The following is a 72,089-nucleotide window of genomic DNA, read 5'->3' as shown; positions in this document are numbered from 1 at the left end:
ACATCAAATTATAACCGTATCAACACGCTTTTCGATTACTAAATGCAACCGGTCCCACCGGTGAAACTTTAATAGTATCCAGCATCAAAAGGAACAATAATCATCAAACCGTATAATAATATTAGTCACGGATCACCGCCTTAAATTTTTAGTTTTTTCGTCATTTTGTTATTTTGTTAAATAAATGAAAAAATGACAATGGCAGTTAAGTAATTAACTATTAAGTCATTCAGGAATTTCATCAAACACTTTACATACATACCTTGCACTGGGGACTTTACGCGGGACATCGGACTGAAGAAACTGAGGCAAACCAAGGAAACCATTAAACCGATCAAACGTAACATGAGACACATGGCGAACATCCGTAGGGCCACCGATATCCAACGAGGATACAACATCATCGTCGGCATCATTAACAGTGCAGGTGAGAAGCGACTTGCGTAAGGCGGTTAACAAAACAGACACAATAGTGAAATTGTGATGCGACTGAGGTTGACGAGGAGTGATAAACGGAGTGGTTATTGGACTATTATAATCTTGACAACAGAAGCAAACATCATCATCGTCATCATCATCGTCATTGTTATGATCATTGTCAGGTTTTGATGAAGAGAAGGAGTACCGGAAAAAAGAGGCTTTGGGGTGGGGAAGACCGCCACAGGATTTGGATCTGAAGTGTGACGTCATAAAGGAGGAGAGTTGAATGAACGAAGATTGAAGAAGAGAGTAATAAGATGAATAAAGAATGAATGAATGATGGAAAATGACAGCGTTATGAGTATTCTTTGTTTCGTCTGTATGTATGAGACTCAGCGTGGATGACAGAGAGTATGGTCCACTTGTTGAGTTGTATCTTTTACTTGTTTTTATCAACGCCTAGTAGTATTTGACCAAACAAACAAGATTAACATAAAGAATATTGTACGCTTTTATTGTTTTTAATTTATTTTTATCTTTTACTTGTTTTTATCAACGCGTAGTAGTATTTGACCAAACAAAATTAACATAAAAGAATATTGTACGCTTTTATTGTTTTTAATTTATTTTTATGGATGTAGTTAGGTTACAATGAACTTGACAAATGGTATGGGATTATGCAGCAGGCGAGAGATTTATATACCTATATATATATATATATTTTTTTAACAGGCAAAGAGGATATATATATTCAAACACCAAATCTCTAGCAAGAAGCTAGAGGGAAAAAAACACCAAATGTTACATACTAGACAAATTATTATCAAATTCGAATCTTACATGCTTTATATTTGCTTTATTATTGACCTATAATAGAGAAGTCTCCTTGATATCTTCTATAAGCTTTAAGTTCAGAACACTCACGCCCCAAAAAATTGTTCATTTCTGCAGTTCCAAATCTTCCACAATCCAGTCATCACTACACACAATATGACTTTCTTTCTTTTCCTTGAAACTTTCAAATCATGCACATGTTGAAGTAACTCCTTAACCGTGGAATAATTCATCAAAGTTGGAACCTTCACCCACGCACCAATCATCCACCATAAAGCTCTCGCCAATAAACATGTAACTAAAACGTGGTCAGCTGATTCGTCCATGTGACCACAACTTGGACACAATGAATTAGGTATTGAAACGCCTCGCTTCCTTAGAGCATCCATTGTTGGTATCTTCTGATCCACCGCTTTCCACATAAAAACGTTCGCTTTTGGAATCGCCCAATTACACCATTTAAAAACTGCATCATCATTGCCCATATTACTCGAAAGTATCAAATCTTCCCTCATCTTTTTTACTGTGAAGTATATATCATTAAGCTAATGATTAGTACTTTTAATATTGAGTAAAATGCCTGGATAGTCCTTGTAGTTTTGTAAAATAAGAGCTATAGTCCCCAACTTTTGAAAATTACACCAATGGTCCCTGTGGTTTGACAGTTTGTTACTCGGATAGTCCCTAGAGTGGATGTCCGTTAAGTTTTACAGTTAAGTGTATGTAAAATGACAAAACTCCCCTTATTAATGTAAAAATAACTGAAACATTAATATAATAAATTATTTATTTGCAATTTAAAGTGAGCCCCACCATTGTAACCTAAATATAAAAACCTAGCCCTCTCCCCACTCCCTTTCATCTACATATCACCCACCCTTCACCGTCATCTTCTACGACCACCTGCACCGTCATCCTCTAGATCGTCTTCCACCTCCACCATAGCTACCTACCTCTACCTCCACCGCCACCCTGAACCCACCATCCCCGCACCACTTCCGACCCGATCCCACCACCACCAAAATTGGATCACTGTCATCAACACTAACTCAAACAGGACGCTTCCACGACAACATTTTCCGTCCACCGGAGCCAGCGGCGACAATCGTACTCCTCCTCTGCTTTCGTCAACAACTGCAAAGGATGATTAATATATATCACCGGCACCAACACCCTAAATACTAAAAACGTTCAACCCAAAACATCAAATAGCAAAAAATGGTGAAAAGTCTTAAATCCGACTTAGATTTACTACATATTGGTTCAGTTCGATTATGGTGAATATGGAAATATTGATAACCATAATCGACCCGTTACTTTTAGTTTTCAAAAAAAATCATTAACCGACCGATAGGTTTTTCATTTGATTCGATTTTTTTGGTTCTGTTTTGTCAATTAATTTTGTTATGGGTCAGTTATTACGGTTTTTTTCACACCCCCACCGGTAGGGCTGTAAACGAACCGAACGTTCAGCGAACAGGTCGTGAACCGTTCGGCGGGAAGTTCGTTTATGTTCGTTCGTTTATTAAACGAACGAACATGAACAAGAAATTTCGTTCGATTAGTTAAATGAACGAACATGAACATATTTCTCGTTCGTTCAATTGTGTTCGTGAACGTTCGATAAGGTGTTCGTGAACGTGTTCGTGAACATTCGTTCATTTGTGTTCGTTTATGTTCGTATGTTTGTGTTTTAATTAAAGATTTTTGTATTTTCATATATTTTATCTATACTTTTTATATTATTAAAGTTTTATTTATTTTATTACCCTAACAATTAAACTAGGAAACCCTATTTCACCTTTTTTATGCACCATTTCCCTTTCCTTTCTCATTATTTACATTGACGTATACGATCGACCTCCGTTCCACAATAAAGGATTCAAGTTCCAGTGCTACTCTCTGGGTCATCCACCTTTATCCTTCGTCGCGTTCGCCAAATTTATTTGTGTTCGTTTGTGTTAGTGAACCGTTCGTGAACACGCTCATTTCCTTAATGAACGAACACGAACATAAAATCTCGTTCGGTAAGTGTTCACGAACTGTTCGTGAACACATTTATTCCCTTAACGAATGAACACGAACAAGGTCTTGTTCGTGTTCGTTCGTTTCGTTTACAACCCTACCCACCGGATAATAAAATAAATAATATATTTATATATAAAATATTTACAAAAAGTCCTAACCAAAGTATAAAATACATTCGCTTAACATTCAACAAAGATAAAAACATTATTATCTTAAATAGACATTCAAGTTAAGAATCTGGTTATCAACACATGTCTGAAACCCCTCCCATTTTCATCATTAGGGTGAGAGAGGTGCATGTCTAATCCCTTTAGACAAAGTTTTCCCTCATCCAATTGAATTGTGTCATATAATTTGCCTAAAGTTTTTACCTATTACCCAAAAATCACAAGGAATGCATGCATAATATAGATTAGACAAACCATTTAAAAAAACAAAACAAAAAGATGTGATTGGTATGGGCCTCACCTTCTCTTTAATATATTTATATATAAAATATTTACAAAAAGTCCTAATCAAAGTATAAAATACATTCGCTTAACATTCAACAAAGATAAAAACATTATTATCTTAAATAGACATTCAAGTTAAGAATCTGATTATCAACACATGTCTGAAACCCCTCCCATTTTCATCATTAGGGTGAGAGAGGTGCATGTCTAATCCATTTAGACAAAGTTTTCCCTCATCCAATTGAATTGTGTCATATAATTTGCCTAAAGTTTTTACCTATTACCCAAAAATCACAAGGAATGCATGCATAATATAGATTAGACAAACCATTTAAAAAAAACAAAACAAAAAGATGTGATTGGTATGGGCCTCACCTTCTCTTTCTCTCATTCTCTTTCCCAGAGCAGCATACACCTACCAATTTCTTCCCCTCTCTCTTCTTGCGGATCCTCACCTTCTTCTTGACGGTGGACTACCGAATCGGCAAGAGGTTTGCCGTTTACCTTTGCCGCGACCACCCCGAGGGCCCTTAGTTGTGACTACCATTATCTGGAGCCCGCTTTCAACTTCTAAGAAAAATTCATCAATTTCAGAAACTCTCGATCATTCCTTTTTATTTGTAAAACACATAAATCATTAATTAAACCTTCCACTATTCTCACACAAGATTAATTTACACGATTTAGTTCTATAATTTCAGTAATTAACTATTAGTTTGAGTTTCGTGATTCGATAATACTCGTCACTTTTACAAGTCTCCCTTAAAAATAGGCTGGGTCTATTCGCACACGTTGTTTGTCTTTTTGCACATCCAAAGCGCCTCGCTATGGCCAAAGCGGGGCGCTTTGGCTTTGGTCAACAGACAAGGACTGACTTCTGTCAGTCCTTGTCTGTTGACCAAGCCAAAGCGCCCCGCTTTGGCCATAGCGAGGCGCTTTGGATGTGCAAAAAAGACAAACAGCTTGGGTTGGGGTTTATTTGGGTTGATGTGGGTTAGTTTGGTAGGGATTTTTGGTTGAATTAGTATGGTAGAGATTTTTGTAGTAAAAAAATTTTATGTGAGATTTGCCGTTGTGAATGGGAATTTGTTTTTGAATGATTGAATGTTGCCTTTTTTGAATTAAAACGTTGTTTATTTTATTTTATTAAATTTGCCGTTATAATTACGTCGTTACGTCATTATTTTTACAGAAGGTGTATAACATAAGTTCAAGTTCAACGAGCGTTAAATAAAAGGAACACGTTATTTGTTTTTGAATGATTGAATGTTGCCTTTTTTGAATTAAAACGTTGTTTATTTTATTTTATTAAATTTTCCGTTATAATTACGTCGTTACGTCATTATTTTTATAGAAGGTGTATAACATAAGTTCAACGAGCGTTAAATAAAACGAACACGTTAAATAAAATATACAGAAAGCCATAAGAATTAAACGTGATGTAAATAGAAGATTAACTGCAATATATATATATATATATATATATATATATATATATATATATATATATATATATATATATATATATATATATATATATATATATCAGTTTGTACATACAATACACAACAAAAAGGTACAACTGAGTACATAATACATAACAAAACACTAAACAAACAAACTAAATGTACTAATCCTCGTGCGGTGGGGACGGTGGGAGGGGACGTGGAGGCAACGCAGCGAGCTCTCGTAGCTCAACGAGCGTCTGGACCATCCAGTCAATGAGAGCGCCCTGACGTCTGAGGCGCCGGTCGAAGTCCCGAGCCACCTCACGCGCTACCGGAGGTAGGTCAGCGTAAACGTGCTGCGGGTACTGTGGAGGCTCAGGAGCTGGCTCAACTGGTGGTACGTGGACCTCCTCGACCCGGTCCTCCTGCGCCGGATCATCCTGAGCCTGAGGCTGAGGCTGAGGCTGAGCCTGAGCCTGAGCCTGAGCCTGAGCCTGAGCCTGACCCTCAGGCTGATCCTCAGGCTCATCGATGCCCAGAGCCTGTCGCTGAGCCCGCCGAGCGGCCTGCTGAACATCAGGAGGGGCTAAGATCCCAGGCCTCACCTCAATAACAACCGGGATGACCTCCGGCAACTCCACTGGCTGAAAAATCAGCCCGTCAGCACCCCTGAACCGCAGACCGACATCAAAGGTACGGGTGATCTGCATAGCGGATACTGACGCGCGGCCCAACCTGGATGACGGGACCGGATCGGACAGCAGCGGATCTAGCTCGGGCACGATCCCTAGCGATCGTGCAATGGCGGTGATAAACGAGCCAGTGTGAAGATACCCGCGGAGCTGCCGGTGGTATGCAGTAGCAAAGTACTCTGCCAGGCTGGCTGCTAGATCGCAGGGCTGGCGGCGTAGTAGGCAGTAAAGAAAGAAAAGGTCACTAAGGTTGACCTTCTCCTTGCTGGAACCCCGCGGCACGATAGTCGACGCAATCACCTGGTGCAGGTATCGGTACAAGGGATCTACAATGGTGGTGGCCTTTTGCCAGGATTTCCCAAAGGGAACCCTGGAAATGGCCCTCCAGAAACTAATAAGCGTCTGCCTGTCCATCATCGTAACAGCCTGCGTATATAAATCAGTATCAAGCTCAGGCTCAGTGTACAAACCTGTGTGGACAGCAAACTCCCGCACACTCATCTCAAACTGCTGACCGGCCAGACGGAATGTAACCTCGTGTACCGGAAATAAAGGGTCCTCCACGTAATCCGCCGGATGCGGCGCGTATGTAAACGTAGAGCAAAACTCGTACGTAAGCTCAGGGTACGAGTCCTCCATCGCTAACACAAATAGGCGCGACCAGGGAGTATCTAGCCCAACTATGTCACGCGCCCGCTCGATCTCCCCCACGGTAGATAGCAGCTCCCAGTCTATGCCTACGTGCTCCCCAATCGGTATGGTGCGCAACCTAGCGCATCTCCCCCTCGCCCGCGACCCCACTGGAAACTGAAGATACGGACATGCCGGCTCCTCCTCGTCCCCCACCAATCCCTCATCAATATGCTCAATCTCCTCATCGGATAAATCCATCCCTGCACGTTGATCAATTAAACAAATATTAATAATTAAACAAATAATAAATAAACAAATAATAATAAAATAATAATTATTAAACAAATAATAATTAAATAATAATAAATAAACAAATAATAATTATTAAACAAATAATAATTAAATAATAATAATTAAACAAATAATAATAATTAAACAAATAATAATTAAATAATAATAAATAAACAAATAATTATTAAACAAATATTAATAAACTAATAATAAATAAACAAATAATAATTATTAAACAAATAATAATTAAATAATAATAAATAAACAAATAATAATTATTAAACAAATAATAATTAAATAATAATAATTAAACAAATAATAATAATTAAACAAATAATAATTAAATAATAATAAATAAACAAATAATTATTAAACAAATATTAATAAACTAATAATAAATAAACAAATAATAATTATTAAACAAATAATAATTAAATAATAATAAATAAACAAATAATAATTATTAAACAAATAATAATTAAATAATAATAATTAAACAAATAATAATAATTAAACAAATAATTATTAAAATTAATAAACTAATAATAATAATTAAACAGATTATTTAATAAAACAAATTAAAAAAAAATCAACATGAACCAAAGCGCCCCGCTATGGCCTCGGCGCGGCGCTTTGGTTCTTCATTCTGAAGAACAGAAGCCAAAATGGCAGCGGATCAACCTCAAAACAACAACAATCAAGCCATAAAATTGAATGAAATGATACACGAAAGATTAAGGGCTTTAGATCTAACCTTTATGCGGCTGAAAAGCTCGGAAAATCAACGAAAATGGCTCGAGTGTGTGTAAATCGCACTTTGTGTGTGTTTTTTGTTGTTTGGGTGAAGTGAGGGGGAAGATGCCCCGCTTCAGGGTATAACGAGGGACCAAAGCGCCCCGCTATGGCCATAGCGCGGCGCTTTGGTCCCAAAACGCTGCGTTATGGGCATAGCGGGGCGTTTTGGTGTTTTTTTAAAATTTTTAAAATTGTATTTAATTAACAAACGGGCCAATAAATAGTCTAAATTTGCCGTTTTTTCTTTTATACATCATTTTCTAATATATATGGACTATACGGCAAGTTTCGGATCAAATCGGTTACGTGTGATGTCTTATTCCGTTATCTCGTGTCATTTAGGTTTGAAATCACAAGTACTCCTGTGAGAAGTGTTATGTGTAACAGCCGCCTACCGTACATGAACATGACTTATTTTTTCATTAATTGCAGTATTATGATGTATATTGTCATTTCGGGTCGTACAAGTGCGTATTGAATCCGATTGGGTCGTGTCGGTGACATTCGGTTTTTAACGTGATGTAACGCGTATATTGAACAAACACAAACGTGGTTATTATTAAACATATTTAAGATACACAAACACAAACGTGATTATTATTAAACACATTTAAGATACATCGTGAACATATGGGATTGCATTAAGGTCGGGGGCACGATACGTAAGCATTTCGTACGTGTCGATCTGATCCCTGTATAATGTATGCCAGCCTGCTGCGCGCTCTGTTCTGTTCGATGTCCAGAGTAGGTTTGGGGGTGGCATTGGATAACAACCTTCAAGCTCTACATGTATGAAATGCCCCTTGTCGACGAACACAACCGCAACTACCAGGTGAGGTTCCTCAGCTTCGTTTGGGCCGCCCAGCATAGGGAAAATTGTATCGCTCCCACGAATGTCGAAGGTGTGAACAATCACACCGTATCGTTGGGCAATAAGAAACCCCATCTCAGGCATCGACATGTAATTTTCGATACCTGCTCGTCCCACCCCCTGAAAATCGATCCGTTTAACCAGCGCATCATAATGTCCTACATTTTCCGGATCGAAAACCTGCCTCCAAAGCGATTCGTGCATACATAACTCCTTTAGAAGCTGTTCCCGGATCTTCAAATATGAATTTTGTTTCAATCCTAACCCAACAGCCACCGATCTAAATCCACAATGACCATCTGGTTTCACGTCCTTTATTTTAACGATGTATGGATGGATCACGTTGGGAATCTGAGATGCGTAGTTGCGGATCGCTATATCCGTCTTAGGACCGAGCTTGATATTCGGGAAATCAGGGTGTAGGTTGAGCGGTTTGGTATTCTTTCCTCTGCAAAAATCTTCGGCTGATATGTACGAGCTGTGACGGGGAAGATCGTCTGAGGCATCGACCCAAGTTTCTTCTGACGGATTGTAAGAGCTTTGTCTAGCAGCTTCAACCTTTCTTTCTTCCTGCCTTTTCAATGTTGGTCGACCACGAGTTTTCTTCAGAACAGCAGGAGGTTTTTTGTTACTGTTCCCTGGATTGAGGATTTGCTGAAACTTTTCAAAGAAGCTCCTTTTCACTTGAGGGGGTGTTGGATCGATCTGTTTTTTCAATTTTTCAAATTCCGCGTCTACATCAATATCCTCTATTTTATTCCTTGCAGGCTTGAAGTCAAGCTTCTTCCAAAACACGTCTATGTGTGTGATCCGGATTTGCTGACCTGTGGATGAAAACAAATTAGGTGGCAAAATCATAACGAGAAAGTTCAAAAATAATAATTACCTTTATTTTCCAACTTTTCCAAACGACAGGCACATGGCAAACCACAACTGGTAAAAAGTTGGCAACCACAGCTTGCACCGTAGGCTCTCAACCCGTCTTCCTTACGCTTTAGTTCCATACTCAAAAGCTCAATCGCATATATTGAAACCTTTCTGAGAATATATGCAAGCATGGGCTGCTTCTTGTGGTGCGTCATCACTTTTCGGAGGCTTGTTTCAAAGGTACTTCTAATCTCGGCGTATTGTTTAGCAACAACATGATCAACATACAGTACAAGTTTATCCAGTGTGTTGCGATGACTTGGAAAGTGACTTTTTAATGTTGCATGCATGCTCTCAACCCTGTTGGTCGTAGTCTGGCGAAAGTTGATAGTTTGGTTAATCCAGCAAGATACAAACTTTTCACGGTACGGATCCAACCAGGATTTCTTCATATAATCATAAACCTCTAAAATTAAAAAACGTAAATAGTCAGTTTTTGTTATTATATAAAATTTGAACATAATTATGTAAGAAATACTCACGTTCACGGTCAGCTTCTTTCAGCTGTGCTTCAAAGTTTTCCAAGTTATACATGTATATTTCCTCGGTCGTGGACTCGCACAATGTCCAAAATGTACGTACGAATTCTTTCCACTCCTTGTCAGAGAATTTCTTCTTGCTGTTCTTATTAATATTTTGTTGAATATGGAACCGACAAAGATACTTATGCGCTTTTGGAAAAACTTGTTCACACGCGTTCATTAGCGCAAAATCCCTGTCTGTTAAAATCACGCGCGGTTCCATACATCCTGCCAGCATAGACTTGATCCTCTGCAACACCCATAGGTAGTTCTCTGACTTCTCGGCGGAAATTACAGCACAAGCAGCCGTAAACGATTTGTTTGTCGACGTCATGCCTACGACCTGAACAAATGGCAGGTTGTACATGTTCGTTTTGTATGTGGCGTCAATCATTAGCACATGCGGGAAGGCACACCACATAGTGAATGATTTTTCGTGAACAAAGAAGACGTCTTCAACTTCGTTCGATATCTCATTCGTGCGCATGTAATAAGTGTAATTTTTTTCGATAAGAATGTTTTCAAGTTTTTGCATCGGAGACTTACCGACATTTTTTTCGGCGTTGATCTTCTGAACAGCGTTGTGTATATCTTTCGGAATAAGCTTTCTAGCCGGATTGTTTTTTGTCAGCGTTCGCCAAATACTTTGGTTGCGAATATCTTGCTCTGCCAACTCCTTAACCAGTTTTTTGTCCTCCGAAGAAAGCCTTCTCGCATACGCGTGACCCTCGAAGTTTTCAATAGGAGTGTGGTTATGCTTCGCCTTCGTCACCTCGATCCTCCAAACACTTCCGGATGATTCCGAAAACCCGATCATCTCGAACGGGCAGCCTATTTTCTTGCTACCCGTTTTCCTCTGTGTAGCTACACTCTTATGCTCCCCACCAAAAGTACATTGAAACCAAATCTTGTAATTCTCTCCTCTTTTATTCGACCTCTTTGTCACAATGAGGTAACTATTGTCTTTTGCCGTGTCTTGTACCCAACGCACCAACTCTTTACGTGACGAAAAGGTCTGCGTTGTATCAAACGAAAATGTAACCGGGTAACAACCTTCCTCGTCAACAGACACATCCTCCGGCTCACCATCGTCACCGAGATTCGAATAGACTTGATGTTCAAAGCTCTGTTCACAACCGTAACTCTGGTTTGGATAACACTCCTGCTGTACAAAGCTTTGCTCGCCACCGTAACCGAAATTCGAATAACCTTGTTGACAACCGTAACTTTCGTTTGGATAACACTCCTGCTGTACAAAGCTATACTCGCCACCGTAACCGAAATTCGAATAACCTTGTTGTGCGTAAGGGTCCTCCACAGGGGTATTCAAATCCAGCTGCACCGTGTTATCACGATAACGAATGCCAGATACAACCTCTGTCTCCCTCAAGTTGGACGACACCGGTTTCTCAAACGAGTCAGAAATAGCGGTCCCCTCGTAAGAATCAGGAACAACCGACTCGTCAGAATAATCACCGAAAAGATAGTTACTGAACCATGACATCGTTTTTTCAAAAAATTTAACTAATAGAGCAAAGAAGATCGACAGAAAACAATTCGAGTGATGAATCTGTTGTCTGGCCAGTGATTTAAAGCCAGAATTTGGGATCGAAGCGCCGCGCTATGGCCAAAGCGCGGCGCTTAGGGTTCACGGGACGACTGAAACCTAGGAAGCTTTATGTCTGTCAGTCTGTCACTCAGTCAGTCATTCGAAACCTCGTATCACCTTTTGTCGCCCTAAGCGCCGCGCTATGGCCAAAGCGGAGCGCTTAGGGGTGTGAAAATTATTTTGGCTGTGTGTGATTAGCATGATCCTAAAAATAATATACCAGATTTGTTAAATATAATTTTTATATGAATATTTTAGAATTCCTTTTAAGCACACATGTTTGGTATAGGGTCACGTGGTGTGTTAGGAACAAACAAGTTGTGTTCTGAATTCTGAACATGCAGCTGCAACCTGTTCCACCTCCAAATTAATATCTTTAACACGGCTTTGGTCACATCCCATTCACACTCACGTTTGTTTCTTGTCACATATTATTTATTTATTAGATATATGCGAATTGGCAACATATTATATAATATTTATTAGATATATATGTATTGGCAGTGTACATGACGAAGCTTGAGATTTCCGACCGAAAGGTCGAAAACATAGATACCCAAAAATTTCTATAAAACGGGGGTCGAAAAAGTATATATCCAAAAATTTCTATACAAAATCTACATACTCTTCACTACTGAACAAAAATTTCAGGGGGTCGGCCGCCCCCTCCCGCCCCCACTATCCTTCGCCCATGGCAGTGGTGGATCATAAATAAGCGAATCGAACCAAACTAACTTAAATGTCGTGTTAAAAACACTTTCGAATATCGCAAATTACGTACCCAGGAAAAAGTTATATACAACTGATTTGTACCATTTGGTGTTGGTGTTTTTTAGATTACATATACACAAAACAAAAAAAAAAAAAAAAAAAAAAAAAAAAAAAAAAAAAAAATTCCAGGCTTGGACCAAGCTAAAAAAGAGGTGGTCGGGCTATTTTGGTCTTTTTGTTATCTTTTCGATCGCATCTTTCTAAAAGCTAATATATGACGTGGCATATAAATATTAACTTTAACTTGCAAGTAGTTACTAAGGCTATAGGGTGTGGTCATGACCCTCATGACCACCATGACCCTCCACATAGGCACCACACCATCTATCTTTAATCCATTATTCAAAACCATTACCCTAAGGGTGTGGTCATGACCCAAACCACTATCCCCTTTATTTTTGTTAATTTGTTTTTGTCTTAAAATATCAAATGGGAGGGTCGTGGTAATCGTGGTTTAATTCATGGGAACCACCATCAATCAAGGAGGGGGATGATATACCATTTAATTAATGATCCTATGTGAAATAATGTTCCAATCCATGACCCCCACACCCCATAGCCTAACCAAATAAGTAGATATAACAAAGAAATTTAATATAACTAGAAATAAACTGTAACATCATTCAAAGTGACGTTGAACATCAAATTGATATTCTGTCAAGATCTCGGCGTAAGAAGTTGTCCCTCAAGTAATACGTAATTATATGGCCATAGTCTTGTGGTTTAGTGATATTGATATATCTGTATTCTATGAACGTGATATGAGTTTAAATCCATACAAACATAGGAATTAGGTGGTATTCAAAAGTTAAAAGGGTTGTTGTTAAAAAGTTATTATATAACTTTAAAAAAAATATCTATTAAAAAGTAGACTCTTATTATTTGACAGCCCTTTCTTTTTCACTAACATTATTTAATAAATACAAAAAGAACAAACTTGTATACAAGTTACAATACAATGAAATAAAAATGCCTTAGCATTCAGCGGTCTTTGGCTCAGTGGGGTGATCGTGAGGGTTTTGCCACTCTTGTCCAGTCATTGTTTGATCAACCCGCGAGAGGGGTTACGGATGGAATCAAAAAGGGCGCTGAGATTGATAATGAGTGTGGGGGGACCAATGTGAAACAATGTTTACGTAAGGTTGCTGATGGTCATTTCACTGCAGCGGTTAAGGTTTTATGCTCCTCGGGGGTCGCCCCTCTCAATAAGAATACTCTGCAGGCTTTAGTGGCTAAGCACCCATGTATGCCCCCTCCTTCCATGCCTGCCTCCTTGCCTTCTGAGTCTCCTCTTATGGTGGAGCCCGATTGTGTGCTCGGGTGTATTAAATCTTTTCCCAAAGGTACGTCGTGCGGGAGAGACGGCTTAAGGGCCCAACATCTTTTAGATGCTTTTTGTGGGGAGGGGTCTGTGATTGCTGATAGCCTGCTTAGGGCTACTTCAGCTATGGTTAATTTGTGCTTGAGGGGGAGGTGCCCGAGGAGTCTGGCGGAGTTTGTTGCTTCTGCTCCTCTTACACCTCTTCTCAAACCGGATAATGGGATTAGGCCTATCGCTGTTGGGTCGATTTGGAGGAGGGTGATCTCCAAGGTGGCCATGAAAGGTGTTGGGAAGGAGATGGCCAAATACCTTGGAGATTTCCAGTTTGGGGTAGGGATTCCATGTGGGGCAGAGGTCGTTCTTCATAGTGCGAACAGGTTCCTTAATGAGTACCACCAAGATGGGTCTCTTGCTATGCTTACTGTTGATTTTTCGAACGCTTTTAATTTGGTTGATAGGACAGCTCTACTACACGAGGTAAGGAAAAGGTGTCCTTCTATTTCTACGTGGGTCGATTTTTTATATGGTCAACCAGCTAGATTATATGTGGGGGATGAGTTTATTTGGTCTACTACTGGCGTTCAGCAGGGGGACCCCTTGGGGCCCCTCCTTTTTGCCCTTGTTCTGCACCCCCTTGTTCACCGAATAAGGGATCGCTGCAAACTTCTATTTCACGACTGGTACCTAGATGACGGAACGCTTATTGGAGATGCCATCCAAGTGGCTAATGCTTTAGATATCATCAGAGCTGAGGGTCCTTCCTTAGGGCTTCAACTTAATATAAAGAAAACTGAAGTTTTCTGGCCAACCTGCAATGGTGTTAAGGTTCAGGAGGGCTTATTCCCTCGGGGGATTGGGAGGCCGGTGCTGGGTGTGAAACTCCTGGGGGGTGCCGTTAGTCGTGATGCAGAGTTTATTAGTAGTATGGCTCTTAAAAGAGCAAACTGTGCAGTCGAGCTGATGAGGTGCCTTAAACGCCTACGGGACCCTCAGAGCGAGCTCCTCTTGCTTCGTTCTTGTATGGGTGTTGCTAAATTACTGTTTGGTCTTCGAATGTGTCAACCTTCTTTGGTCGGGGGAGCTGTTTCTGTTTTTGATGAAGGCCTCCGGGGAGCATTAGAGGATATTGTTGTTTGTGGGGGTGCCTTTTTTGGAGATCTCTAGTGGAGGTTGGCTTCTCTTCCGACCCGGTTCGGAGGCTTAGGGATTTGTACGGCCGAGGATGCCTCTTCATATGCTTTCGTGGCTTCAAGGGCCCAATCTTGGGGTTTACAAGACCACATACTCCGAGAATGTGGTGGGGATGTTTTAGACTCCGATTACAGGAGTGCGTTGGACCTTTTGCATAGTTCTCTTCCCGACCTTGATATTGGCGGTTTCTACATTAAAGACACCGCCCCTCCTAAATCCCAGAAAATTCTGGTGAATGCCTTATATGACGAAATTGTCAAGAGGTTTGAAGAGAAGTTTGTTTTATCCCCTCGGCAAAGAGCTGTGTTTGAATGTCTACGTGCCCCACATGCTCAGGATTTTCTGTCTGTCGCACTTATTGAAGGCTTGGGGCAACACATGTCGGCTGTGGAATACCGTGCTATCCTTAGATACCGACTGATGATTCCTTTGTTCCCAGTTGACGAGCCGTGTCCGGTATGCCGCAAAGCGTGTTTGGATTCTTTCGGCGAGCACGCGATCCACTGTAAAGAGCTACCGGGGTTTAAATATCGGCATGATTGGGTGAGAGATGTGTTGTGTGATGTTCTTAAGCGGGCCGGGATCTCTGCCAAAAAGGAGGCTCCAGTAAATTTCCTGACTGACCCCTTAGAGGGGAGGTCCACTTTACGCCCGGCGGACATCCTTGTGTTTGGATGGGAAGGGGGAAACACGCTTGTGTAGATCTAACTGGAGTCTCCCCCCTTGTCGGGCTTAAGGACAAGGGCTTTGTCGTAGGGCAAGCGGTGCTCAAGGCAGAGGCGAGCAAAGTGGCAAAACATGAGAAAGCCTGCCTGGAGAATCAACATGTGTTTGTCCCGTTTGCGTTTGATACCTTTGGTGGTCTCGCTCCTGACTCTGTGCGACTTTTGAATCGGGTTCAAAAAGTCGTTAATAGTAATTCTTCGTCGCCAAAGGTTTCAAACTTTGTATTTAGTAGAATTGGTTTTTCTATTCAAAAGGGGGTGGCGGCGCAACTTGTTGCCCGACTGCCTGCCATGGCTTTGTAATTGTCTTTTTTTCGTGTGGAATTAACATTCGTTTAAAAAAAAATTAAAAAAAAATGATTTATAAAATGGTTAAACAAATGTTTTTTTTTTTTTTTTTTTTGATTTGGGGCTTATCCTAGCATGGACCACTTTGTCAAACTTAATATTCTTTAACTAATACATAGGCAACCTTGGTTCTACGGATGTTAACGGATGCCAACTAAAATTAACATTTATGGGTGTTAGAGTATACCAAGCGGTCTTACAGTAAACTTCAACAAAAATATTAGAATGATACAGTTTTAACTAGTTTTTGTTTTAATCTTACAAACACAATAATCACATATCAACTCTTGTCTATAAACTGTTTGAACCTTACAAACATGATCATAATATCTCAACTACAAAACTGTTGTTTTAAAGAAACTAATTAAATTAGAACAAAATTGGAAGGTTAACTTTTAAACCAAACTGAAATGGGTTCCATACCATCCAACCTCTTGGCGCGTTCACACCTCATTTCATATCCTCAAATCTATAATTTAACTCAAAATCACAATTTCCCTAAATGTATCTTTGATTTTTTTTAAAAACCCCCCACACCCCATTCTCCATCCCTAAACAATATGAGGAATCCCTTTATCTTCCCACAACTACAGAGATTCATTTTAGGTTTCCCTAATAAATATAGGCATGCGGGATGGGATGAAGAGATGTTTTTAGGCGATTTTCTTAATAAATGAATTTGCAAGGAAATCAACATGGTGCTATTAACAAGGTGTTGAAGGTTCAATTTGGCAGTTGGCCAAAGAATATGTAGCCTTTACCTTTGGGAATTCTTCAAGCTCTAGCAGATGGTACCAAATTACTTTTCAAAAAGAATCTTCTTCCATCTAGAGGAGATACTCGTTTATTTAGTATTGGACTGCGAGTCCGGGTTTCATCAGCTCATAAGTCACTGATAAAATCTCAAAAGCATCTTACACTATATTTTATTCGAGTACTTGTAGACATATATGATTTGTTCTTAACCACTTACTTCCACTTTCACAGGTTGAATACACATTGGGTTATTGAGCCATTTGTGATTGCAACGAATAGGCAAACGAGTGTGTTCCACCCGATCCGTAAACTTCTTCAACCTCATTTAAGGGATACAATGAGCACCAATGCTTTCAGAAGGCAAATCTTATCAATGGTGGGGGGACACGTGTACTAGACGGCATCCGCCCTTCCTGCAGCAATCAATATTGAACAATATTCTTATGTTGGATATTTCCCTAATCGTCCTACTCTAAGTCCCGTCTAACGCCTGAACCAAACACACCAGAATATTAGGAGCTTAAAGAGAACCCAGATGGTGTCTTACATGTAAACTATTCTCAAATAGCAAAGAGGGTCTTACAGGAATGGGAATCCCAGATAGTGTTTTGAAATGAATCCATACATGTAAACTATTCTCATTTCGGCTTGTTTATATGGTTTGTTTGTTGTAATTTCTCTTGATTCCACGAGATTCAAATGAATCAAAGGTCTAACTGATAAAAATTCATGGGTACTTGTGCACAAATCTATTAATCTAAGGGCGTCAGCTTTGAAACGATTTTGACAATCTATCACTTAGGGGGTGTTTGTTTTTTCAGAAAAAGCTCTTCTGACCTCTTATGTCTGCGCCGCGTAGACCACGCGCAGATGTTTAGCTCTGCAGACTGTTTGTTTTTTAGAAGACATTTCATTAAAAATGTCTTCAAATCTCTGCACGTCCTCTTCCCCACGCAGACATGGTCCAATGTCTTCACACCTCTTCCAACATCTTCCAACCCTTCTAACCTCTTCTTCTTCCCCAAAACACAAAACACAGACATCTCTTCCACCCCTCTCCTCCTCCCAGCCATCACCTCCACCTCTTCCTCCTCCACCACCTCCACCTCCTCTCAAATATTCATAAACCCAGATTATTCGTAAAGAAATTAATCTACTCTTTTAGAGAATTATTATTTTGTTTACTTTTCTATACAAAAGGTCTATCTTTAAACAATTATATTCTGACACATGTTTATGTTAGAGTTAAATGCTTGGTTGGTCCCTATGGTTTGCAAATATTGCAGACTTGGTCCTAATGGTTCAATAATTACACAGTTGGTCCTGATGGTTTGAAAAATGTTACACGAGTGGCCCGATGTTTGCATTTTTGTAACATGGATGATCCTTAGTAGCTAACCTTGTTAAAATTTTCAGTTAAGTTCATATAAAATGTCCATTTTACCCTTATATTAATAAATAATCCCATCCCCTTCTTCTTCCCCGCTACACCACCCACAACCACCACTTAACACCCACCACTGTGTTCCCGTCATAGCACCGGTAACCGTACAACCTCAACTTCATAACCTTCATCATCACTGTCCACCATAACTTCCAGTCATCATCTCCGACGCCGTCCGTCACCACCGTTCACTCCGATGTACACCGAGAAGGGTGGTGTTGGGGTGGGGGGTGGGGGTTCTTGGGGGCTTTGCTAGCCAAATTTTCTATTAATATTGGTACACAACGTCCCCGCTTTCATGTAATAGTTATTTACAATTAAAAATTGAACACGGCTAAAGTTTCTAAGATAAGATATCATTAAGATACTTAAGACCAATCGGTACAATAAGCATTACATTTAACAATACACACAATGTTTATATCATATCACAAGAATAACAAGGATATAAAGCATTTATGTTTCTTCCATTTAGATTTACATTCAGAGTAAATGAGAGAAATCTTATTATGCACCAGCATTGAAGACAAAACTTACAGCTTTAGAGTCCCGAATATATGTAGCTTAAAAGGTGAACTTTGTAACCATGTTACGTCAACCGCATCTGCCTCTCCCAGTTAACATCTTTCGAAAACTCCAATAAAGCGCCTCGGGGATCACCATCCGATACAGATAAGTAGTACTGTGCAGTAGCATCATCGACATGCATGCTTCTCCTTAAGGATTCGATTACCCTTCTTTTTCCACGTTCAGATGGCAACACATTAGCTGGCATTTTATCAGGGGAACCATTCAGATACAATACAGCAACCTCCCTTTTAGCATGCGCATCCAATTCTACATAGCATGTGGCGTCGATGAGAATGTCGGGGGTGTTTACAGGAATTAGTAACCTGTCCCTTGAATGTATCCCGTGGTCACTCATCATGTTGTTGAGGCGTTTTATGTCAGTAACCTAAGGAATAAACAGCCGCGTGACATAGAAGTTGTGAAATGACAAACATAATAAACCATCAATACAAGGATACCGCCAAAGGTCATCGGAATTATATATTCTATACACAGCGAATAATGCAACCAACTTTTGGGCCCATAGTTGTCAATAGCGGCTATAGCAACCGCTATAGCGCGCTGTGTAGCGAGGCGACCAAGTATCGCTATTTGGGTCATAGCGACCAATAGCGTGAATAGCGACAGTTATTTTTTATTTTTTTATTTTTTTTGATGTAAATAGCAATTAGATATAGCTATAAATTAGCTGGATTTTTAGGTTTTTTTGTTAAATATACATGTAAAATAGCATATATACCAGGGTATTTTGATGTAACATACATATAAAAATTTTCAAAACTCTTTTTCTAGTGTATCGCTATTTATAAAATAGCGGTCGCTATTTGTCGCTATTCGCTATGTAGCATATAGGTCCCTTGTCGCTATTCGCTATTAACAACTATGTTTAGGCCAATCTCAGCCGTATAAACTCATCTACTTTTGATCCTGGCAATCTAAACTAGAAAAAAACCGTAATATTGGCAGTTCAGGGAGGTTTAACTCTCTCTCTCTCTCACCTAAAATGAGGAAGTTACGAACGGTTTCGGGTTTGATTTCTCCCACATTTCCTGTAACTTCCATCTCAAACCTACATTTTTGCCCCACTCCCCTCCATCGCTCTCTATCAATCCATTGCGCTTTGAAAAGTAAAAGTGACGCGCAACACCGATTCCAAGCATCTCTGTCATCGCAACATCATAGTTGTTGATTTAGAGCACCGGTTCCTCTTCGAATCTCTCAATTCAGTCAATTGCTCTCCGAAAATTGAAGCATCGGGTGTAATCGCTCATGAAATCAAGGTATGTTGTATGTTAATTGTAGTAAAGCATTTGCGAATTTGATCTTCTTTGTGTTTGCTGTAGAAGTTTTGCACTTCACCTTCCATTCGGTTCACCCAGCTCCGTAAGTAAATAATCTGTCAGGTTATTCTCAGTTTTTTGTTTTTTTTTTTTAATTTGTTATTGATAGATTTGTAAGGTTTTCTTCGTATATGGCGGTGGATTTTGAGTAATTTGCAGGTCTTATTTCTCTTTTCATCCGAAGTTTTAGCATTAGTATTCAGGTTTTAGGGTTTAGGTTGAGTTATTTGTAATAATAACCAACACCTGTTCGATGAAATTTTGTCTTGGATATCAGTAGAAACTTGGTCAGGTCGAGAGATTTTGACCGACAAAACCGCCGTGGATATATCAACACAGTTCATTCCTATGTAGCACAGGAACGGGTACGGGGGAACGGCAAAACTCAAAATATAAAAACCACCCGGATGTGCATAGGTTATATTTAGCCTTCTAGCAAAGCTTTATGGAGGTGATGCTTATATGAATATATTCTTATATGAATACTCTCATGTTCAACAGTAAAAAATATTCCCAAAAAAAAAAAAAACAAAAAGGCGGTGATGTGCGTGACTATGGCGACACTATGGAAGCTGTGGAACTATAGGAAGGAGAAGGTATTTTGGGAAGCTCATCTTACAAACGCAAAACTACTGGAATGGCTGAAAGACTTTACTTTTCTAAGGTTGAAACATAGAGCTAATATGGAGAACATTAGTATAGATGATTAAACATAAAGCTAAGGTTGAATTTGGTTTTAATGTAATCGATGATTAAACTTGGTGTATTTTGATCCTTTTCTAGCTCCTTGCTAGAAGGGTTCTGTTTTTTGTGATTAATATTATGGATCTCCCTTCTGTTAAAAAGAAATTCCGGTCCCTTGGGGTCCCTTCTACGAGTCTACGACGCCTAGGCTATATAGTGTATATATATTGTTTGCCTAATTTGACCCATACCTTAAAACGGCCTGTACTCATTATATTGTGCTCAAACCCGTTTTGACCCGTCACCAAATCCACCCCGAGACGGCCTGACTTCATAATTCATTCAAACTTTTTGTTTAATATGATAGATATCTTGATGTTTTATTTTAGATGACTCTTTATGCTTTAATGTTTTACTTAAAGACCCTATTCAATTTGAGTCATTTAAAATTTTCTCCAACCTTGCGTTTTAAAGTTCAGGCCATAGTTATTAAAGCGAACGCCAAGGCACGCTTAGGCGCAAATAAAGCCCTGTGCCCAACAAATCGCTCTAAGTGCGCCTCGCGCCTTTAATAACTATGGTTCATGTCATAGTTATTAAAGCGAGCTATCATGCCTAAGCGCAAATAAAGCCCCGGCCCAACAAATCGCCCTGAGTGCGACTCGCGCCTTTAATAACTATGGTTCAGGCATATTGATATTATACATGTAAATGTGAACTCTATGAACGATGATTTTCTTATATGCAAATTAAGAAGAAAAAAAAAAAAAAAAAAAAAAAAAAAAAAAAAAAAAAAAAAAAAAACCCTTCCACCGGACGGGTAGACTACTACTCTACTAGTTACCTGAACGGAGTAGTTGAGGGCGAGGCTAGCAAGAGTATCAGCGCGGGCCAATGGGTGAGAAATAGCGAAACGGGTAAGAGTGTTGTTATCTCTCCAGAAGGTAGGAGAGGTAGGATTCCCAATCAAGCGCTTGAGTTTCCAGGGGGCCATGAAAGCCCTAGCGTGAATCTCCCTGTCAGAAGCCACAGAGCTCCAGAGGGTGCATACACAAGCGGAACGTGCTAGGTCTGCCACCGGAAGCTTCTCGAAGATGGTACGCAGGATATCTTTACAGATTATGATAGGGTTAAACCAGAGTAAGAGAGAAACTAGGGGTGAAGAAGATTGATAATATCTCTGAATGATTTATTAATACGTAGAAACAATTATAAATACTGTAATGAGTTACAAGGAGCCCCCTTAACTAATGACAAAAGACATAATAATACCAAATGTTTAATTATTAATAAATACCATAACAATACCCCATTCTTAACCACTTTTTGACCTCAATAAGTGAAATCTGGGAACCGAATCTTCATTTCATCCAAATACTCCCAAGTTGCCTCTTGAACTGTTTGATCTTTCCAACGAATTAATACCTTCATTGCCGCCTTACTTCCACGCTTTACTAACTTCCTCTCGAGCACTTCTTCAGGCCGTAAGCGAAACCGTGAATCCACCGGAATGGGCAGAATCTTGTCGGGTGGACCCAGAGCTGGTTTTAGGAGTGACACATGAAACACCGGATGAATTTGCGCCTCGTCAGGAAGGTCCAACCGATAGGCTACCTGACCAATCTTTTCCACCACCAAGAACGGTCCAAAATACTTCGGGGTGAGTTTGGAGTGCTTATGAACACGCATAGAATTTTGCATATATGGGCGCAGTTTAAGATACACCCAAGTGCCCACCTCAAGTTCACGTTCTGAACGTTTTTTATCCGCTTGTTGTTTCATTCTGTTTTGAGCTTTGGTCAAGGATTGTTTTAGTAACCTTATTGTTGCTTCTTTATCCATTAAAAACTCATCAAGCTCCCCATTACCTGCATCTTTTTTAATATAAGGAATATAGAGTGGGGGCGGATACCCGTATAAAGCTTCAAACGGAGTCATGTTGATCGATGAATGGAAAGTAGTATTGTACCACCACTCGGCTAACGGAACCCACTTAGCCCATGTGTACGGTCGCTCCATCACCATGCAACGTAAATAACCCTCCAAGCACCTGTTAACCACCTCGGTCTGGCCATCAGATTGAGGATGGTAGGCTGTTGATAGGTTAGCTGCAATACCTTGTAATGATAAGAATTCCTTCCAAAAAGTACTCATGAATATCGGGTCTCGGTCAGACACAATAGAACTAGGACACCCGTGGAGCTTATACACATTATCAATGAACACTTGAGCCACATCAGCCGCTGAAAATGGATGTCGAAGCAATATAAAGTGACTATACTTGGTAAGTCGGTCGACTACCACCAATATTGTATCCTTACTGTTAGACTTGGGAAGCCCTCCGATAAAGTCCATAGAGATGTCGGTAAAAACCGTGTTAGGTATGGGAAGCGGTTGTAGTAATCCTGGTGACGCCACATTCTCGTGCTTGGCTCTCATGCACACGTCACAACCGCGTATAAACTGTCGAACCATCTTTGTGATTCCCTTCCAAAAGAACATGCCCTTTACCCGTTGCGTTGTTGCATGAATTCCCGAATGGCCCCCAATTGGCGAGCTATGGCACAAGTTCAAAATATCTTCACGAAGTTGTCTGTCCACTCCTACTACCAGTTTGCCCCGTTTTGTCAACCATTCCCCATTCCATTTAAAGTTGGCTACCACCTCACCATTTTTTAATTTGGTCACTATTTCCTGGAGTTGGTCATCTTTTTGTTGACTAGTGATGATTCGTTGCATGAGAACAGGTTCAAAGGAGTTTATAGATGTGGTGAAAAGTGATACCCCGTGCACCCGAGATAATGCGTCAGCCGCTACGTTCTCTTTTCCTTTTTTATAATCTATAGAGTAATTGTAACCCATCAGTTTAGCGAGCCACTTGTGTTGGAGAGGCGTCGTCACCTTCTGAGTTAGCAAATGCTTTAAACTTTGCTGATCAGTACGAATGAGGAATTGCCCGGTTACAAGATAATAATGCCACTGTTTAACCGCCATCAGAATCGCCAATAACTCCTTTTCGTAGACCGATAAGACTTGTTGTTTAGGAGATAATGCTTTGCTAATAAAGGATATTGGGTGTTTGTCTTGCATCAATACCGCCCCTAGTCCATAAGCTGATGCATCAGTTTCGATAACAAACTGCTTAGAGAAGTCTGGTAGGGCGAGCACCGGGGCAGATGACAGGGCCGATTTAAGCTGATTGAACGCGAGCTGGGCTTCTTCATTCCACCCAAAAGCATCCTTTTTTAATAAGTCGGTCAATGGTTTTGCAATGATACCAAAGGATCGGATGAACCGTCGGTAGTAGCCGGCCAATCCTAAAAACCCCCGAAGTTGCTTAAGCGTTTTGGGTGGTGGCCAATTGGCGATTGCCTCGACTTTAGAAGGATCAGTACTAACCCCTTCACTCGAAATAATATGTCCCAAATACTCGATTGCCTTTCCTCCAAAAACACATTTCGATTGCTTAGCGAATAACTTATGCTCTCGCATTAACCGAAGGACTTGCTTGAGATGGAATAAGTGTTCTTTGTTATCTCTACTATAAACTAGAATATCATCGAAAAATACTAGCACCCCTTTTCTCAAAAGTGGCTGAAAGATGTGATTCATAAGTGCTTGAAAGGTCGCCGGAGCATTCGTGAGGCCAAAAGGCATTACAAGAAATTCATAGTGACCTTCGTGTGTACGAAACGCTGTTTTGTGGACGTCCTCCGAACACATGCGTACCTGATGATAACCCGAGCGCAAGTCGAGTTTAGAGAACACCGCTGCACCCCCGAGCTCATCCAATAACTCTTCAATCAGGGGAATCGGAAATTTATTTTTTACCGTTGCTTCATTTAACCTCCGGTAATCCATACACATCCTCCACTGGCCATCCTTCTTTTTAACCAAGACAACCGGTGCAGCAAAGTCACTTTGGCTATTGCGTATGATACCCGCTTCCAAAAGTTCGCGGGTTGTTTTCTCGATAACATCCTTTTGTACCGTTGGGTACCGGTACGGACGTTGACTGATCGGCGTTGTACCTTCCTTCAAAACTATACGGTGGTCAAACTTGCGCTCTGGCGGTAAACTAATGGGGGTTTGGAACACATCACTAAACTCAGTTAAAAGGGACTGCCATATGTACTCATCCTTCCCTGGTACTATCTTAGATTCAAAACAAGGTACATGAGGTTGTGTAAGTTGTAAACTAAACAACTGTGAAGAATTTGCCTTAGATTGTTTATGTATTATGGACCCCATTTTTTCCCCAGAACACACCAAGAACTTGTTATTCTCAATCCCCTTAAGCTCACAAGACACCCCATCTATCTTGAATTTCATGGTCATCTTTTGAAAATTCCACAAAATATCCTCTAGGGGAAATAACCACTGAACTCCCAGAATCATGTCATAATTTTCTAAATTGATAAGGAGTACCTCGGTCGTGTACCATCTTCCTTCCATCGTCCACTGAAACTCGGGACAAACCTGAGTACAGTGAAGTTGTTTGCCATCGGCCACACCTACCTTAATCGGTGGGATGTCCTTTACTGGACATTGAAGTCTTTTAGCCAACCTGCTGTCAATAAAATTATGTGTCGAACCCGAATCTATGAGGATATGGAGTTGTCGTGTCCCCATTGATCCCATAACCCTCATTGTCGAGTAAGAAGGTAACCCGGTTAACGCGTGTATTGAAATCTGAGGATCTGATTCTTGTTCTTCAGTAGTCGGCGTGACATCCTCTCTGTCCTCATCATCGTCCACCTCAATAATAAAAAGTTGATTTCTGGTACACTTATGGCCCGGTACAAACTTTTCGGTGCACCAAAAACACTCACCTTTTGATCTTTTTCGTTCCAGTTCCTTACTGGTTAGGCGGCGTGGATTGTTGGTAATAGGTTTAGTAGGTTTCGAATATGGAGCTGGTAGTAGAGGTAATTTATTTGCATTCATAGGTGGTGTAATACGCGTTGTCTCTTGGGTTTTTAGCGGTGCCCCTTTACTGGTAAGGATGGAGTTCATCAGGTTTTTGTTGTTAATGTTTTGAATTCTCGCCAACCCGTATGCCTCGTGTAGGGTTCGAGGCTTGAACATCTTCACCGGGCCCTTAATCTCTTGTTTCAGCCCCTTCAAGTAGAGGCTTACCGCCTGTTCTTCACTAATCGTAACCTTGTTGAGTAGCCTGTCAAAATTCGAGTTATATTCCTGCAAGTCATCTTCCTGGTTGAGAGATGCTAACTCTTCCATAGCATCCTCGAACATTGCATTAGAGAAACGGGCTGTGATGGCTCGTACATAGTCCTCCCAAGGTAACTCGGTTATGGGCGTCCCCCTGATTTTCATGTAGGCTTGGTGCCATTGAATCGCGTCCCCCTCGAAGTGGACGACGGCACACTTGACTTTCAAGTTCGCTGGTGTCTCGTCAATCGAGAAAAAGTGCTCACACCGGTATACCCAACCCTCGACATCTTCGCCCTTGAATTTGGGAAATTCGATTTTACCCACTCTCATCGGCCGATTGTTGTTGTTTTGGTCATGGTCGCTAAACGCACCCGAGTAGCGGTCCGAACCAGAGTTCTCGTTCGCCTTCTTCAAGAGTTGTTCCTGTTGGTTCATCATAGCCGCAAGAGAAGCCTGAAGTTCAACGATTGCCTTCTCATGCTCCTTGATCGATTTGTCTATGTCTTGGTTCCTTGTGTTGGTCATGGTTGAAATTGAATCCGAAAGGGATCGATAGAGAGCTCTGATACCCTTGATAGGGTTAAACCAGAGTAAGAGAGAAACTAGGGGTGAAGAAGATTGATAATATCTCTGAATGATTTATTAATACGTAGAAACAATTATAAATACTGTAATGAGTTACAAGGAGCCCCCTTAACTAATGACAAAAGACATAATAATACCAAATGTTTAATTATTAATAAATACCATAACAGATTAACGCCTCGAAATTGGAATTCGTCGTCGTCATATCCGAACAAGAAAGGGTTTGGGTTTGGGTTTGTTGTTGGAGTGGCTGGTGGAGGCTATCTTCTTCTTCTTCGCCGCAGCATCCGATTTCAAGATACGTGGATACCCAATTTACCTTTTGAAATTCACAAAACCACCTATTTTCCTCAACCACTCATTTTTGTCAAACAACTCGGATGGATATGTATTTTAGAATACTTTTTTTTTTTTTTTTTTAGAGCATCTCCAATAAGGCACTATTTAGGTGTTTTTAGGGAGAGAGAAAGTGATGTGGAGGAGAGAGGGTGTGAGGTGGAGGAGAGAGGATGTGAAGATGTTTGTGAGGAAAAATGAGAAAAAATGGATGAGTATGAGTTATGTGAGTGTAGTGAGGAGAGAGGAGAGAGAAGAGAGGAGAGAGAGAAAAAATGTGTTTGTGAGAGGGGCAAGTGAGAGAAAGAATATGATTGGTTGGGCATGTGCCAACTAGGCACCCTAAAGAATGAGAAAAAATGCCCCTTATTGGAGATGCTCTTAGAAGGTGTCTAGATTTACTAACAATATAAAAAAATAGATTTACAGTAAACTTTAATAAAAATATTAGAATCATACAATTAAACTGCAATTTTACCCCTTAGAGTTTAGGGTGATTGGCACCCTTATCCCCCCCCTAACGAAATAATTGCAATTTTACCCCCCAACGTTGTTGTTATGTCGCAAGTTTACCCCCCGGCGTCAGTCAACGGTTTGACCCTTATAGGTAAGGGTATTTTAGTAATCTTACCCTATATTTATTATTATTTTTATTTTTATTATTTTTTTTATTATTATTATTTATAAAATCAAATTATCATCACCATCTTCAAATAACTCACAATCCATCATCATCTTCAAATTATCATCATCATCTTCAAGTAACAGATCTGCAACAAATTCTCTACAAAAATAAACAATAAATAATTTGATCATCATCTTCAGAGTCAACATCTCTACCTACCTCCTTTCCACTCATTTATTTCAACTCACTCCAAAATATCTTCCTACAACTTTCCATCAAATTTGCAACAAATTCTCTACAAAAATGGCGATTTCATCAACCGCACTGAATCTCAACTCACTCTACACACCACCATGCACATCACCAACACTTTTATCTTCTTCCAATTCATCCTTGTTCACCAACACTTTCAAACCCTTGAATCTGGTTCACGCACACAGATCCAGTAAAAAACACAGGTTTATCGGTTAATTGTATGTTCGGTTTAGGTGTGCCGGAGCTTGCGGTTATTGCCGGTGTTGCTACGCTTCTGTTTGGCCCTAAAGCGTTGCCGGAAATTGGTCGGAACTTTGGGAAAACGTTGAAGAGCTTTCAACAGGTTTGATTTTGTTAGTTAAGGATTAGAATCTGGGAACTTTCAAAAGGTGTTGGGGGAACTGATGATGATGAACTGAACTGATGAACTTAATGATGAATCTGGGAACTTGAGGAACTTGATGAAGGTGGGGAAGGGCAGAGCCGCAGAGGTGTGAACGGCGTTGGCGGAGGTGAGCAAGGGCGGAGGTGAGTGAGAGAGAGAGAGAGAGAGAGAGTGGTGGGATGAGTATTTTGCTGATTCTGTTTTCCGGTTGATGGTGGCGGTGGTCAGAAGAGGAGAAGGAGGTGGTGGTGGTGGTAATGAACTGATGATGATGATGATGAACTTGTTTCGTTGATTTTGTGATTTGTGTTGTGGATCTGGATTTGTTGTTGTTGTTAGGGCACTTAGGGCTGAATGAATTATGAGAGTAATTGTTTGTAGGTGATTTATGGATCTAGCTTCCAACACCCAGAATGAACTGCTGATGATGATAATGATGATGAAGAATGAACTGCTGCTGATGATGATGAACTTGTTTCGTTGATTTTGCGATTTGTGTTGTGGATCTGGATTTGTTGTTGTTGTTAGGGCACTTAGGGTTTGATGATTTGTGTAAATTTGATGTTGAATGAATTATGAGAGTAATTGTTTGTAGGTGATTTGTGGATCTGGCTTCCAACACCCAGAATGAACTGATGATGATGATGAACTTGATTCTTGATTTTTTATATAATTTTAATAAGACAGGGGCAAAAACGACTTTTCACATATTATAACAGTCAAAACAAACGTTGACTTGACAGAATCTGTTAATAGGGGTAATTTTGCGACATAACAGCAACGTTGGAGGGTAAAATTGCAATTATTTCGTTAGGGGGGTAAGGGTGCCAATCACCCTAAACCCCAGGGGGTAAAATTGCAGTTTACTCATTTTAAAAACTCTTTCTAGTTTTTGTTTTAATCTTACAAACACAATCATCATATATCAACTCTTGTCTATAAACCGTTTGAATCTTACAAACATGATCATAATATCTCTAACTTCAAAACTGTTGTTTTAAACAAACTAATTAAATTAGAACAAAATTGGAAGGTTAACTTTTAAGCCAAACTGGAATGGGTTCAATACCAACCAACCTCTTGGAACATTCACATCTCACTTCATATCCTCAAATCTATAATTTAACTCAAAATCACAATTTCCCTAAATTTATCTTTGATTTTTTTAAAAACCTCCCGCACCCTATTCTCCATCCCTTAAAAATAGGATTCCCTTTATCTTTCCACAAATATGGGGATTCATTTTAGTTTTCCCTAATAAACATAGGCATGTGGAATGGGATGAAGAGATGTTTTAGGTGATTTCCTAAATTTTAAGGATGAGGATAGATAGGGAACGAGTTTGGCCCAATACGGTTCACTTTGCTACACGAGCTTGTGGTTTTGTTTTTTAGTTACACGGAGAGAGGCTTTAGAGGATCACCTATATCTAATGCAAACACACTTAACTATGAAGTTGTTTTATTCCCCATCCGTAACTAAAGCACTCAAATGCGTTAATAGTATTTTAGGTCGTGCATTCCTTATTACGAATGAGGTGGGATTTGTTTAATTATCTATAGAAACTGAATATTATCTCTATGCCAAGAGATATACGTTGTAACTTGTATACATACCCGCTGGGATTATGAATAGGATCATCGAATTATTTTCCTATATGGTATCACGCCAAAACCGATCCTCCTCCTCCTAAACCCTAAAATTTTTGGCTTTCTTCTACTGTCGTAATCCTCCCTCTCTCCGGCTCACCTTCTTCGGTTCTCATGGATACCAAGCTTCACCCTGCTGTCACCGCCTCGAACATCAAGAACTTCATCCGTGTTACACTTGAAATCGAGACCAGTCATTATGGTTCTTGGTCAGAACTATTCAAAGTCCACTGCAGGGCTTTTCGGGTGTATGACCACCTACAACCGAAACCTGAAACACCAATTGCTTCTACCTCCTCAGACAAAGACAAAACTGCTCCTCCTAAAACTGATGACACGTGGGATCAGATTGATGTTATTCTCCTTTAGTGGACTAATAGCACAATCTCCACACGATCCTCAAGCCCAACACTACTGCTTATGATGCCTGGAAGGCTCTTAAAAACATGTTTCTAGATAACAAAGATTCGAGGGCAATTCATATCAAACAATGTTTCGCTAACACAAAACTTGATAACTTTAAGAATATGTCATCTCATTACCAGGAAATTAAAGTCATTGCAGATCAATTGGCTAATGTCGGAGCCCCGGTCACTTAGGAAACTTTGGTCCTCCAACTTATCACGGGTCTAAACGAGCAGTACGAATGGATTGCTATGTTGCTGCAACATACGAAGCCTCTGCCTGATTTTTATGATGCTCGGTCAAGACTCTGTCTTGAAGAAACTTGCATGATGAACCATGGCTCAACTTCGATCGGCGGCACTACTCTCAACGCCAACACTTCAGATTCCACACAAAGATATGACTCTCGTATTGAAAACCAAACCGCGGACGCAGAGGTTGTGGCGGCGCAACCATGGACGCGGGAACAGCAGCGGCGCACTACAGTCTGCCCAACAGCAGTAGCCGATGGGTTTTTCTACTTGGCCCACTTATGCACAATGGCCCAATTCACCTATGGTATACACTAATCAACCATGGGCCCCTTGGATTGCTAGCCCACCGTGCCCTTATCCCACTACACCCAGGCCCATGTTGCCTGCTCCTTGTGTTCTTGGGCCAATGCCCAATAAAGCTTATGCAGCCGACTATACACCTACAGACATCGGACAGGCGCTTTACACCTTGTCCCTTCAGCAACTCGATCCAACCAAGTACATGGACACTGATGTAACCGGCCACATGACTCACGAGCAAGTTAATTTCTCATTTTTTTTTCTAATAAGGGCATTTTACAAAATATAATTGTTGGTGATGGTAAAACTATTCTTGTATATAACAACCCTCCAAAATATTCTCGACGCCCTAAAATATATTAAAATATCCCAATATGTCTCAAAATACACCCCGTATGTAAAAACCGAGCCCAAAATACAATATATAATTAAAAAATAAAATAAAAACAAGTTTTTGTGTCGCTCGCGGGCCGCGTAGACCATCAAGGTCTCTTACGCGGGGCGCGACAGCCCGTCAACGCGGTGAAACCCTGAGCTGACACGTGTCACGATCGTGTCAAAGCTAGTTGTGATGACCGGTCAAGGCTAAGGTCTACGCCCCTATGTCGAGGCCCGCGTAGACCCTTCCTTTCTCTTACGCGGGCCGCGAGAAGGTGAAAGGTCACCTATAAATAGGAGGCATCGGCCTTCAGTCCCGAATTGCACCAAAAACACTTTCTTTCTCTAATTTATGAATAGCAATCATAATTTCCGGGTATAATACCCCCCTAAATAATGAAGTTCTGCTCCGTTGTAAGTATCATAACCCCCTGGATACGTATTAGATACTCTGCCCGATTGATCTAGGGTTCCGTAACGGCTGTCGTGGTTCTGCCCGGCGTAGTCGTTGGAATGTCGTCTCGGGGAGGGTATTAATTGTGTTAAAATAGGTTATTATACTAACGCGAGTGCATTTGTGTAATTTATAGATAATCACCAGGAAACCCTTACAGAAAACCTAAGATAACAATGTGAGTAATCTCCTTTTTAAATTTTTTTTTACAAAACCTTAAATATTTTACAATGTGATTAAGTAGTGATTGAGTCTTTGTAGTCTTCAATTACTGCCGGTATGTTGGGGTTTTGTATACAAAATGTGGAACACGTTACTGTTAGGATCTGAGTTTCTTTTTTATTGTGTTTTTATTTAAGAAATGATGAAGATGAACAAGTAATGCAGCGAAATATAAATGGAAATAAACTTTGCACACAATCAAACAGGAGAAATGCTTTTAACACACAAGTTTAACATTGAACCGAATGCTTAAATTTATTCCAATCACCGATTACAATATGCATGCATGTAACAAACTCCCCCTCAGCCTGAGCTCAAAATGTTTGTTCGTACAGGAAGAAAAGTGATGAAGAGCTAATAGAACCGTACAGGGTACTGTTCTATTTATAGGCACGCTCAAACCACTGTGGCATTTTTGCTGACGTCACCATGAAAGTGACATCTAACCTCCTAACAAACTCTAACTATTGATCTAATACAAACACTGCTCTTCTAACTACTGATTACAATACATTACATAAGAAAGACTAAACTACTGCTTTATCCTTCCACTATTGTGACTCTAGCAGTACTTGATATCTTCAGCAGTGCTTGACCCATAGCAGTAGATTGATCAACAGGGCTTTAGTCTTCATCAGTCTTTAACTTGATCAGCAGTTGTAAGTCAACAGTTGTTGTAAAGGATCAGTGGATGGAGGTCATCAGATGTTGAAACCACTTTCAAGGGGAGAAAAATGTAAACATAACATCTGCTTATTTTGGATCCACTGCTCTGATCCGGTTTTGGCTTTAATTATCTGTTCCTCTGATAGGGTTCAATCCCAACAATCTCCCCCTGGAACAGATAATGCCAAACCCTTCATTATTGTAGATCTTTATTGTCTCATCAGCAGTTCCCTTATCTGACCTTTAAGTTGTAACTCAAAGTCTAGGGCATTTGTATCATCTTCATCCCTGCAAAGTGTAAGATCAAGGAGATCCTGCAGATCTTCAACACTCAAACCTAGTGCTTGTTCCCTTGATATTTTCTTCACTTCTCCACTGGATTTGATCAGAGTCAATACGTGGGTCTGTTTGTCAGTTTTCCACTTTAGTGTCTTTGAATCCAGTGGGTTTCTTGGGAGATTTTTATTTGAGGATAAGTTGGGAGATGGTGGCTTGGTGATAACTGTCTGAGCAGTGCTTTGAGCTTGAGCAAGTTCAGGCATATCAGCTATCATATCTTTGAGGACCATTTTGATAATTTCATCACCTGCTGCTATATCCTCTGTTGTTTCTGCATCCATCTATTTTTGCCTCCTTCTTTGATAAAGGATGGCACCAGGTGGAGCAGTGGCTTTCCTGACTTGCAGTTTTGGTGGTCTTGTTGAAACCTCTGATTCAGGATAGTTAGGTTTTTGTGGAACTTTTGGATTTTTCTTTCTTAGTTCCTCCAACTTTTTGTAGCTGGCCCTGACTTTGTCTTCTTTCCACCTTAACACTTGATTTCTTGACCCAAAATCAGCAGTGATTAGTTCCTCTTTCATCCTCTTCAGCTCTAACACTTTGTCTGGTACATTCTTCATGTATTTTGACCAAACAGGAGGAGTGTGTTTCACTTTGTCTTTATTCATTTTTTCAATTCTTTCCAGCTCCTCTTTGAGTTCACCAACTGTCCATTCTTTATATTGAGTTTTGTCACCTTTGTACCTTTTGAAGGCCATAATGTGCTCAACATAATGTTTCTTCAAGGTTTCATCATCTCTTTCAGACAACTGCTGGCAGAGATTCTTTACAAACCTTTCCAATGTACTGACTTGAGAAAGCATGAATTGATAATGTCTTTGAATTTCCTTGTCAGAATTTCCTTGGGTGTTTTTCTTAGAAATATCCTCAGCCTGTAGAGCCTTTATCTTCAAATACTCTTCAATATTATTTGGCCTTGGATATCCTTGGACAGATGGTAGATTCTTTTTAGCAGGGTCATCTTCAGCATAAAAAGATATGATCTCTTCTCTGACTGCTATAAGTTCCAAAGGAAATTGGACACCTGCAGGAGTGATGGCAGTGTTTGGTTGTTGTACTTGGGCTGAAGAGAGAGGAACAAGATTTGGAATGGTAACAAGTGACAAAGGTTGTGAAGTTGTTTGTGGTGGTGAAGGGTCATCATCATTCAAAATCATCCTTCTCCTTTTGGGTTTAGGAGAGGCTGGTGGTGTTATAGATGGTTGTGAAGTGGTGATTGAAGTGGAAGTTGGCTGACTAACAGTTATTGAAACAACTGGTGTTTCAACCACTGTTGTCATTGCAACTGATGATGTGTCATCAGCTGTCTTCTGCTTTTTGGCAGGAGGTGATGGTGGTTTTGTAGTTGTTTTTGGTGGTGAGGTGGTTTTTGGTGGTGATGGAATTTTTGGTGGGGCAGTGGTTGAAGTTGAAGTGGTGGTTGTTGGTTTAACAACTACTGAAACCACTGAAGTACCAACAGTTGTTGATACAGCAGGTGTTGCAACAGCTGTTTGGGTGGAAGATTGATGTGTGGAGGTTTTAGTAGGTTTGGAGGTTTGCTTTGTGGGTCTGGATGGTGTGTGTTTGGGTTCCCTCACTTTTCTAGTGGGATTCTTTCTTTTTGGCTCAGGATTTTTATCATCCTTTGGCTCAGAAATACCCTGCTCATTCAGCTCCATAAAAGCTCTTTTCTCCCGTTCCCACCTGGCTTTAGCCTTAGCCTCCCTATCCCTTTTTACACTTGCTTTTGCTTCAGCAAGTGCATTTGTGGTTACATCAGTCTTTTTGGTTCCATCTGGCAAGGGAATGTCTTCAAGCATGCTATCTTTTTGTGGTTCAATATACAGGCCATCTTCATACCCTTTCTTTTTTAACTGCTTTAATTTCTCCCCCTTTTTGGCATTATCTGTTGGAGGGTTATCCACAAAGATAACAGTGGGAGTAGCAGTGCCAGTGGTGTTCAGCAAATGGGCCTTTATAGCCTTGATGTCAGCCTGGGTATCTTTAAACCTTGACTCCGTGAGATTTCTGATCTTTTGAACTTGAATCTCATGTTGCTGATCAGCTAATTCTCTTTGATGTTGGAGCAGCGGTTGAAACAAACTCCACAGCTCATCTGTAGAAGGAGCAGAGGATGGAGCAGTTGTTGGAGTTGGTGCAGCAGTGGGTGGTACCTTTTGAACTTTCAACAACTGTTGCAGCATGTCTTTGATTTCTGCAACAGATGTATCCAGTTTGTCAACTCTAGCCATCAATTCTTGGTACATTAAACCATCACCTAACTTAATGAGATCATCTGATTTCCCATATTCAGTGGTTGTAACAATGGTTGACTCAGGGAAAGTATTCCAAAAGTCATCCACTGATGCCCCTTTTTCTTGGAACTGGGGACTTTTCCTTCAGTTTGGGTAACCACTTTTAGTGAACCAGTAAATACTGGATGCACCATGGTTCCCAAAGTAGGAATTGCCTTCAAGGAAGTCTTATTGATGTAACTACTGTCCAAATGCAAACTAGTGGGTTCAGCACTTGTAGTAGCTGCTTCACTTGAACTACCACCAAGAGTTACTTGTAACTCAAGGGGTGTAACCTCCCCAGGTGTTGTTGGTGGGTTAGCAATGTTTAAAATACCAGACCCAGTCACTTGTTGAGGTATGTTCTCAATGACAGGCGAGTGAGAAGGACTGGTTTGTCTCCGGTTCAAATCAAGAGCATCCAACAATAGCTTTGTTTGTGGGGGAATTGTGGCACTGAGTATGGGTGTAGAAAGAGAATTTGCCCCGGGTAGTGGGCTGTGGATGATGGAACCAAGTGATTCCAGAGCATCATATTGTGGTGTCCATATTCTTACAACCTGTTCTTTTTTAGAAGAAGCAGGAGGAGTTTCAGGCATGGGTTGAGATCTTTCTACCATCTGCTGTGAGGAAGTAGCAACAGTGGTTTCTTGTGACTTTTGCGTTGTCACTGGCAGTTGCTCTGGGATCTCATCTTCCAGAGTTGCCTTTTTGTTTTTGGTTTGGGGGGCTTTTGTGTTTTCTTTTGTCTTGGCTTTCTGGTGGTTTTAGGTGTGGGTTTCACAGCAGTTGTTTTGCTGCTGTGATCACCTAGAGCAGTGGGCTCAGCAGCAGGTGCCTGAGGAGCAGTGGTAGCTGCTAAATTCTGCTCAGGAGCCTCTGCTTTTGTTTTACTAGGCTTTGATAATCTTGTAAAAGTTTCAGGTGTTAAGCCATTTATTTGAAAAGGTTCACCTTGGATGAGCACATGTGCATCATCCTTTCCAAATTTCTTCTGAAAATAAAAACTCAAAAACCTTGGAAACAGTAAAAATGCTTTGCTAGTAACATTTTTGACCAAGTCATCAAAGATCTCCTGGGAATAGTTAAAATTTTCATTCTGTAAAATAGCATAACTCAGGTATTAGATCTTTAATGGTATTTCGTTAAAAGCAGTTGTATTATTTGAGACACACATCAAGAGGGTATGGAATAAAAATCTTGTTGCAGGAGGAAAGTTACCTTTTTGTAAGGTATCCCTTCTCATTTCTTCTGCATACCCCCTCTCAAGAAAATCAGTTTGATACTCGCTTTTAGGAAAAGAAGTTTTACCTTGCTGATCATCGAGTTCGAATACCTCTGAAATGGATTGTGGTGTGATTTTAACTTGTTTACCCACTATTGAGGAATTGATGGCTATTATGTCTTCACCTTGAGTTTCAAGAGTGGAATTTTTCCAAAATTCTCTCTGGGTTTTCAGGTAAATCGGAGCATCAGCAGTCAACAAAGTTTTGTACTTTGAAGACGAAAGAGCATCAATGGTGGAATTCAAAGTTTCAATGTGAGTGGGTTTTGTGAGTAGACCTAAATAATTGCGAGGAGCTTTGTATGGGATTTCTATGGCTTGTTCAGTGGGTTTTTCAGAGGACGAAGACGGTGAGTTAGCCATTTTGAAGAAGAAGATTGATGAATGATTCGAGAGAAATGGATGATAACTGTTTTGAGAAAAGAATTTGTGAATTCGATTCGAAAGTAAAAACCCTGTTTGGGGGTTTTGCTCAGGGTTTTATAGAAGAAAAAGTGAATGCTGACGTGGCAGCGGTTACAAAAGATCTGACCGATATGTACTGTCCACGTGCCAACCCCTGATGAATAATGAAGGACAAGTGTTTTACGAAACCACTGATGGAACAAGATCAGTGGTTGTAACAGTTAGAATGAAAACAGCGGGTGACTTTTACTATCAGTGGATAGTTTATTTGTGGATAAAACACTGATTTTGAACAACAGTGATTACCAAGAAAATGAGAGAACAGGGGTTGACTTTCAGCAGTGGACAGCTTTTAGTGGAACAGATGTTTGAACAAAACAGTGGTTATGGCAGACTTTTAAGGATTTAATGAAAAATTCATTTTTAGCTATTTTTAAGGATGGATTTTTGATTTTCTGAAAACATTTTAATGCTTTTATTCATAGAAAAACAAGATTTTGCTTGTTATTCCATGTTCAGCATGCCAATCCTAGAGATTAAGCTTTCAAAGGTGGATGTGTCTAATGCTTTGGTTAGCACATCTGCCAGCTGATCTTTAGTTGGAATATGGTGCAGAGAAATCAAACCTTTTTCATAGCAATCCCTCACAAAGTGATGTCTGATATCAATGTGCTTGGTGGTTGAATGGGAAACTGGATTTTTGATGATATTTTCTACTGCCTGGCTGTCCAACATTAGTGGTGTCTTTAAGGCAGTGATATCAAAATCCAACAACTTATTTTGAAGCCAAAGCAGTTGGGCTGTACAGCTTGCAGCAGCTATATACTCTGCCTCAGCAGTGGATGTGGAAACAGCTGCTTGCTTTTTGCTTTGCCAAGACACTAAGCAATTGCCTAGGAATTGGCACCCTCCTGAAGTGGACTTCCTTGTTTTGTCACATCCAGCAAACTCACTATCTGAGAAACCTGAAAGCTTGATATTTCCATCAGCTGGATACCAGATACCAAGTGTGGGAGCACATTTTAGGTATATGAATATCCTTTTTACAGCAATAAGGTTTGACTTTCTAGGGGCTGATTGGGATCTTGCACAAACACATGTTGCAAACATGATGTCTGGCCTAGATGTAGTTAGGTACAATAAAGACCCAATCATGCTTCTATATAAAGTTTGATCAACCAAATCATCCTTTTCATCAGACATGACTACTTTATTTGTTGCTATGGGTGTACTGCATGGTTTACAATCATCCATCTCAAATTTCTTTAAAAGTTCTTTGGCATATTTGCCTTGATGGATGAAAGTGCCATTTTGCAGTTGCCTTACTTGGAGACCAAGAAAGCATTGCAGTTCACCCATTACACTCATTTCAAACTCAGCTGTCATGAGTTTCCTAAACTCTTCACACATTTTATTACATGTGCTTCCAAAAATGATGTCATCCACATAAATCTGGACAATCATCAAGTCTTTCCCTCTCGATTTCAAAAACAATGTTTTATCTATTTTACCTCTTGTGAAACCAATGGAAAGTAGAAAGGTGGAAAGAGTTTCATACCAGGCTCTTGGCGCTTGTTTCAAGCCATACAAAGCTTTATTTAGCTTGTAGACATGATTTAGATTAAATGGATCCTCAAAGCCTGGAGGTTGAAAAACATAAACCTCTTCTTGAATCTTACCATAGAGGAATGCACATTTGATATCCATTTGATACACCTTGATGTTGTGGTTAACAGCAAAGGCCAGGAATAGTCTAATAGCTTCTAATCTTACTACAAGGGCAAATGTTTCATCATAGTCAATGCCCTCTTCCTGTCTGAACCCTTGAACCACAAGCCTGGCTTTATTCTTGACAACAATGTCCCTTTCATCAGTTTTATTTTTGAAGACCCACTTTGTGCCAATGGGACTCACACCCTTTGGCAATGGTACAAGCTCCCAAACTTGTTGTCTTCTAAATTGTTGGAGCTCCTTTTGCATGGCTTCTACCCAGCTGTTGTCTTTTAGTGCCTCTTGGTACTTGACTGGCTGATGGAGAGATAGGAAACAAGCAAAAAGACAGATGTTTTGGGATTGACTTCTTGTGAGCACCCCTTCACTGATGTTGCCAATGATTTGGTCAGGTGGATGAGACCTCAAGAAGATAAGATCTCCTTTGTATGGAAGAATGGCATTTAATGGTGAGGGCTGCAGATGTGAATCATCTGAGCTAACCACTGCTGGTGACTTTGATGATCCAGCAGTGGCTTCAAAAGGTGGTGGAATAGGAGGTAATGGTGTGGACACATGTTGACTTTGATCCACTGTTTGAGGACTTTTATCAACAATGTTTGATGATGTGGAAGCATGGGTTAATGGGCTTCTTTGGTCAACAACTGTTAAGGTAGCATTGGTTGAACTTTGACAGCTGTTTTGAACATCTACTGCTCTACCATTTGATGCAGACTTTTGTTGTGGAATGATGACTTCATATCCAAAGTCTGATGGAGAATTTTCTGATGGACCTGCATTGTTAGTCTTGACAGCAACACTCTCAAATGTGAATTTATCAAGATCAAATAAATCTGCAGGGTTTGCTGGGATTTTCATTGATGAAAGTTAATTGAACTTTACATTCAAAGTCTCTTCCACTGTCTTAGTCCTTGTGTTAAACACTTTGTAGGCCTTAGCAGTGGTTGAGTATCCCAGATGATAACCACAATCAATTTTAGCTGTAAACTTTGAGATAGAATCTTTTAAGTTTAAAATGAAGCATGGGCAGCCAAAAACTTTGAAATATGAAATCAATGGCTTTATTTTATACAACAGTTCATAAGCAGTCTTTTGATGTCAAGGGTTGATTAAAACTCTGTTTCAGACATAGCAAGCAGTGTTTACTGCCTCTGCTCAAAAAGTTACTGGCAAACCTGAATCTGCAAGCATGGTTCTGGCAGCCTCAATCAAAGTTCTGTTCTTTCTTTCAACAACCCCATTTTGCTCTGGTGTTCTTGGAATGTTGTACTGCCTTACAATTCCTTTTGACACACAGAAATCATCTAACTCCTTATTTCTGAACTCTGTGCCATTGTCACTCCTAAAGATTTTCACTGGAAGATCAAACTGTTTTTCAACCTGTGTAACAAAGTCTTGCAGAATGCCTGCAGTCTCATCTTTGGAATGTAAAAAGAAGGTCCATGTAAACCTAGAAAAGTCATCAACAATAACCAAACAATATCTTTTCTTCCTAAGACTCATGACTTTAACTGGGCCAAACAAGTCCATGTGGAGCATTTGCAGACACTTGGTTCTTTTGGACTCTTCAATTGATTTGTATGAGCTTTTATGTTGTTTTCCTTTTAGGCAGGAAACACAATGCTCAGGACAGGTGAACAGTTTTTGAGGTAAACCTCTTACTAACCACTGTTTGGATTTAGCAGTGATTGTCTTGAGATTTGTGTGCCCCAATCTCCTGTGCCATAGTTCTGTCTCTTTGTTAGAGGCAGCTGAGAACAGACAGACATCAGTCCTAGGGTTCTCTTTTGACAAATCAACAACATAAACATTGCCACTTTTTTGAGCAACAAGTTGATTTTTTCCATTTTTTTTATTATTTCTTCAATCTTTTTAACCATTTCTGGTCCAACAATCCTACAACAATCCTTTGTGAAGAATGAGCCATAGCCCTTATCACTCATTTGTGAGACACTCAGGAGGTTGAATTTTAGATTGTCTATTAGATTGACATTTTCAAATTTAACATTACCAGACTATACTGTACCAGACCTCAGAACCTTCCCTTTACTATTATTACCAAAGGATATATCACCCCTCCATGGATTTTGAAATCTTTGAGTAGGGCTTTACATCCTGTCATGTGCTTGGTGTAACACCCGTTAAGTTAATTTAAGGTTTAATGAATCTTTTTTCGAAAACAATCATGTAATTACAATTACATATACATCGGAAATACGGGTTTACTAAAACTTTTACAAATCATAGGTTATTCTACATCACGTGGTTGAATTCGTTGTTTAAAATTTACAACATAGCAAAGTGCGGAAGCGTGTATCTATAGTGTGTTCGGTTCTTCGTTGAGCTTGATCGTCTTCCGGCATCCCAAAGTGTACCTACATTTCATAAACATGAAATGCTTTAGTCTTACGGGGTTTAAATCATGTCCAAACGAGTACGGGAAACAATTGATGTTCAAAAGAAAACAAGGACTAAAAAAAATAATCTCCACCGTAACTTACGGTGGCACCGTAAGTTACGGTGGCTCCTGAGTTCATACTCTTCTACCGTACAACAGTAGGTTACCACCGTAACCATATCAGCTCCACCGTAACTTACGGTGGCACCGTAAGTTACGGTGGGCCCTGTATGCAACTTTTCCATTTTGCCGTAATTTGACACGAAATCTTTCGTATCTTTCAAACCGCTTATCCGTTTGACTTACCGTTGCTTCCTGCATGTTTAAAATTTGATTCTCCATCATATAGTGTTAAAATCCGATATCCGGCTTGATAAAATTTAAGACTTTTAAGTCTTCGGCTTAATACTCTTTTACCAAAATTTGACCCGTGTGTGATTTTATCAAACATACAAGTTTATTCGACCCTTATTTCTCACCAACCTATTAAATTCAATAATGTCTAACATATTAGGTTCCGATTATAGAATTATATACCTTCTTTATTCCATTTCACCCATATGCTTATTTTGACCCGTTTGAGGTATTTACGCATTTTAGTCTAGAACTTGTGCTTTTCTTTTGACGCCACAAAAGTCCATGTCTAATTAACTACAAATATTCCACCACAACTATTTTGTGGCGGATTTAACATAATGAATCCCTTTTTCCCAAATTTACCCATTGGTTGATCATTTTACGCAAATGACCGTTTTTGAGCATTTGACCCACGAATATGAATCACTATACGACGAAGGACTTTCGCTAAATATTTGACCAAAAATTGTATGTTTAACCAAAAGCATATTTAAACGTACCTGGCTCGGGTCAAGGTATTGACCCGTTTACATAACTTTTGCTTTAAAGCTTTCTAGTTTAAGCAACGCATACTTATGTTATTTCCTGTGATTACAAAACTCAACAAGCGATTGTCAAATGTAATTGTCAAATGGTGCTAACAACGCCATTTGACCCATTTAGTCTAATTTGCCACTTATCCATATGAGATGGTACTTAGTTACCATTTCATCCCTTTAAACCTAACCCGGTTTTCCTTTAACTTGTTTTACTTAAAACCGTTTTTATTTGTTCGTCATTACATGACTAATTTACCTTTTTACTCCTTTTACCATGATTCATGATTTCTTACCATTTTCCCTTGTTCCGACTCTCATTGAATCGTGTCGGAACATTGTATACCAACACTTAGTAGCATTCATATGCAATACTTGAAATTAAGTAATTTTGCAAGCAATGTAAAGGGGCGTAAGCTCCACTTACCTCGCATCCGAATATGCTTTTCTTCTCGTGCTTGATTCGTTTGACCGCTTCTTTCCCAAGCCTCCACCTAGCTCGTTAGGCGACAAACTATCATCATTCACAAGGTGGTTAGATTAGTCATTTCAATTCACGACTATTCCACCTCACGTATTTTCTATGTCGAAACTACTATTTGACTTTATCATTGATTAGTTTGACTTTTAAAAGTCAATTGACTTACCAACATATTCATATGCACATTTGGTTCTTTGAACTCACTTAGGCATATTTCATCCGAACTCTCAACAAAAAATCAATTTTTACATACTAACTAGTAAGCCGCGATTTCATTTAGGCATTTCATATCACTGAAAATTGGCTGTTTTTGGTGACTTGTTTAACCTGTTTACAAGTCCTAAAAATTTATGATTTTTTTATGTGGCGTACCTCTCGGAGGGTTAGCCCTTGAGTTAAAATTTCAAGATCTAACTCTTTACCAAAAATTCGTGAAAATTCATTTACTAAGCTGCAATCAGATTCGTCACTTCTGACTGCAGCTTACAGAAAAATTCATTTAAAATTCCTCGTTTATCCGATTGACGAAATTCCAATTGGCGATTTTTCTAATCACTTAGAACTTTCTATAGTACAAATTTGAGATCATAACTCAATTCCTAAATTGAGTTATGACATTCGTAATGGGCTGAAAATTCTGCCAGAAAACGCAGCTTGAACCTTTGATACGGAAAAATTCATAAAACGCTCAATTTTCGTCGAAAAAATGCGATTCCAGTGGGGTTTTCAAGATATTTCCTGGAATTATATTTTAGACTCAAGAAACACATGATTTTATCAGGTTTTGTCCAGGTTACAGCCAATACAAATCGGCTGTAAATTATGATCAAGAATCGTTTGAATTCAGCTTTCAGTTTAAGCTTGTTCTTGATATCATAACACTATTCTTTTGAAATCAAAACCCTAAAAACATCTCATACATGAATTTGGTATCGACAAAGACTTGAGCTAAGCATGATTTCAACATATACTTGTCTAGGGTTTACTCCTAGACACTACTATGTTCCTATTCTATCCATATAACAAACATGCAACCATAAATTTCAGATTCTTATGTGTTCATCCAGATTTGAGTTGGAACAAAAGTGGAAATTTTGACATACCTTATGATCCTTTCACTGAAGTGATCACTAATCCAAGCTTAGATTTCAATTTGGAGTCGATTTGGCTTCTCAATTGCTTGATTTTTGCTGGCTAGGGTTTGGGCATGGAACCCCCTGGCTCTCCTGCGATTCACGACCAGAACACACACTTAAAGTGTGTGTTTTGGTGTTGGATGTTTTATTTAATACAAACTTGCTTCAAGTTTGTCACCTTTGGTCCCTATACTTTAACAAGTTACATGTAGTGTGTTTTTAACAAATTGTCTTATCACTATAAGACTTATGACTAACTAGGTCATTTATTCCCAGTTACTTTATCTTGTTTAAAAATCCGTTTTTCTTTTAAGTCCCGTTAACTCGGGCCCTTTTTATATACTTTTGTTTTCTCAAGTATTCTTTTCATTCTTTTAAATTAATATTAAGTTTATTTATTTGAGTCCTAATATTTACCGGGTTAATTTTTACCACTAACGGTATTTTACCCGTCTTTACTATTAACGTGGTTTGATTAACAAACCTGTTTTTGGGGTGTTACACTTGGAGCCTCCACTATCTACATACCAAAGGCTATCTAAGCATGCAGAAGCTCCCTTAGCTGCAGCCATCATGGTACAGTCACAAACATGCTCTTCCTCATCAGTCACCTTCTCTTCCTTTTCACCATGTTTTTCTTCTTCTTTGGACCAAGGGTTAGTCAGTGGTTCCAACAAAGGTTCTGAACTTTCTCCCACCAGTATTTCATTTGCAACAGCAGTAACCACTGCTTCAGCAACTTCATCCACTGTTTCAGCACTTGACCGTCCTTCTTCAGTTTCCAGTCCTTCTAGTATTGACTCTAATGCCATTAAACAAAATTCATCATTAGATGCATCAGGATTAGCATAGAGTGCAAAATTTTCATCACCAAGCTCATCAGGTAAGCTGCTCCAGTCAACAAAGCCTTGAGTGAAAAAGTTTTGCTGATTTGGTTGAACCACTGTTGGTGGTGCAGCTTGTTGTGGTGAAACACGTTGCACTTGAACCTGAGGTACAGGAGCTTGGACATACTGAATTTGTGGGACAGTGGTTTGAACATAATGCACAAGAACAGGGTTTGCATAATGAGCAGTGTTTACATGGGTAGCAGGGGTATAATAGGAATAGTGCACAGTGCTTTGGTTTTGTGGTCTAGGGTTTGAGCTGGGATGAGTAACAATTGGACCAGTGGTTTAACTCCTACATTCCCTAGCAAAACGGCCTAGCCTATTGCACTTATAGCACTTGATCTTTGACTTATCCAACCCCACTTTTAAATTCCCATGTAACCCTGTGAATTTTCTGCCTGTCCTTTTATAAAATTTGCTTGTTCTTACACTAAGCAAAGCCAATTGATGCAAAATGTCCATTTCTTCAAGATCAGTTGGATCAAAGTGCTGTAAGTTATTGAGTTCAAAGCACAAATTATCTGACATCTGGTTTTCACAATTTGCAGTAAAAGCATAATTTGCAGAGTGAGGATCAGAGTTGTTAAAGGCTCCACCAGCAGTTATGTCAATATAATGATCATAACTCTGATCCTTACTGCTGCTACCAGATTCTTCCTGACCCATAAGAGCTATGCTGCCAAATGAGTAGTCATCAGCAACTTTTCCAGACTCTTGCAACTTCTTTTTCTGGTTCAACTCCCTTTCAAAGGTTAGGAGTCTACCATGAAGTTGGGTCAGTGTCAGATCTTTGAACTCAACACAGTTTCTTGTTACAAAAGCAATTGTATCCCATTTTTCAGGAAGTGACCTAAGGAACCTGCTATTTCGTGCTGATTTGGTAAATTCAACATTAACAAGTTTTAGCTCACTCATGAGACAGCTAAATCGTTCAAACTGCTGGGTTAATGATTCACCCTTAATGTGACAAAATATTTCATACTGTTGGTTCAGAATTTCCCTATTGTTTTCAAGCACTTCTTCAGTCCCCCCAAATTGTTCCTTAAGTGCATCCCATAACTCTTTGGCACTGTTACAGTGTAACAGTCCAGCATATATTTCATTTGGCAAAGCAGATGCAACGATGCTAAATGCCTTGGCATCTAGTTCAAACTTTTGAAAATCAGTTTCAGTATAGTTTTCAGGTTTTTTAGGTTCGAACTTCTTTGAATCCTCAGCACTCGTCACCATTGAAACATGTGGTCCAAAGATAACCGACTTCCAACATCCGGTATTTTGTTGAGCAAGGATGTGGCCCATCCTTCTCTGCCATATGTTGTACACATTGCGTTTCAACATGGGTGGTTTGAAGAGTGACCTGATGCTATTGTTTGCATCTTGTGATTGTGACGTCATCCTGGTTGTTTTACAGGCACTGATTAATCAACTTTGAACGTGATTAAACCTTACTCTGTTTTTCAACAAAACGAACAACTATCAGTATCAACGATTGTGAGCTGAACTATTTATGTCAAAATGATTGTTAAATCAAATTTGATTGTCCGAGCTCTGATACTAATTGTTAGGATCTGAGTTTCTTTTTTATTGTGTTTTTGTTTAAGAAATGATGAAGATGAACAAGTAATGCAGCGGAATATAAATGGAAATAAACTTTGCACACAATCAAACAGGAGAAATGCTTTTAACACACAAATTTAACATTGAACCGAATGCTTGAATTTATTCCAATCACCGATTACAATATGCATGCATGTAACAAACTCCCCCTCAACCTGAGCTCACAATGTTTGTTCGTACAGGAAGAAAAGTGATGAAGAGCTAATAGAACAGTACAGGGTACTGTTCTATTTATAGGCATGCTCAAACCACTGTGGCATCTTTGCTGACGTCACCATGAAAGTGACATCTAACCTCCTAACAAACTCTAACTACTGATCTAATACAAACACTGCTATGCTAACTACTGGTTAAAATACATTACATAAGAAAGACTAAACTACTGCTTTATCCTTCCACTGTTGTGACTCTAGCAGTACTTGATATCTTTAGCAGTGCTTGACCCATAGCAGTAGATTAATTAATAGGGCTTTAGTCTTCATCAGTCTTTAACTTGATCAGCAGTTGTTGTAAAGGATCAGTGGATGGAGGTCATCAGATGTTGAAACCACTTTCAAGGGGAGAAAAATGTAAACATAACATCTGCTTATTTTGGATCCACTGCTCTGATCCTGTTTTGGCTTTAATTATATGTTCCTCTGATAGGGTTCAATCCCAACAATCTCCCCCTGGAACAGATAATGCCAAAACCCTTCATTATTGTAGATCTTTATTGTCTCATCAGCAGTTCCCTTATCTGGCCTTTAAGTTGTAACTCAAAGTCTAGGGCATCTGTATCATCTTCATCCCTGCAAAGTGTAAGATCAAGGAGATCCTACAGATCTTCAACACTCAGGCCTAGTGCCTGTTCCCTTGATATTTTCTTCACTTAAAGGATTGATAGTACTGAATGAGTAATTGTGTAGACATAAACATTGTAATCGCTATCAATACTGTAAATGATAAATCTCTTCTTGATTAAACTGGGATTCACTCACCAGTATTTTCCCACTGACAAAATGTTTTTAAACGCGTTTCAGGTAACAACATGTGAAAGCCAACTAGAAGCCAGCTGGACAGCACTGAAGGCTTGGAAAAAGTGGCTATAAAAGTTACCTAAATAAAAGAAGATGTTTTTTGTTTTAATAAAATGGGGTTATTCCCCATAAATTAGTTGTAATGAAAACCTGCGTTTTATCCCAATATAATTATCTATATAAAATGTGGTGTTTTACTCTGATAAAATATTTCTTAACTACGGTCCTGATGTAATTTCTGCTGCCAAATTGATAAACACCGATACCACCGACACTGAGTTCGCGGCCGCCCGTTCCCGAGACAGATAGGGGGCGGGGTTGCGACAGAAGGTGGTATCAGAGCTAAGTCGCTGATTCAGCCACAGAAGTGTTCTGCTGACACCAAATTATCATATGTTAGGAAATAAATTACGGAACTACGTGCATAATTATATATTATTGTTGTGTGTTATTTGACTATTTGTTAGTTTACAGTATGAGCGACCAAGGACCATCCGACGCGTATCGTCAGTTGTCTGGTTCGCCTAGAAGCGAAGGCGCCTCTTCACAGCCTGACCTCTCAGGGTATTCTGCTGATAATGAAGAAGGAATATTCGTATTTAAGGCTCAGTCTAAAGAGCCATTCCCTCAGAAAAAGAGAGGATGGTTCAGTAGGGGAGCACATGAGCGTAGGAAACGAATGAAAAAGTTACAAGAACAACGAGTGCTAGCAGCAGCTAAAAGAGAAACCGATGCTCATACCCAAGACATGCTCAATAGGGGTATAGCAAACATCCATATCCTAGCAACCACAACAGCCGACCCTAACCTGGAGCAACTGATATCACCCCAACCATTACAACCCATGGAAGTAGAAAATAACCCTGAAAATCAAGTTGAAATGCATGATTTTAACCCGAAGGGGATACCTAGGGTACCAGCACCAAATCCCTTAGACCCAGATTATAACCCGTGGTGGGACGACAATAGGGACTATGTGCAACGTTACCCCATACAAGAAGGCATGCCCATGCCGAATCTAGGAGCTTACCCAGGTTTGGACCCTCTAGATCCCTATTACGATAACGATGTATTCATTAGGGAGATTTTAGAGAATCCTTACCCGTATCAGGAACCCGCACCTCAGATTCCAAACCCAGTCTTAGAACCTGTACCCCTAATGAGTGCAGAAATTGTACAAGAACTCAGGACATTTGGTGAGGAAATCTTAGAGAGTAGTGAGAGAATGAGACAGGTGGGAGAGCGACTCGTCTAGATGTACGACGAGCGCAAGATGGATTTCTGTATAAATCCATATCCGTGAAGGTGATGGTGGAGATGGTAATAATAATAATAATAATATAATATAATAATATATAATATGTGTGTATGAAAAAAAAACTACGGATGCCTACTACTAGTAGTGTAATTTTTATTTCAGTTCTATTGTAATTTTAATTTTCAGTTCTGGCTTGTACTAGATGCATATTATATAAAAATAGAGTAAGTCGCAATAATCGATGCTTTTGACCAAAATGTGTGTCATGTGATTGGCTATATTAAAAATTATTCTGTGATATTAATATGTGGTAAATGTTTAAAATTCAGATGTACAACGAAGTGAACCAGGAAAATCTGAACAATGAAAACTTGAATGACAATAACCCGAATAATGAGAATCCAAACAAAAATAACAATGGAAACCAAGTGGATAATAGTGCCATCCAACACATAGTGGCACAAGGAATTATAGATGCAATGCCATTTATTATTCAAACTGTTAAGGAAGCTGATAATAAAAGCAAGCATAGTAGTAAGCGACCAACTGAATCTGAACACAGCGTAAACAATGGACCCATACTTCAAGCGCCCATTCCCAAAAGAAGAAGAACCATTACTTATGGTTATTCTTACAAGGAATTCTGGTCCTGCAAACCAACAGAATTCTCGGGCAATGAAGCACCCATTGCAGCTTTACGTTGGATAGAAAAGACTGAGGCAGTCTTAAAAATAAGTAAATGTGCAGAAGAAGATAAGACAATGTTTGCTTCCAATCTGTTTAAGAACTCAGCCTTAGAATGGTGGAACACTCTCCTCCAGTCTAGAGGAAGTGATAGGGTTTACAGTATGGAATGGGAGGACTTTAAAAATATGGTAGAAAAGAAATTCTGCCCTCCTAATGAAAAGGAACAAATAGCAAATAAATTCCTAAACCTTAGAATGACTGGAGTAGATAGTAAGGGTTATACTACTACATTCTTTGAATATGCTAGAATAGTGCCAACCCTTGCATCACCAGAACCAATATTAATCTCCCGTTACATCTGGGGATTAATTGGGGAGATTAGGCATGTAGTCAAGGCAGCTAGACCTCAAACCATAGAAGAAGCTGTAGAACTAGCAAACACCTTGACAGATGAATTAGTACGTACACGGGAAGAAGATCAAAGGAAGAACTTAGCTCAAAGACTTACCCAAGAATTTCGTTCTGGAAATTCCAATCGTAGGAACATAGGTTCTACCTCTGCACCTTATTGCAAGTATTGCAAAAGGAAACATTCTGGAAGATGCTCCATATATTGCAATTTCTGCAAAATATCGGAACACAAGGAAGAAGACTGCAGGAAGAAAGCTAACAATAGGATATGCTACAACTGCGGAGAACAAGGTCATATAAAGCCAAATTGTCTGAAATTAGCTCCAGCTACGAACAACAAGAACACTAAAAATGCTAGAGCATTTGTTCCGACAGCAGATGAAGCCAAGATGATTCCGGACGTGATAGCCGGTACGTTTCTAGTTAATGATGTTTTTGCTAAAGTATTATTTGACTCTGGTGCAAACCAAAGTTTTATTAATACTTCGTTTTGCAAACTTCTTAATCAATCATTAACTAAACTCCCACAAGAATGTTTGGTAGAGACAGCAAATGGAGAAACCGTTAGGATTTCTGAAATCTTGCAGGGAGCAAGAATAGAATTTTTAAATCAAAAGTTTATTGCAAACCTTTATCCAATGAATCTGGCAGGATTTGATGTTGTTTTAGGAATGGATTGGTTAATAGACAATAAAGCCAGTATTTTATATGATCAAAAGTCAATTCAAGTAAATTCACCAAAGGGTGAAAAGATCACAATTAAAGGAGATAAGCCATCTAGATCCACAAAATTCATCTCTGTGATGAAAACAACAAGTTGTATAAGAAAAGGATCTATAGCGTATTTGATTTCTATAATTACTAACACTAAAGGAAAAGAACAAAAAGACATTCCAGTAGTGTCTCAGTTTTCAGATGTGTTTCTGGAAGAATTACCAGGACTACCGCGAGACAGAGAAGTTGAATTCAGAATCCACCTGCTACCAGGAACAGCACCAATTGCCAAAGCACCTTACCGTTTGGCACCCGCAGAAATGCAGGACTTGAAGAAACAACTAGACGAATTATTAGAAAAAGGATTCATACAGCCAAGTTCATCACCATGGGGAGCACCGATTTTATTCGTTAAAAAGAAAGACGGATCGATACGTATGTGCATTGACTACCGTGAATTAAACAAGGTCACGATTAAGAACCGGTACCCATTACCACGAATCGATGATCTGTTCGATCAATTGCAAGGAGCTCGATTTTTCTCTAAAATCGATTTAAGATAAGGATATCATCAATTAAAGATACAGGAAGAGGACATTCCTAAGACCGCTTTTAGGACAAGGTACGACCATTATGAATTTACTGTCATGCCATTTGGTTTAACCAATGCCCCAGCTGCATTTATGGACATGATGAACTGAATATGTAAGCCATATTTGGATAAATTCATAATTGTTTTTATAGATGATATTCTCATTTACTCTAAGAGTAAAGAGGAACATGCACAACATTTGCACGCACTTCTAAGTTTATTAAGAAAGGAAAAGCTTTATGCTAAGTTTTCGAAGTGTGAATTCTGGTTAGAACAGGTACAGTTTCTTGGACATTTAGTCAATCATGAAGGAATTCATGTGGATCCCACTAAGATCGAGGCTATTACCAAATGGAAAACCCCTGAGTCACCAACCGAGGTTAGAAGTTTCTTAGGATTGGCCGGTTATTATAGAAGATTTATTCAAGATTTTTCTAGAATAGTCATTCCCTTAACTAAGCTAACCTGTAAATCTGTTAAGTTTGAATGGGGACCAAAACAAGAAGAAGCATTTAGAACCCTTAAGCAAAGACTAACCCATGCACACATACTAGCGTTACCAGAAGGAACTGAAGATTATGTAGTTTATTGTGACGCTTCTAAATTAGGTTATGGATGTGTATTGATGCAACGTCAAAAGGTTATAGCTTACGCATCTAGACAACTTAAGAATCATCAAGAGAATTATTCAACCCATGATTTGGAATTAGGAGCCATAATTTTTGCCCAAAAGATTTGGAGACATTACCTCTATGGTAGTAAGTTTACTATTTTCACTGATCTTAAGAGTTTAAGGTATGTTTTCGGGCAAAATGAGTTAAATATGAGACAAAGACGCTGGATGGAGATACTTAGTGATTATGATTGTAATATCCAGTATCATGCAGGAAAAGCCAACGTAGTGGCTAATGCTTTAAGTCGAAAGTATCACGAAAAGCCAAAAAGGATACGTTCTCTTAAGTTAAATCTGCAAGTAGATTTAAATGATCAGATTAGAAAAGCACAAGAATCAGTAATCAAGGATGACACTGAAAAGTTAAAAGGTATGATTAAAGAATTAGAACAAGGAACAGATGGAATTTGGAGATTCCATAAGAAAAGAATGTGGATACCTAAATTAGGAAACCTACGCCACCGCATATTAGAAGAAGCCCATAAATCTAAGTATACGATGCATCCTGGAAATGATAAGATGTATCAGGATTTAAGAAAAAATTTTTGATGGATAGGAATGAAAAAGGATATAGCAGCTTATGTTTCTAAGTGTTTAACCTGTTCACAAGTCAAAGCTGAACATCAGAAACCCTCAGGTTTATTGCAGCAGCTAGAAATGCCAGTGCGGAAATAGGAATTGATAACAATGGATTTTGTTACCAAATTACCCAAAACAAGAAAAGGTAATGATACAATCTGGGTGATTGTAGACAGGCTCACTAAGTTAGCTCATTTCCTACCAATGAAGGAAACTTTCAGTATGGAACAAATAGCTAAGCTATATGTAAATGAAATAGTTTCATTGCATGGAATTCCTTTATCAATTGTTTCTGATAGGGATAGTCGTTTTACCTCTCATTTTTGGACAAGTTTCCAAAAAACAATGGAAACCAGGTTGAATCTAAGCACGGCTTATCATCCTCAAACAGACGGACAAAGCGAAAGGACAATCCAAACAATGGAGGACATGCTTAGAGCTTGTGTAATTGACTTCGGAGGTAATTGGGACGATCACTTACCAATAATAGAATTTTCTTATAATAATAGTTACCACACAAGTATCAATGCTGCACCATTCGAAGCACTTTATGGACAAAAGTGCCGAACCCCAGTCTGTTGGGCATAAATTGGGGAAAAGCAACTATCTGGGCCTGAGATAGTGCAAGAAACGACTGACAAAATCATTCAAGTCAAAGAGCGACTGAAAGCAGCACGTGACCGACAGAAGAGTTATGCTGATAACAGGCGAAAGTCGTTGGAATTTCAGGAAGGAGATAAAGTATTATTAAAAGTCTCTCCTTGGAAAGGAGTTGTACGATTCATCAAAAAGGGAAAGCTAAGTCCCAGGTATGTTGGACCTTTTGAGATTATTAGAAGAATAGGACCTGTAGCCTATCAGCTACAACTGCCAGAGGAAATGGCAGGAATACATGATGTATTTCATGTATCTAATCTCAAGAAATGCTTAGCTGATGAATCGCTGATGGTACCTCTTAAAGACGTAGAGGTAAATGAGCAGTTAAAATTTGTAGAGAGGCCTCTACAGATTGAAGATAGGAAAATTAAGAACCTCAAGCACAAGAGATTAGTTCTGGTCAAAGTAAAATGGGACTCCAAAAGAGGACCAGAATACACATGGGAACTTGAATCAGAAATGCAAAGGAAATATCCACACGTGTTCTAGTAGATCTCGAGGACGAGCTCTAAAACAAGGTGGGGAAGATATAACAACCCTCCAAAATATTCTCGACACCGTAAAATGTATTAAAATATCCCAATATGTCTCAAAATACACCCCGTATGTAAAAACCGAGCCCAAAATACAATATATAATTAAAAAATAAAATAAAAACAAGTTTTTGTGTCGCTCGCGGGCCACGTAGACCATCAAGGTCTCTTACGCGGAGTGCGATAGCCCGTCAACGCTAAGGTCTACGCCCCTATGTCGCGGGCCACGTAGACCCTTTCTTTCTCTTACGCGGGCCGCGAGAGAAGGTGAAAGGTCACCTATAAATAGGAGGCATCGGCCTTCAGTCCCGAATCGCACCAAAACGCTTTCTTTCTCTAATTTCTGAATAGAAATCATAATTTCCGGGTATAATACCCCCCTAAATAACGAAGTTCTGCTCCATTGTAAGTATCATAACCCCTGGATACGTATTAGATACTCTGCCCGATTGATCTAGAGTTCTGTAACGGCTGTCGTGGTTCTGCCTGACGTAGTCGTTGGAATGCCGTCTCGGGGAGGGTATTAGTAATGTTAAAATGGGTTATTATACTAACGCGTGTGCATTTGTGTAATTTATAGATAATCACCAGGAAACCCTTACAGAAAACCTAAGACAGCAATGTGAGTAATCTTCTTTTTAAAAACTGTTTTTACAAAACCTTAAATATTTTACAATGTGATTAAGCAGTGATTAAGTCTTTGTAGTCTTCAATTACTGTCGGTATGTTGGAGTTTTGTATACAAAATGTGGAACACGTTACCATTGGACAAAGAGTTAGCCAATGTGTAATATGACCCACCAGTCAGGATTGACAGTACTGAATGAGTAATTGTGTAGATATAAACATTGTAATCGCTCTCAATACTATAAATGATAAAACTCTTCTTGATTAAACTGGGATTCACTCACCAGTATTTTCCCACTGACAAAATGTTTTTAAACGCGTTTCAGGTAACAAAATGTGAAAGCCAACTAGAAGCCAGCTGGACAGCACTGAAGGCTTGGAAAAAGTGGCTATAAAAGTTACCTAAATAAAAGAAGATGTTTTATTTTAATAAAATGGGGTTATTCCCCATTAATCAGTTGTAATGAAAACTTGGGTTTTATCCCAATATAATTATCTATATAAAATGTGGTGTTTTACTCTGATAAAATATTTCCTAACTACGGTCCTGATGTAATTCTCGCTGCCAAATTGATAAACACCGATACCACTGACACTGAGTTCGCGGCCGCCCGTTCCCGGGACAGATAGGGGCCGGGGGTTGCGACACAGTACATTGTTATGGCAATCTAACCCTTCCTCCACCTTACCCACCCTTTAAATTAAATAATGTCCTTTATGCCCCTCACATAATTAAAAACTTTATCTTTGTTCGTCTTCTAACGACAGACAATCAAATATCTATAGAATTTGATCCATTCTGTTTTCTTGTGAAGGACCTCAAGACACAGAAACCTATCCTACGATGCAATAGCTCGGGAGATCTCTACCCTCTCACAGCTCCAGTTGTATCCAAGCTCAACCAACCTTCTACCTTTGGTGTTGTTTCACAAGACCGTTGGCACCAACGTTTTGGCCATCCTGGATTAAATTTGATCCAAATACTTAAAAATTCTAGTTGTATTTCAGTTGCTACTATGAAACCTAAACTACGTCAATCTTGTGTTTTTTGGGAAAAGTGTTACATACATTTTATAATTAATTTAATTTCACTTATATATGCCTTTTGACATTATTCATTATGATTTGTAGACCTCACCAGTTTTAAGTACCGGTGGTCAACATTATTATAACTTTTTTCTGGATGATTTCTCAATTTTTTATGGACTTATGCATTAACAAATAAATCACAGGTCTTTTCCATTTTCTCTCAAATCAACACCTTAATTAAAACACAATTTGAAAGACCCGCTAAACAATTGCAATGTGATAATGGGAAAGAGTATGCCAACTCCTCTTTTCACAACTTCTGTCTTAAAAATGGCATGATATTCTGTTTTTCATGTCCATACACATCGTCACAAAATGGCAAAGCTAAAAGAAAAATAAAGTCCATAAACAACATCATCTGTACACTGTTAGCATAATCATCCCTACCTAACACATATTGGCATCATGCACTCGAGATGGCCACATATATTTTAAACATTCTTCCTATCAAATTTATCTAGAACCGCACCTCCACCCAAGTCCTTTACAATCGTTTACCCGCCTATTATCACCTTCGTGTCTTTGGTTGTCTTTGTTATCCACTCCTACCATCCACTACCACACATAAGCTTGCAAACCGTTCCAAACCATGTATCTTCCTAGGGTACCCCCCCAAACCATCGTGGTTACAAATGCCTAGATCTACATATCAACAAATTACCATTTGTCGTCACTTGGAATTTAATGAGACTGCCTTTCCCTTCGCCACTCAAAACCTAAATTTGTCCGAACCTACGATTTCTTGGATAGCTCATTTCACCCACTATTGTGGAATAATGTTCAACAAAACAACTTGGGTCCGACCCCATCGACCAAACCCGCAACACCACCAGCATCCGCTGGCCTACAACGATCGGCCCAAACCTCCAACCCAAACCGATCGGTTAGCCCAACACCCCATACCAACAACCAGCTACCCCTTCTCACATATTCTCGCAGATTTAGACCTGTCCCAGCACAATACACGGCCCAAACATCTGCCATAGCGCAACCTAGTGCCCCAATTCAATCAACCCCATGACCCAACTACCTACTCGCACGATTTGAACATGTGCTATGGATGGCATTTCCAAACCCAGACAACTTTTTAACCTGAACTCAACTACCCTTGTCCCTTTTACCAACCAACCTAAAGATTGCCTTGGCTAGTACAGAATGGTATACTGCCATGGCTGACGAGTTCAATGCTCTTCTTAGGCATAAGACATTGGATCTAGTACCTCGTCAGCCGTATATGCATGTTATACGTAGCATGTGGCTTTTCAGGCATAATTTAACTCCAACGGCACTCTTAAAAGGTATAAAGCATGGTTAGCATGTGATGGACGAAACCAACAGGTAGGCGTTGACTATAGAGATACTTCCCGCCTGGTCGTTAAACCGGCGACCATTAGAACGGTTTTATCCCTGGCTCTTTCATAGTCATGGCCAATACATCAACTAGATGTTACTAACGCATTCTTGCATGGGAATCTAAATGAAACAGTTTATATGTATCAGCTAATGGGTTTTTAACATCGTGAATTTCCAGATTATGTATGTCGACTAAAGAAATCATTGTATGGTCTGAAACAGGCACCTAGGGCATGGTATCAAAGGTCCACTGATTTTGTTACTAATATGGGCTTTCGGCAGAGTAAATGTGATAACTCGTTTTGTCACACCCCGATTTCCACGTGTCTCACCGGTGGGCCCGGTGGGGGATTACCGTGACGTAGTTGGCAACAATATAGTCAAACCACACAATATATGAATGCACAGCGGAAGCATAAGATAAATATATTTCAACCATTGTTTGTAATATCAATGTATTACGAATAGTTGAAATGTATCCACAGGGAATCAAGTAAAATATAAGTATTGTTCAACAGACATAGGCATCTTAAGCTTGCGAGACTCTTTATTGATGCTAAGGAGACATATCCAGCCAATTACGCTTAGTACCTGCATTTAATCTTTTTGGGAAAATACGTCAGTTTACACTGGTAAATACATTCAACCGACACTTTTGTAAAAGGTTTAATAAAAATTGATTTGAATGCACACGGCACAAACTCTTTATAACTTGGGAGAATTATTTAAATTTATAATCTTGTGAACGAATTATATGTTCCTTATGCGTTCAGTAGCCCGGACGTACCGGGTTAAAGATCAATAGACACACCACATCAACTATTTATGCACTGACGAGTGTACGCCTACACTCCGCGCTTAGGTCGTGGCCATTTCGTAAAATGCTGCCAGGGATATCCGGGACATGGTCATTAACCCCCCAAAGGCGTTTAAGTAAACAAAACTGTTTAAACGAGCCGATCAAATTATTCAATTAACCACCGAACGATGGAAGATTTGATGCCCGATCAAGCGGTATTTTATATACCGTAACCCAAGCCCGTATAACGGAAAATAAGTTAAAAGTATTTACCTTTGCAAGTATTAATCCTTAATCAAATAACTGCAAATATCTTTTCTAGTCTCCTATTCTGGAACGAAGGTTTAAAATAACCTATTAGAATCCTAACGGGTCTTTAATTTAGCCTTAGCTTAGACCGGTCAGTTTCAAAGGATAATTACGGTTTAATCGCGTGAAAGGCGAAAACCGGGAATGGAATGTGATTTGGACCCAAAAAGTTTGAAGACTTGTTTTATATGGGTATAATAACCACACTCTGGATTTTGGGGTCAAAACCATAAGGTTTGACTCGTTTCGGCTAGTTTATGTAAACTAGTTACATAAACCGAACCGTGCGCGCAAAAGGCGTAACTGGTAACTGTAAGAGTCCTACACAGGTTTCCTAAGTCAATATGCTTTAAAGAAGTTGTGGTATCAGTAGGATACCTTCCATAATGCCCGTAACGAGTTTAAGTTCATTATATGCCCCGTAGGGGTATTTCGGTCGTTTTAAAGATTTAAAAAGAGGTTTCTGAGTTCTACAGGAAATCTGAGTTTTCCGAACAGTTTATAAAGTCCAAAATACTCTATTTATTATTTAAAATCAGTAGCAACTGGAATCGTGTCAAAAGACCTTGTAGAACTCAAGTTATGTCCGAAAAGGGTATATTCGGTATTTACCGAATCGATGCCATAACCGCAGGTTATGAGCAGGTTAAAAATAATTAAAAATCTTTAAAAATCCCAAAATATTATTTTACATCAGTGTGTAAAAGGTTTGGTGTCGAAATCTGGGTTTAGATAGGCGTTATGCTAATTGCGCCATTTAATTACAAAAGTTTCCGTAATTGCGCTATTTAGCATAACTCCTATTCTGGACCTCGGATTGACGTGAAATTTTAGGGACATGCTTAGAAATCAGTAACTAAGGTTATGGTCCTTTCGCATGTCCGAAATTATCGTTTTAAATTAAAAAGGGCGTTACGGTCAACTTTTAAGCATTTAACGGAAAGGTGTAAAAGACTCGGACAAACAACGAACCGATCACAGAGGGTTATACCATCATGTAACCTGGTCCTAAGAGAGTCCTAAGGCATATCTACAACATACTTTAACGGGTCAGAACTGAAGTCAAAGCAAAAGTCAAAGGTTTTGCGACTTTCGGTTCCGAACCGGGTCAAAACAGTAAATGGTCGGATCAAACAAGCTTAGACTAGTTAATATACTTATTATCATGTTTTATGAGTGTTAAAACAGGTTACACACCATCTATGTTACTGATTATGCATAAAATCGCAAAATAGCATTTCTGTTGACTTTTTCTAAGCAAGTTTGACTCGACATTCGGACTAGTTAGAGTGGGAATCAGAGGGTGCCCTTTTAGGGGTTTAAAGCCCACATAATTACCAACAAATAACTACCTTTGATTCGGCTAATCACTGAACCATTTGTGATTAACCGTTAATCAACTGTTAATTACGACGGTTTGACTTTTAAGCTATAACTAACCAAAAACTCAACTAAGAAAGGTTAAGGAAGCTTACCAAAGTCCTATGCACGACTAGGGATGGCTTGGTTCTGCTTTGGAGCTCCAGAAATGATCAGAAGTGCAAGAGAAAGGTGTGAAGAACTTGTTGTACATGAAGGCCTTTATATAGTGTTCATAAGGCTCTAGATTGTTGACAAACAAGTCTACCCATGCTCATTGATCATCAACAAGTGTCTCTAAGGGCCCTAAAGCAGGTAGGGGGCGCCCATGCTGCTACATTAATGGAACTAAGTCGGTTTGGAGTGAAAAGGCAAGCATGGAGCAAAAAGAAACGACCAGAGAGCCCCTCGCGTGACGCGACGGACCCCCCCTTAAGCCTCGCGTCGCGCGACCCCCCTCTGCAGCAGATCTTCTATTTTCTGATTTTTGCGATTTGATCCTTGGCTCTTCGAACACTGATTGGCCATTAGTTTCTTGCATATTGAGCCTTAAAAATTTACGTTTAGGGGCTTCAAGACCTATACCCATTTCGTTAAGTCCCCGGTTAACTTATTGTTACCCGAAAAGTCCTTAACTTTCAACGTTGACGTTTTAGTCCCTCGCATACGAATTTGATCACAACTTGCTCATACGATAACGAAACTTTATGAAATTTTTGTCGAGTATTCTAGTGAGCATAATTAACCGTTACAAAGCTTCGGGTTTGTCAAAAGGTCACTCAGAGGTATAACTTAAACATGTTGACACATTTGACCCCTGTAGTTTGTAATTCCTCACTTTCTTCCACATTTCGTTCCGTACGATCCATGATTCATTCGTTTGAAGGTTCAAGCATCTTTTAGGGTTATTGTACAGTATATTTACCCCTTGTTGACATTTTTAACCCTCGAATTTACATACTTTCAAGGCTTGTCAACTTTAGTCCTTTATTTAGTATTTAATACCACGTGTAAACCTAAGACACGTGTCAATACATTATTGGACACAAAATTTCGAGGTGTTACACGTTTTTTGTTTATCACTCGGGTTGTGACATGGCGTATCTCTTGATTTATGTCGATGATATTATTCTCACTACATCATCTGACTCTCTAGGGTTTTACTTATTTCTACCCTTGCAGGTGATTTGCTATGAAGGATTTGGGCCCTCTAAGTTATTTTTTGGGTAATTCCGTTCAACGAAAAGGGGACACACTATTCTTATCTCACCAATCTTATACAGGAAATATTATTGAATGCGTGGGAATGAAATCATGTAAAAGCGTTGCCACACCTGTTGATACTAAGCCTAGACTGGATTCTTCGTCAAGTCCTCCATTTGAACATCCCACTCTCCGTCTCAGCTTAGCAGGTGTTTTGCAATATTTAACTTTTACTCGACCCGACATCAGCTATGCAGTTCAGCAAGTGTGCATTCATATGCACTCTCCATGTATAGATCATTGGAATGCCCTGAAACGGATTATCCGTTACATTCAATGAACGTCATCTTTTGGCTTGCATCTTGAAAAGTCCACTGAAACTTCTTTACGTGCATTCACGGACGCTAATTGGGTTGGATACCCTGACACTCGTAGCTCCAATTAGTCGTTCATGGTATTCGAAACGTCAATCGACTATTAGTCGTTCTAGTGTAGAGGCCGAATATCGTGGAGTCTCTAATGTAGTTGCTGAATTATGTTGGCGGCGTAATCTCTTGTTTGAGCTAAATAAACCACTTTCACGAGCTTCATTAGTTTATTGTGATAACATCAGTGCCATCTATATTTCTGATAATCCGGTTCAACATCAGCGGACCAAACATATTGAATTGGATATTCACTTCGTTCATGAACAAGTCCAAATGGGCCGGGTCCGCATTCACCATGTCCCCATTCTGTATGAAGTTACGAACATTTTTACCAAGGGCCTACCAAAGGTTTTATTTGATGATTTCAGATCCAGTCTCAGCTTGCGTCTACCTCCCGCTTCGATTGCGGGGGTGTAATAGATTTACTATAAATTAGGAATTTGTATTCTAATATAATTCTTGTAATTATCTATAGGAACTTAATATTATCTCTATGCTAAGAGATATATGTTATACCTTGTATAAATACCCGCTAAGATTATGTATAAGATCATCGAATTATTTTCCTATAGTATGCATGCATTAGACTAGGAATGGTGGATGAGGATTCGAACATTTTAGATTGTTAATCTATTGTCCCTCCTTTTGTATATGCTTGTAAAAGCCGTTACATCTGTTGTAGATTCCTCGTGTCATTGTGTATGTGTGATTACAGTTTACTAGTGTAAACTTGTAATTCATGTATTCATGGTATGATATTCACAAGTTCATGATATTGTTTTTTATTAACTTTCCAAAGAATAGTGGGATTAAGTAACCTTGATAGAAGTTTAGTCCATTTTTATATCAACATAATTGTATCATTGGTCTTCATTGCAGGATTTTAGGTGGCTATTGTGTGTTTATTGTTCTAGCTTTCCTAACAGAAATATGATCGGATAGCCTTGATGGGGTTCCGATCTATTTCCGTGTTACACATGTAGAATATGATCTCACCATGAATACACGTATGTTATCATTGTTTGGTTAGGTGGATTCAAAGTCTGAGTGATCACTTACTTAATTTATTATCTTTTTTGACTTTCGGTTTTATTTGGTTATGTTTATTATAGCTTTAAATACAAAAATACCCAATCAACTATCTTGCTGGCTTAATAATGATAAAGGTTTAGTATCAAGAGCTCTCGTGTCCATGTATTGATACTTGGTTCTTCCCGATACTATACTATATATACTATAGACACACTTACTACGTATATTGTTGCTAGAAACTCACTAACACTGTTACATATGTCGCATCAGATTGCTTGTCATGCTATTTATTTTCATGCTTTCTATGATTTTTTTCTTATATAGAAATAACCTTTATATGTGTGTGACAAAGGTCTATATTTAACGTCCTTTTGATATTAGTTATATATAGGAAATTGTAGACGTATGGATTTATACAACTGACTCATATAAAAAGTCGGTTATTGTAGTAATTGATGTCAAATATTAATTAAGGTGCATGACAGTTGTTGGAATTCATAGAATGTATACATGCATATTTGTAACTCTTTTGATTCAGTAGTTCCTGTTCCCATTTTACATGTTTATTTTCCTTGTTAAACTTACTCATTTCCTTATTAATAGACCATTAATATTCATAAATGTATTCACACCTTACTATTTTCATTCTATATATACACACACATATATTCATGAGATTCATTCCCATTTGTAACCCAATTAAGATCAATATGTTGTATTTTACTTATGTACAACTTATAATTCTTTGCACCATCGCAACCCTGAAACCTTCTATTGCGCTCAATCTCTCTATCGTCCCCTTTAACGAAGCTTTCGCCCCAATCTATGGTAACCAAAGCGTCGTGCATTCCGATGATGGTAAACTTATTCAAATCTCCATGGACCAGCGGACACCTTATGGGTCAGGTTTTACTTCACAATACGCATACAATCATGGCGTGTTCACTGCCCTTATCAAGCTACCAAACAACACCTACTCAGCTGGTGTTGTTGCTAGTTTCTACCTTCAAAACAAAGAATTGATGCGAGACGAGATAGATTTTGAGTTTCTTGGACATATTGACGGCGAAAAATGGGTGCTTCAAACCAATGTTTATGGCAATGGAAGCAACCAGCATAGAGGGAGAGAAGAAAGATACACATTACCATTTGACCCTTCTCAAGATTTTCACAACTATACTATTCTTTGGAATACGGGCCGGATCATTTTTTATGTGGATGAATGGCCCATTAGGGAAGTGGAGAATGTTAATGGTATGGGTGGTGATTTTCCATCCAAACCTATGCATTTGTATGGCACCATTTGGGATGGGTCAGACTGGGCTACATACAAAGGCAAGTATAGGGTAGATATCCAGCGAGGCCCGTTTGTCACGGGTTATTCTTTTGTCATAAATGGGTGTCGTGTTGACAAGTCCGTGTCAGTACCTGATGAGTGTGATGTTGCAATTCCTATTGGTCTAATGACGTCAGATGAAAGACTAAGAATGAAATGGTTTAGAGGTTGGTGTATGACATATTCATATTGCAATGACAAGGATCGGTCCCGGGATTCTTTTCCCGAGTGTGGGGTTGAAGATCCGGGAATACAGCTTGCCCCGGCCCCGCAACCGGTCTCATCCGGGGCAAGCAGTAGGTTCATATAGTAGTTAAAACCCTTACCTAGAAGGGTCAAGGGTCATTATATATATTTATCAATATTTTATTATTGATTTTGATTTTAAATAAAAATATTAATCCAGTTGGTTCTCTGAATAATAAAAGACATCTTCTCTTTACAAAGTAGATACCGATTGAATGTTTATGTTTTGGTGTATAGAGTTAACATCAAACTTAATATGTATAAACTTATGCATAGTTATGTAGAAACTTGTTAATGGGTCTGGATAAGACACACAGTCGATAAAGTGTTATAACTCTCTTGTTTATTGGAATGAATCTATTGAGAGAGAGAGGCCGAAAGTTTCTTATTGTTCTTGATTGAATTGGTAAAAACAAATGATACATATTCGGTTCTATATATACATCAGAGAACGATTAATAACTACTCCTAACTTAGGCTAATAATAATAATAATAATGGTAACAGCATAACCTATGATATATATCTAACATGGCCTTATAATAATAATACGATCTAGCTTAATATGAAATTCCGTCTAATACCCTCCCGTAAGCTAGATCAACGTCATTGCTGACTCTTCAGGTGTGTTCATCTTTGAACTGTAATAATTCCTTTAGACGTGAAAACACTTTAAGCTGCAGTGCCTTAGTGAGTATATCTGCAACTTGATTTCCAGTGGAGCAGAAACGAACTTCTATATCGTTGTTCTTGATCAAGTCTCGGATGAAATGATACTTAATCCTTATATGTTTACTTTTCCCATGAAACATAGGATCTTTGGCTAAACATATTGTGGATTTATTATCACAATGGATGATCACAGGACCATTTACTTCTTCATGCAGCTCGTTTAGGATCCCTTTGAGCCAGAGTGCTTGACAGCCAGCTAAGGAGAGAGCAATATACTCTGCTTCTGTTGATGATAACGCCACAACCTTTTGTTTTTTCGATTGCCATGCTATTGTTCCTGTTCCCAGTTGAAATACATACCCGGATGTGCTTTTACTGTCGTCGATATTCCCTGCATAATCGCTGTCGCTGTAACCGATTAGCTTTCCTTTGCCTCCCTTTGAATACACTAATCCTTGATCTAGTGTTCCCTTTATATATCTAAGTATTCTTTTCCCAGCTTCCCAGTGACTTCGCTTTGGTTGTTCCATGAATTGACTTATCTTATTTACTGCAAACATTATATCCGGTCTAGGTCTAGTATTGGTTAAGTACATAAGACTCCCAACCAATCTCCTGTATAAATTAGGTTCTACTTCGTCATCTGGATCTTGTTTTGTCAAACGTAAACCATATTCCATGGGAGTTGAAATCCCTGAGCAGTTCATCATGTTGAATTTACTTAGTAAGCTCTTTGCATATTGTTGTTGGGTTAGAATGATATTCCCATTATCGAACGAAACTTCCATTCCCAGAAAGTAGTGTAGGATTCCCATATCAGTCATTTCAAACTCCTTTTTCATTAATTCCTTAAAGGATTCAATGCTAGATAATGAATCACTTGCAATAATAAGATCATCTACATATAGGCAAATGATTATCTTTTCCTCTTTTGACATTTTAGTGAATAGAGTGTGTTCATAAATGCACCTTTTGAATCCATGAGTGGCAAAGTATCCTTCTATTCTGCTATACCATGCTCTCGGAGCTTGTTTTAAACCATATAAAGCCTTTTTTAACTTACACACCTTTCTTTCCTTACCCTTTACCACATATCCTTCCGGTTGTTCGATAAACACCTGTTCTTTTAAATATCCATTTAAGAAGGCTGTTTTTACGTCCATTTGATGTAAATGCCATCCGTGGTGTGCTGCTAATGCTAAAACAAGTCGAACTGTATCAAACCTGATGACTGGTGCAAAGACATCTTGATAGTCTATTCCGTATTTCTGATTGTAACCTTTCACGACCAACCTTGCTTTGTGTTTGCTAATCTGTCCATGTTCATCATACTTAGTTTTATATATCCATTTGACGCCAATTGGTGTTTGGTTCAAAGGTGGATCCACTAATTCCCATGTGTCATTCTTTATAATTGATTCCATTTCTCTATCCATGGCATCTTGCCATATTGTTTCTTTGCTTGCTTCAACATAGGTTGTTGGATCCGTATCTGCATATAACACAAAATTCACTACTCCGCTTGTATTTCCTTGATCTTTCCTGTAGAGTTCTCTTACTTGTGCTTCAGTTAATTCTGTTGTATCGTGATATACTTGAGTTATCGGTTTAGTTCTAATAACTTCGTTCTCAGAGTCTGATGAAGAATCATTATTTTCATTATTTCCTGTTTCTTCAACATCTGTCGGACTTTCATTGTAACTTCCCGGTATTTCAGCTTCTATGTTAGTATGTTGAACATTATCTTCATCATTTGGTGTCGGTAGATCGATTTGATCATCTACAGCTACAGCTGCATCATCATCATCTCCACTTGTGTTACTTATTTCTATCCGAAGCCCACTATCATTTTCTTTATTTGTCGCCCAATGTTGATTTTCGCTGAAAATCACATCTCTACTTATTATCATCTTGTGTGTTATTGGGTTGAATAACTTGTATCCCTTGCTGTGTTCACTATACCCAACAAAGATAGCCCGCTCAGTTTTGTCGTCTAACTTGGAGCGATTTTGCTTGGGGATATGCACATATGCAATGCAGCCAAATACCCGTAGATGATCTACATTAGGTTTTTTCCCACTCCACGCTTCTTGTGGAGTCAATTTTGGCACACTCTTGGTGGTCGCCCGATTTAACAAGTAGGTGGCACAGGCCACTGCTTCGGCCCAATAGGTATTCGGTAGCTCTTTCATTTTTAACATGCTTCTGCTTAATTCCATTAAAGTTCTATTCTTCCTTTCGGCTACTCCATTTTGCTGGGGTGTGTAACTTGTCGTAAGTTGATGATGTATTCCATTATTCTTAAGAAAATTTTGAAATTCATGTCCGCAGTATTCTCCTCCTCTATCTGTTCTTATGCCCTTTACCTTGCGTTCTATCTGATTTTCTACTTGTTGTTTGAAATTCTTAAAGTAATGTAATGCATCAGATTTGAGTTTTAGAAAATATACCCAAGTCTTTCTTGAGAAATCATCTATGAACGTAATAAAGTACTTGCAGCCTCCAATCGATGGTGTGTTCATAGGTCCACAGATATCCGAGTGAACCAATTGTAGTGGTTCACTTGCTCGCCATTTAGCCTTCTTGGAGAATGGTTTTCTAGCATGTTTGCCGAAAACACATCCCTCACATACATGTTCAGATTTGTTGATCTTCGGCAGCCCATTAACTATTCCATTCTTCCCCATATCGTGTAAAGTTTCAAGGTTTAAGTGGCCATATCTTCTATGCCATAATGTCGAGTTGTCTTGAGTAGTCATATTGCATACTCTTGGTACTACATCATGATTCAGATTTAATGGATACATTTTGTTTCCAGTCATCTTCACCACACCGATACAACGTCCGGACGAGTCATGAATCACACATCCTTTGTCATTGAAACATACATCATAGCCTTTTTGTACTAGTTGTCCAACACTTAAGAGATTGTGTTTAAGACCTGCTACATAGAATACATTTGGGATTCGTTTCTCATAACCTTTAATCTTAACATTTACATCACCGCATCCGAGAACTTCCAACCTTTTGTCATCGCCGGTCCGGACTTCACGTCTTTCTGAATCATTTAGATTTATAAATAAATCTCTGTTGCCCGTCATATGATTACTACAACCACTATCAAGATACCAACAGTCGTTCTTGACAACTTCTTCCGTATTAAAGATCATAAACATCGTGTCTTCGGTTTCATCTTCAGTGTCATCTTTATGCATCAGTACATTGCTTGACCGTTCTCCTTCTTCACGCTTATTACAGAATCTTGCCGTGTGCCCTAACCTTTGGCAATTATAACACCTGATCATTCTGTTGAATTTACCCTTACCTTTCCCTCGTCCCCTTTCGGAGTTATCTAATCTAGAAAATCTAGATTTATCATATCCGTTACTATGGACTTGGAAAGCCTGTTCCACCGATGTATTATCGTCATATTGCCGTAATCTTAATTCATGCGATTGAAGGATACCTAACAATTCTTCGGTGGAAATTGTATTTAAATCCTTCGACTCTTCAATCGCTACCACAACCGATTCATATTTCCTAGTCAGACTTCTTAGAATCTTTTCAACAACGCGTTGTTCTTCTAATCGTTCATCATTCATACGTAACTGATTTACTATTATTGTAATTCGGTTAACATAATCTTCTACGGTTTCAGTTTCTTTCATTCGTAAACCGTCAAATTCACATCTTAGGGTTTGAAGTCTTACCGTTTTAACCCGATTTTCGCCCCTGTAGGCTTTGTGTAATACTTCCCACGCGTCTTTTGATGTTCTACATGTCGCTATACGTTCAAACACCGTCTCGTTCACTGCCTGGAATATAATATGCAGTGCTTTCTTGTCCCTTTTTTATCTTTTCTTTGTAAATATTCTGTTCATTTTCCGGTGCCCCTGTCGCAATTTCTGTATATCCTTCCTCTACAATCGTCCACAAGTCTTGTGATTCTAGTAAAACCTTCATCTGTATGTGCCAATGGTAGTAATTTTGTCCCAGTAATTTTGGAGTCTGGGTTTGAATTCCACCATTAGATGCCATGTTTGTCGTCATTTGATGTGATTGTATGGATTATGTATCGTTGATATTGATATCTGGTTTCGGATCGGTGGCTCTGATACCACTATATTGGAATGAATCTATTGAGAGAGAGAGGCCGAAAGTTTCTTATTGTTCTTGATTGAATTGGTAAAAACAAATGATACATATTCGGTTCTATATATACATCAGAGAACGATTAATAACTACTCCTAACTTAGGCTAATAATAATAATAATAATGGTAACAGCATAACCTATGATATATATCTAACATGGCCTTATAATAATAATACGATCTAGCTTAATATGAAATTCCGTCTAATATTGTTAACATATTAGATTTTGTTCATGAGCTCTAGGTAATATAGTTTGCTTGCTTTTTAGTTAGGAGCGTGTCAATACACAACCAGTTTTAAGCATAATTTTATGAGAATCACGTTATCATTTGTACATGTTCATGTGCTCTGTGGTTCATATGTATCTCGGCTCAAGCATCAATCACTTAGTGGCCATCTTTTAGAATGCAAAATTGTCTTATAATTTTGGAAGGAAAAAGATGATAAAGACAAAATAGTTACTAGTTAAAATTGTAGTCGGAAGAATAAGAAACAAATAATAAGAATAATAATAAAAAGAATATAGAGATATGGTTAGGAGATGAGATGTGGAAGGTTTTTTTAAAATAAGAATTCAATTATGAAAAAGATGATTTTTAATTAAATTATTGGATTGGAGATGGGGAGCCTGTTGTAATGCTAAAGCTTTCAAGCACCCACAAATGCATCACCAATTAATCGGATTTCAAACATCTTAAAGAATACTTGTTTTTTTCTACAACGCTACCTCCTTTTTCAAATACCCATTTTTTTTATAGAAAAATATTAAAAATAATACAGTTTGTGAGTGCGGAGCCTGCTATTTCGTTTGCAAAGGATTCAAAATTCCTGACTTGAAACTGGACATGAGATATAGAAAAGAACCATAATGTCGTGTCTTAACCCCTGATCTTACTTTGGACGGGAGCTGTGAACAGATTCCAGTGGTGTTTATTAAATTATCACAACGGAAATTTCATCGGAACCGGGCGTTAGGAAATATCTCAGAGTTTTTAAACACCGTAATTTTCATTTCATAAACTGTGTGATGAAACTCATATTTACATAAAGTATTTTCACGGGGATAAATCCTTAATTACAAAACACATTTTATTCATGTTACATAGCCACCTATTTAAGATGGAGTGCCTCGTAGCATTTTTCCTTCACTTCACAGTAAATCGTAAATCACCTGAAACGCGTTTAAAAACATTTGATCAACGAAAAATACTGGTGAGTTCATTCAGTTGTATAAAAAGACACAATGTTATAATTACAGTATTAAGGGTTTTTACATTTGTTTATATCTTTCAGTTACTCAAATCGGTACTTGTCACACGCCCATTTCGGTGACTATTGGCATATCACTATTGGCCCTCAATTGTCCAATAGCAAAGATTATGAAGTAGTATATACAAAACCCCACATACTAGCAGTAATTTAAAAATACAAAAACATAATCTCCTGTGATTATAAGTCGTCATCATCATCATACTCAGTAAATCTCACCAATAGCAAAGCAAAGGTAGGGTCTGAGGAGGGTGAGATGTAGACAGTCTTACCTCTACCCCGTAGAAATAGAGAGGTTGCTTCCAGTGAGACCCCTGGCTCGACCCCTGTGATTATAAGTAATAACCGAAAAACATTTAGGGTTTTGAAAGCATTTTATAAAAGAGAATAACTTACATTGCAGAATTTTAGGATTTTTAGGCCTCCTGGGTTTAAGTCTTGGTTCCTAGATATACACACAATGTAAAACGTATTAGTGTAAAAAACCAGATCAAACTTCAACGATAAGCTATCAAAACCGGAACATATAAAGTATCACCTTATTCAGGCAGAACTTCGGCTTTTCGTTGCTAGGGTTTCGGGTCAATCGGACAGGGTATCGTTTCAGTGATTAGGGTTTCGTACACGGGTATTTTGATAGAGACTCGGGAACAGAGAATCGAGGTATATAGAAATCGAATTTTTCGAATTCATTTGAGCAACTGAAATGCCCCAAACTCTTTCTATTTATAGCAGAAATTTGACGTCGTTGCGCCACGCGAAGAGGTTGAGTTTATCCAGATGGAAGTTGGCTCTCGTCGAGCCACGCGACGGGCTAGGACTGGTCGCGTCACGCGAAAAGGTTGAGTTTATACAGATGGAATCTGGCTCTCGTCACGCCATGCGGTGGCTAGGATTGTCTGGTTGCACCACGCAAAGAAGCAAACTATGGCTTAGGTGTACTTAGTCAACCACGTAGGCTTGCCATGTGGCAACACGTGGCACCTAAGGAATCTGGTTATTTTCGCGCCACGCGACAATGTCAAACGCTCCGTCGCGCCACACGACGGGATTTTTTTTAACTATTTTCGATTTTCCTCGGCACGTGTTCGGGGTTTCGATTACGAGTTGCTCTAGAATCGTTTTGAGAGTTGTTACATGTTGGGTTTAATATTTCTAGACGGTGCAACCTCAGCATCGTTATAGATGCTCTATGGTATATTATGATCGAAAAGTGAAATGATCGAGTAAACTGCCATTTTGGTCCCTGTGGTTTAGGCACTTTTGCCATTTTAGTCCAAATCTCAAACTTTTTAAATCCGGGTCCCTGTAGTTTCACTTTTATTGTCATTTTAGTCCAAAATCCAAAAACCCCCTATTTTGACTGTTGAAAGCTGATTGTTTTGTCCTTTTGTGCAAGGGCATTTTGGTCATTCTGATTTTAATATTTTAAAAAAACTATGTTAGTAATTCTAATAAATTAAAACAAAATTAGTTATAGATTATATAATATATATAACTCTCTCTCTCTCTAAAACACACATACTCTCTCTCTCTCTCTCTCTCTCTCTAAAACACACATCCTCACTACCACCTCCGACCACTTACCGACGACGGAACAATTGAACAATACAGACTCTGAATCTTCCATAAACACCCATAATCACCACCGACGACGGCTTCTGAATCTTTGGAACTGTTGAACAACACAGAGCTGTGCATAAACACCTACAATCACCACCGACGACAGATCCCATCTCCTCATCCACAACACCCAAACTCCATCTTCTGAATCTACGGCCAGTAGATTGATCCCATCTCCTCATCCACAACACCCAAACTCCATCTTCCATAAACACCCACAATCACACTGCCGCTGGCCGGCGGTGGTTCTCTGCTTCCTGCCGTCGATCACCAACAATTTGTCGGAGAACCACCACCTCCTTCACCTGAAACGTCAACCACAACGGGCCAAAGAAAATAGATAGATCTTCACAGATCTTAAAGAAAAGAGAAGGAGATGACGGGTTGAAATGCTTTCCGGACTGACTTGGGTTTCATCCGCCGGAGTCGTGGCCGGACGGTGATTGCCGTCGTCATCATCAGCGACATCAACATCGTGAAACCCCATCACCTGTAACTCTACGGTCGTCAGAGACGACACAGGCTCCGCCGGTTCTCTCTCTTCCATCTCTCTCTCTACTCCACTGATTTCGTTACCGTGCCGCCGCTACCGGTCTGATTTGGGTGTGGGTGTGTGGTTATCGAAGAAGGAGGGGTGTGGGTGTGTATGGAGAGGTGGTTGTGGGTTCCCGTCGTCAAAAGAACGGCCGCCGGCCGGCAGGATTCTGCTCAAGTCGCCGGGGCTCAGTCGAGAGTCGAGAGAGAGTGGCAGAGGGTGTGGTGGATGTGGTTTGCAGAAAAGAACAATGGGGTTAAGGTTTTGTTATGAAATGAGAAAGATGAGAGAGAGAGAGAGTGTGTATATGTGTTTTAGTGAGAGAGAGAGAGAGAGTTATATATATATTATATAATATATAATTAATTTTGTTTTAGTTTATTAGAAGAGTAAATCAGAATGACCAAAATGCCCTTGCACAAAAAGACAAAACAATCAGCTTTCAACAGTCAGGGGTTTTTGGATTTTGGACTAAAATGGCAATAAAAGTGAAATCACTGGGACCCAGATTTAAACAGTTTGAGATTTAGACTAAAATGACAAAAGTGCCTAAACCACAGGGACCAAAATGGCAGTTTACTCTAAAAAAGAAATGGACAAGTGGAACTCATAGATTGGTTGAGTGTATTAGATTGAAAGAAAAAAATCTACCGAAGTCCCAGCACTCATGAGTGCAACCACGTTTTTACCCCCACGCCCATTTCATGCCCTAAGAGGAGGTGTTCTATGTAGTCGCGGTTCTACGCCCCATTGTTTGTTCATAACACACAGTTTTGCTACTTGCTTTAGTTATGGGTGAGCATGTGTTAGTATGGTAAAATTATGAGTCAAAACCAAATCTGTAATTGACGTTTTGGTTTTGTTGCTTCAAAAATTAATGAGAAAGGGTATGTTCTTATAAATAAATATAATCAAATTTGAGTCATATAAAAAGACAACAAATTTGTTAGTTTGTAAAAGAGAAGCATGTTACAAGTATTATATTATTTGTTAATTTGACAGACGAGTTTTGTTGGTAACTAGTGTTTAACTCTCGCGTTGCGGGATGGTAGCTTGTAAAACTGTGTTAAGTAGTATGCAAATACCGACCAGAACCCAGAAAATCATAAAACAAAAATGTGAACTT

The 72,089-nt window shown here is 39.1% G+C and overlaps 4 protein-coding genes and 1 long non-coding RNA gene across 5 annotated transcripts in view; 2 read left to right on the top strand and 3 right to left on the bottom strand.

The window, feature by feature from the left end:
• Window positions 1–760, bottom strand: part of LOC110918100 (rho GTPase-activating protein 3) — a 3,825-nt gene extending 3,065 nt beyond the window's left edge. The window contains exon 1 of the mRNA XM_022162478.2: window positions 263–760. Within this exon, the coding sequence (XP_022018170.1) occupies window positions 263–690 (428 nt within the window). The 5' untranslated portion in view covers window positions 691–760. The remainder of the gene's footprint in view (window positions 1–262) is intronic.
• Window positions 761–18,415: 17,655 nt separating this feature from the next.
• LOC110918108 (F-box protein At1g55000) lies at window positions 18,416–26,783 on the bottom strand. The gene is made up of 3 exons (XM_035984927.1): window positions 26,606–26,783; window positions 21,516–21,793; window positions 18,416–19,032 (listed from the first exon to the last, which is right to left on the bottom strand). The coding sequence occupies exons 1-3, from the start codon at window positions 26,634–26,636 to the stop codon at window positions 18,667–18,669; spliced, it is 675 nt and encodes a 224-aa protein (XP_035840820.1). The 5' UTR covers window positions 26,637–26,783; the 3' UTR covers window positions 18,416–18,666.
• Window positions 26,784–27,695: 912 nt separating this feature from the next.
• LOC110920081 (sec-independent protein translocase protein TATA, chloroplastic-like) lies at window positions 27,696–28,631 on the top strand. Its single transcript, XM_022164317.1, has 4 exons — window positions 27,696–27,837; window positions 27,881–27,990; window positions 28,102–28,175; window positions 28,628–28,631. Exons 1-4 carry the CDS (start codon window positions 27,696–27,698, stop codon window positions 28,629–28,631), a joined length of 330 nt encoding a protein of 109 aa, XP_022020009.1.
• Window positions 28,632–40,611: 11,980 nt separating this feature from the next.
• LOC110918109 lies at window positions 40,612–43,406 on the bottom strand. Its single transcript, XR_002581071.2, has 3 exons — window positions 43,272–43,406; window positions 41,652–42,201; window positions 40,612–40,771 (listed from the first exon to the last, which is right to left on the bottom strand). It is a non-coding gene; the product is annotated as an uncharacterized LOC110918109 (long non-coding RNA).
• An 18,434-nt stretch (window positions 43,407–61,840) lies between these two features.
• LOC110920082 (probable xyloglucan endotransglucosylase/hydrolase protein 28) lies at window positions 61,841–62,776 on the top strand. The gene has a single exon (XM_022164318.1). The coding sequence runs from the start codon at window positions 61,841–61,843 to the stop codon at window positions 62,774–62,776; it is 936 nt and encodes a 311-aa protein (XP_022020010.1).
• Window positions 62,777–72,089: the final 9,313 nt, after the last annotated feature.

This window comes from Helianthus annuus, chromosome 16 (genome assembly GCF_002127325.2).
Source record: "Helianthus annuus cultivar XRQ/B chromosome 16, HanXRQr2.0-SUNRISE, whole genome shotgun sequence".
In the NCBI taxonomy this organism is placed as follows: Eukaryota; Viridiplantae; Streptophyta; class Magnoliopsida; order Asterales; family Asteraceae; genus Helianthus; species Helianthus annuus.
Note: the sequence above shows the minus strand (reverse complement) of the source record. Positions and strands in the feature narration are given on the sequence as shown.

Excerpts from the sequence above, each read along its gene's own strand:
- LOC110920081 (XM_022164317.1), top strand. The coding sequence starts at position 27,696 with ATGGCGATTTCATCAACCGCACTGAATCTCAACTCACTCTACACACCA. Across the intron at positions 27,838-27,880 it reads GGTTCACGCACACAGATCCA|GTGTGCCGGAGCTTGCGGTT; the intron begins GTAAAAAACACA and ends TGTTCGGTTTAG. Across the intron at positions 27,991-28,101 it reads CGTTGAAGAGCTTTCAACAG|GAACTTGATGAAGGTGGGGA; the intron begins GTTTGATTTTGT and ends TGGGAACTTGAG.
- LOC110920082 (XM_022164318.1), top strand. The coding sequence starts at position 61,841 with ATGTTGTATTTTACTTATGTACAACTTATAATTCTTTGCACCATCGCA.
- LOC110918108 (XM_035984927.1), bottom strand. The coding sequence starts at position 26,636 with ATGACGACGACGAATTCCAATTTCGAGGCGT. Across the intron at positions 21,794-26,605 it reads GAATTCCAATTTCGAGGCGT|TAATCTGTAAAGATATCCTG; the intron begins TAATCTGTTATG and ends TTAACCCTATCA. Across the intron at positions 19,033-21,515 it reads CCCTCAACTACTCCGTTCAG|GTTACTGACATAAAACGCCT; the intron begins GTAACTAGTAGA and ends TTTATTCCTTAG.